This window comes from Peromyscus maniculatus, chromosome 4 (genome assembly GCF_049852395.1).
Source record: "Peromyscus maniculatus bairdii isolate BWxNUB_F1_BW_parent chromosome 4, HU_Pman_BW_mat_3.1, whole genome shotgun sequence".
In the NCBI taxonomy this organism is placed as follows: Eukaryota; Metazoa; Chordata; class Mammalia; order Rodentia; family Cricetidae; genus Peromyscus; species Peromyscus maniculatus.
Window position 1 is genome coordinate 131,803,777 of NC_134855.1, and position 62,195 is coordinate 131,865,971.

General features: G+C 52.6%; 3 protein-coding genes across 4 annotated transcripts; all 3 read left to right on the forward strand.

The window, feature by feature from the left end:
• Window positions 1–1,098: 1,098 nt before the first annotated feature.
• Bpifb2 (BPI fold containing family B member 2) lies at window positions 1,099–18,831 on the forward strand. The gene is made up of 15 exons (XM_006997440.4): window positions 1,099–1,207; window positions 3,672–3,765; window positions 5,257–5,361; window positions 6,426–6,572; window positions 7,845–7,905; window positions 8,995–9,055; window positions 13,010–13,101; window positions 13,311–13,499; window positions 13,723–13,776; window positions 14,297–14,467; window positions 14,989–15,056; window positions 15,162–15,207; window positions 15,804–15,867; window positions 16,191–16,267; window positions 18,533–18,831. The coding sequence occupies exons 1-15, from the start codon at window positions 1,099–1,101 to the stop codon at window positions 18,572–18,574; spliced, it is 1,380 nt and encodes a 459-aa protein (XP_006997502.3). The 3' UTR covers window positions 18,575–18,831.
• A 4,664-nt stretch (window positions 18,832–23,495) lies between these two features.
• Bpifb6 (BPI fold containing family B member 6) lies at window positions 23,496–36,826 on the forward strand. The gene is made up of 17 exons (XM_006997439.3): window positions 23,496–23,540; window positions 25,064–25,164; window positions 25,621–25,728; window positions 27,040–27,139; window positions 28,002–28,106; window positions 28,569–28,718; window positions 28,869–28,923; window positions 29,402–29,462; window positions 30,112–30,203; window positions 30,798–30,971; window positions 32,378–32,428; window positions 32,781–32,954; window positions 33,447–33,514; window positions 34,962–35,007; window positions 35,713–35,776; window positions 36,123–36,199; window positions 36,621–36,826. The coding sequence occupies exons 3-17, from the start codon at window positions 25,629–25,631 to the stop codon at window positions 36,651–36,653; spliced, it is 1,350 nt and encodes a 449-aa protein (XP_006997501.1). The 5' UTR covers window positions 23,496–23,540; window positions 25,064–25,164; window positions 25,621–25,628; the 3' UTR covers window positions 36,654–36,826.
• A 5,559-nt stretch (window positions 36,827–42,385) lies between these two features.
• Window positions 42,386–60,455, forward strand: Bpifb3 (BPI fold containing family B member 3). 2 transcript variants are annotated; one of them, XM_076570911.1, is made up of 16 exons: window positions 42,386–42,436; window positions 43,948–44,073; window positions 44,839–44,995; window positions 46,565–46,669; window positions 46,995–47,135; window positions 48,261–48,324; window positions 49,266–49,326; window positions 50,139–50,230; window positions 50,358–50,537; window positions 52,711–52,764; window positions 54,152–54,322; window positions 54,815–54,882; window positions 56,052–56,094; window positions 56,876–56,939; window positions 57,359–57,435; window positions 58,133–60,455. In XM_076570911.1, the coding sequence occupies exons 2-16, from the start codon at window positions 43,962–43,964 to the stop codon at window positions 58,160–58,162; spliced, it is 1,419 nt and encodes a 472-aa protein (XP_076427026.1). In that variant the 5' UTR covers window positions 42,386–42,436; window positions 43,948–43,961; the 3' UTR covers window positions 58,163–60,455. The 2 variants fall into 2 exon arrangements, with proteins under 2 accessions (XP_076427026.1, XP_076427027.1); XM_076570912.1 differs by lacking the exons at window positions 46,565–46,669; window positions 46,995–47,135 and having other exon boundaries at window positions 42,388–42,436.
• Window positions 60,456–62,195: the final 1,740 nt, after the last annotated feature.

Here is a 62,195-nt window from a genome sequence, read left to right on the forward strand (position 1 = left end):
TCCTGGGAAGAGTCCTCCTTCCAGAGAGCTACAGATCCTTGAGCCGAAACGGCCCAGTTCCAGGGTCCCTCGGCAGCCGGCAGTTATGCTTGTGTGCGTGGCAGACGCATCACACAGGGAAACGGAGACACTTGACCAGGCCGTGTTTGCAGGGAAAACACTTGCAGCCACAAGCAAACCGGCCACTCCCTCGCTCCCGCCTCGTGGTCTGCAGGCCACAGTGGGGGAGCTTCAAAAAGCAGCCTGTGCACTTGTTCTCCGGCAAAGCGTCTCCAGGCCGGGTGTCCACTTGCCTTCAGAACCTTTGAGGTAGGAATGAGCTGGGTGGCTGCTTCTCCCTCCCTCCGGTCCATGGGGGATGCCACTTCCAGCCACCCCCTTGCAACAGGCACCCCCTGTCCCTGGCCTTGCAGGGGACATTGACAAGTGCCATCTTGCTGGACTTCAGCCAGCCCCATTGGAGCACTGACTTCTCATTCCTGCAGCTGGGGGGAGAACTGGGTTCACACCTGACTGTTAGGCTGATCTGGTCTCGGGGGACCTGGTGGGCCACTCTTAGGACGTGCCTCACTTGGCTAGGATGACATGGAGGTGGGAGCTGCCCTGGGTCTTCTCTGGTAAGGTCTAGACAGCTGAACACCAGGCTAGTCTGGCACAATGGGCTGGATACCGGCTTCAAGTGACTGGACTGTAGAATACTCTCGTACTCTAGTAGGGCCGAATCCTTGTCTCAGGACACGTAACTGCTTTCCATATCCCCATCATGACCTCACCCTTCTCTTCTGACACTGCTTGGGTCTTACCCCTCTGCACCCCCTCCCAACCGAGTCACTTCAGGAAAGGCCACATCTTCTTGTGGTGGGGGGGTCTTGGCTATTTTTAGACACTCTCACTGTGTCTTACAAAGCAGGTAGTTTCCAAAACAGAAGTGCAAAGACGGATGTGTTGAGGTTTGGAGCAGGGCTCTGACCACCACTCAGCATGGATACAGGCTGGGACGAGACATGAGTGCCCAAGGGTGGGATGGATAGCTGCCCAAATTCCCTAATGCTTGTTGCTACCCTGACTACAGAGCCTGGTGTAGTGGCTGGGACAGCCATGGCTGGGACATGCAGTCTGGGCCTGCTGCTGGTGCTGCTGCTAGCCGGGGTCGGTGTCTCCTTGCCGGTCACAGTGATCCGACTCAACAAGGCAGCACTGGACTATGGTAAGAGAACCGCCAACTTGCCACCTTGGGCGTAGGTGAGGACACAGGCATCGCAGAGGACCTGTGTGCTTTTTATTTTTGTAGTGCTTGGGATAGGACCCAGAGCCCGATGCATACTGGGCGACAGCTCTACTATTGAGCTGCATCCCAGCCCTGAACTGCATCCTAGCTGGCCTAGGACTTGTGATACTAGGATTATAGGTGTGTACCAGCAGAGGACCTGGGTTTTTGAATGTGTCACTGTGTCCTGCTGCTCAGTAGCTAATTATAGAGTCTGTGGTGAGCATGTAGTGTGAACGTGCAAGTGCACATGCCCCTTGTGCCTTGTGTAAGCATATGCTTAAAAGCAAAACACTCCCCCCAAACAAACAAAAAACCCCTAAAACAAAAGAGGACTTACTTTTAAACGGTGTTTTTTTTTTTTTTTTTTTTTTTTTTTTTTTGAGACAGAGTCTCCTTAGGTAGCCCAGGCTATCCTCAAATCCTCAGTCCTTTTTGCCCCAGCCTCCCTAATTGCTGGGAGTATAGGCATGTGCTACCCCCGGACCTAGGCTAGTTAACTTGAGTGGCTGACTTTATAACTGTTATAATCGTTATAAGTTAGGGAGATGTGTTTTGAGCACTGGGGAGGGTGTGTGCCTGTGGCATGTGTCTGAATGTGTGTGCACAGGTGTGCCTTGCACCCCAAGTGCACATATGTACATGTGTGGTGTCTGTGCTCACATATGGACCCGGGAGAGGGGTGTCAAGTGCAGAGAGACAGGGAGCATCCTGAAGTTGTATCTCTGCAGGGGTCAGCTGCAGAGAACCAGCTGCTCTGTGCTGCTGGAGGTAGTGGTGAGGGTTGGGGGAGAGAGCTGAGGGAGGGGGTGCAGGTCTCTCCCTTGTGGCTTTACTGCTAGATGCTTTCAAGTCCTGCCCTCTCCCATGGCAAAGGCACAATGAGGAAACTGAGGCCCACAGAGAAGAACAAAGTCACAAAGGTCCAAGATCCCAGCACAGAAATCTTTCCTTCCCCTCAGCTGCCTCTCAGGAAACTTTTGGGGTTCCACCAAAATGGGGTCTAGAGTTGCTTCCCCAAAGGTCAAATCCTACTTGATTAGCATGTGAGGGACTCCAACCAGATCCTAGAAGGACCTTAATGGCTAGAACATGAAATTGAGAGTCAGAGGCTTCTCCCAGGGCACACACAGCTCTCTAGGACCTTGCATCCGGGGAGATGGACAGACAAGGAAAGTGGTCAGTGATCCGTGCAGGAGTATGATTCACACACGGCAGGAATGGATGCCAGGGACAGGGACCTGAGGATGGCCTCCTGGGGTGTCTGCCCTGCCCTCTGCTTGTTCTGTGCAGGGCTCCTTTGTCCCCGGGCCTCCCCGGCTCATCTGCCTGTGTTTGTTCTCTGTGGGTGGAAACCTGGCAGAAGGCCTATGCAGCCCACAGTGCTTCCAAGCCTGGATGAGTAGCTTCTTCTGGAGTCCTCTCCACTTTACCCTGCAAGCCTCAGAGTACAGGTCCTGTGTCAGGGAGCACTGTGGATGGAGTCTCAGCTCAGCCAGACTTGGGTGGGCATCAGGAGCATGGACACCATGACTTTACTTCTTCTTGCTTGGAGAAACTGAGGCTCAGATAGCATCAAAGACTTTTCACTACGCTAGTGAGTCTGAACCAAGTTCTAGCCTTTTGGCTTAATTTCATGCTTTCTTCTAGAACCATTGTCTCTCTTTTGGATTCCACTGTCTACTTAGCTGGGGCCTAATAGTACAGGTGAGGGGGAGGTCGGCAGGTTCAGAGCCACATTCCTTTATCCAGGTGTCTTCACTTCTCTGTAAACTAGGCATAAGAAGAGAGTAAAGTGCTCCAAACAGCGCCTGGCACACCTGGAGCACTCTGTGGGGACAGCTACGGTTAGTGTAAAGGTCCACAGCACCAGCATGAGGAGCATGCCCGTGCACTGACTGTTTGCAATGGCCCTGAGAGATGAGCATTGTAATCAGTGCACATATAGAGAAAGCCTGGCATGGAGCAGCCACACTGGCAGTGAACGGCAGAGCTGGCATTTGTGTCCAGCACCTGGGGCACATGTGGTCAGGATGAAGCTGCTCCTCCTCTCTCCTCCCAGGGGATGCCTCCTCAGAAACCAGGATTGGTGGGTGGCTCCTTCAGCTTGGTGACTTGGGAAAGCTCTGGGTACAACTGAGGTTCAGATGGAGACTTACAAGAGGGCTAAGGATTTTCATCTTGGAGGAATGGGATGAAGAAGGGGTGGGAAATGGAGGACAGGATGAATAGGGAGCACCTCGTGGGCTTGCACGGAGCAGCCATTCTCCCCATGTGCCACTTCAAGCTTGCTCCATCTGGTATCTGAGTGCCTCTACCTGAAGGGCAGGACAGGTGATAGGTGATGTGTTCTCCATGCTTGGTGGATCCAGGCACTTGACCTCACCCTGCCCTGGATCTACAGTGTCGGACATCGGGAAAGTCCCTCTCCAGCGGGCCCTGCAGGTCACTGTCTCTGATTTCCTGGATCGGAGTGGTGAAGTACTTCAGTCTACCAGGTGAGTGCTCCCATCTTCTAGAGAGAGTGCTCCAGTCCTCCTGCTGCTAGCTGGAATATTCTTCTGGTCAAGGGAGTGAGTGCTTTGGCTCATCAGGAGGGGGATCCTGAGTTAGTCTTTCAAGAGTGCTCCAGCTGCCTGGTAGCTACTCCACATAATGAAGTGCTCCCATCTAATGGACATAGTGCTCTGGACTATCAGATGAGCATATGGGTCCATAGGTGAGTAAGCCTTCCCAGGTGAGAGGCTTCCTCCAGCAGGCAAGATTATAAGAAGACTTGGCAGATGGGGTCACCTGGTAAGACTGCTCTCAGGGGCTCAGACTGTGAGGCCCACAGATTTGGTAAGACTATCATTTTCCTCCAAATGCTTGACACTAAATTTAAACACAAGGACAATCTTAACTATATGCTCACCCTCTTAATGCACAAAGCCCCAAAGGGATGGAGACACCCCAAACTCAAACACAGTAGCTATTGTACCTATCCCTACGGGGATACCAACTGGCGATTGCCAGAGTTTTGGGTGTTCAAGAAATCTATCTACCTACTTACATACTACCTACTTACCTATCTATCAGCTATAATTTTCTTTTTTTTTGTTCCTGTTTTGTTTGAGACAGGGCCTTGCTATGTAGCTGAGGCTAGCCTTAAACTTGCAATCTTCCTGCCTCAGCTTCCTGAAATACACTGATCAAGGCCTTGAAATACTGGGCCTAACTTGTCTATAATTGTGAATGACGGAAACTAATACAAAAAAAAGTAAAGACACCAGAACAGTGCACACATGTCAACAAACAGGCAGCTTGGGGCCACCAGTTTGAGACCCCTGAGGTAGGGCTGGAGTGCTGTTTAAATGTTAGTGGCCATGACCTTAACAATGCACTGGGTAGGTACCAAACCACTTGGACCAGAGGACCCTTGCTTTCAGCAGCAGGAGCATATCTGGGATGGCCGTGGCTGAATGCAATAGGCTTAAGGTTGGCTCGTGTAGTGGGAATAGTCATGGGTCCATGTCACCCCAGGCTAAAATGAGGCATTTGAAAGTGGGCATTTTCTGATGTCTGAATCGTTCCAACCCTAGCCCTCCCAACTACTGGGTAGGGAGAAAATGACTTTCACCTAGGCAAAAGGAAGTCATGGAGTCACTTACTGGGCATTTCCTGTTGCTGGGGGACAAAGGTGATGACAGAATACTCTGGAGATTTCAGTGTCTCTTTCCCTAATTTTGTATTTCTTGGCATATCGTCAGAAGCTGCTGGAAACCCACACGATCATCTTGCTAAGCCCTGGCTGAGACCAGGCCCCTCTGCTTGCCTTTGTACCAGCTGGGTGTCTTGCATGCCTGCTGAGCTGGAGTGCTTACCATCTCTTGCCAGAAAAAGTCCTTCTTTATAACATCAACAATGTGGGGTTGGCTCAGGGAAGCCTCCCTGGAGCTGACTCCGTGTTTAATGGGAGTTTCCTTGTCCCTTGGATTCCAACCCTACAGAATCCAGATTCTGGATGTCCACCTGCCCCACCTCCACTTGAAATTCCTTGCTGGTTTGGGGGTACGCTTATCAGCGGCAGTCAATTTCACAGTCAAAGTCTTTCGGTGAGTGAGTCTCCTTGTTGGAGGGCATGAGTTTCAGGGTCTCTACCAGGGAAGAGTGAAGGGAGGGGCTAATAACATCTCATGCTCCTTCCCCCCCTCTGGGGGAGAGAGACAGGGGAGAACCCTGGAGCCCTTAGTCCCGTCCCAGTGGCTGTGCTGCTGGTGAGCTGCTTCGCTTCTCTAGCTCTCAGTTTCTTTATCTGAAGGGAGATGAACCTTGCAGGGGTCGGTAAGGGTTGAACTGAATGGATCTGGTGCTTTAATTATGACATCTGGCCTCTTCCACAGTGCAAAGCACAGAAGAGGTGCTTAATAAGTTGTGTTAGCATCATTATTTCTCTGTGCCAGGCAGCTTCTGCATAACTGCATTTAATGCTCAAGTTGTGCATTGACATTTCAAGGAATCCTTTATCTTTATTGCTTTGCGCTAGCACTGTGATGTTGTGGGTGCTCCTTGGTGTTGTGATGATGAGTGCTCCTTAGTGTGTGATGTTATGGGTGCTCCTTAGTGTTGTGATGATGAGTGCTCCTTGGTGCTGTGATGTTATGGGTGCTCCTTAGTGTGTGATGATGAGTGCTCCTTAGTGTGTGATGATGAGTCCTCCTTAGTGCTGTGATGTTAGGGTGCTCTTCAGTTCTGTCATGATGAGTGCTCCATGGCTCTGTGATGGTGTGGGTGCTCTTTGGCTCTATGACGGCATGAGTGCCTTTGTGTTGTGATGGTATTAGTGGTACTGTCATGGGTACCCCCGACCCTAGTGCTGAGATGTTGTTTTAAGGGTGCTCTCTGTGGCTGGGCACAGAGCTAGTGTTCTCACAGGTTAGGTCTTGGAGAGCTCAGCATGGTGTTAAGAAGTAGGCACCACCAGTCTCATGTCCATTTCACAGAAGGGAGAGCTGAGGCTCACTCTAGCCAGTGTCTGGCCCAGAGCCCTGTCACGGGAGCCTGAGTCATACTCATCTGCTATACTGTGGAGTTTGGTGGCTCTAGAGGGATGGCCCAAGGCCCGGGGATCTGTGCAGTCTTCATACACCAGGGTGGGCTAAGGTCTGACCTCCTGCAGAGTCCCGGAGCCCATGGAGTTAGTGTTGCCTGTGGCCTTGCTGGCTGATGTGCACGTGGCCCGGGATTCCATTGGGACCCTTGTGCTCAGCATCTCCACCTGCTCTTCGCTTTTCAGCCCAGCCAGCATGCTGGACAGCAGTAACAGGTGGGTTCCTGGGAGCACTGGGTCTCAGGGGTTCCTGACACCAAGGCTGTGGGGCCGTTACTCGAGTTTCTCACTCAAGTCTTCATCCAGTGGCCACAAAGAATCAAGGAGACTCACCATCACACCTGTTCTATGACCTAGCACAGTGAGGCTCACAGAAGACCCGGGACTTGCCTGATGCCACATAGCCTGGGTCTTGGCCACTTACCTCTATCAGCTACCAGGTCACACTAACCAGTAACGATGAGGCCAACTGGGCTGCCTGCTGGGGCCCTTACAGGCCACCCCTCCATGTAGAGGTTGACAGTCCAGGGATGGGAGGTCGGGTAGGACCAGCCAAGCTCTGTGGCAGGTGGCTATTCAAGCCATCATGTGAGGCTAACAGCCGCTGCCACTTGGAACTGCTCTGAGGACGCCACTCTTGGCTCTTCACAGGAGTCATCTCTATGAGCTCCAGTGTCTGATCAGGGCTGTGTAAGGGTCCCCATGCCACAGGAAGCAAATGGAGGCCCAGAGTACAGGTGATTCATGGTAGACCTCACCATCCCATTGCTTGTGAGCCCCCTCACTATACCTGCTCTTTCCTTAGCTTCGTTCACCCTAAAAGAAGTGCACCAGTCCCACAAAGCTTGACCTTTCCCCCAGAGAGCAGTGAGCACAGAAATCCAGCCGTGCTGGGTCCCTTCCGGCTGCAGAAGGGAGCCGGGTGCTATAAACGCATATCGAGCTTTTCCTCCCAGAGTGAAGCGGGCTGTGGCTGAGATCAAACCAAAGAGCCACGAGTTCCTCTGGGCCGCTGTTGAGAAACACCAGCTTCCACCCTAGTTCAGAGGGGAAACGGAAGTGCAGAGCTGGGCAGATTCTCAGCAGAGCATCTCAGTGCACTGGAGCCACAGCGACAAACAGACCGGGGATTCCTGCTCCACTCTCAAAGCCTACTCACCCAAGTAGCCCCGGAGCCAGCTGGCTGAGAACAGGGCCACATGGGGCTTTTGCAAGATCTGGTGTCTGTCATCTGTCTCTCCCGAGCCCCCTCCCCCCATCTTGGCTACTTCCAAACCTTGAGAGGAAGGATTCTTTCTCTGAGAGTCAAGCTCTTCCTCTGTGGGGGTGGGGACCACTGTTCTAACACCATCTGGAGCATGACAAGGTCTCAGATGGGATCTCTGGGTAGCTGGCTGAGGACAGACACTTCTGTCCCAGCTGTCTGTGTGGCTCTGCCAAGAGCCATGCCCAGGGAGCTCAAGGACACTTTCTGTGCCACTTCCCCAGTTCCTCCCAGGAGCTGCTGGACCTGGTGCAGGAACACATCACAGTGGACCTGAGCAGCAAGGTAAGGGGCTTCTGGCAGACGACTTAGCTTGGAAGGCCTGAGGCATGAGCAGTGGGGCTTCAAGCCCTGGGGGAGGGGGCAGTGTATCTTGATGGGCATATGTGTGTGCATGTGTGTGCATGGGCTTCAATGCATGTAAGTGTACTGTACATGTGTGTTTTGTGCATGTGTGTGTCCATGTATGTGATGGTGAAACACACACACACACACACACACACACACACACACACACATACACACACACACACACACACACACACACACACACACACACAAACCACTCAAACTTTACCTCAGCCAGTGATTTTTTCAAAATAGAAGGCCCTTCATAGGGTACTTCCAATTTCTTCATGAGAACAAGAAAGAGGCTTCTGTGCAGTGCTGAGGAAGAGTAGGGTAATGGGTTGAGTTTAGGGAGCTTGGGAGACGGTGGCAAATCTCCCAGGCAGTCCTGATTCCATGTTGGAAGGTGGGGATAGGGGAAATGTTTTTGGGGAGACAAATTAAAAACAAACAAAGTAGACAAACCTGATGCCCCTCCCCCTGGGCTGTGCAATGGACGGGCTAGCCTTGGATGAGGGTACTAATGGAGGAGAAGAATTCAGAACTGGGGAGCGCAGAGCCAGTCTGCCGCGATGGTTGAAATCGAAGGTCTGATCATTGCATGCAGCTAACTTGCCGAGAGATGATACCCATGGGCCCCGGGGCTCACTGCCAGGGAGTAGGCTCTTTTTCCCTGGCCTGACTCAGCCCATCCACAAGGGGCAGCAGCAGAAGTGTGCGTGTCTACCTAGTGTGTGCCATTTGCACCCCAGAGGGGATGGCAATGTTCCCAGGGTGTGGGCACCCTGGCCTTGCAGCCCCTCCTTGCCATGTGCCCGTGTCCTGCTCACCCTTCAGCCTTTGTCAGCTCTTCTTGCCTCCTCAGCACCCGAGGAGGGGTGGAAGCCGGCCTTTCAAGGAGGAGAAGAGAGGATTCCAGCTTGCTGTGCACCTGGGGGGCTCCTGGGGGGAAGGACCTGCAGCCCGGCTGTTCCCCACCCACAGCTCTAAACAGCCCTCACAACAGCTTTCTCTCTGTTGTTACAGTTGTGTTTGCAAGTATCTGGCCTGGTGCAGGACCTCAATGTCCATTTGGGCACTTTAATCGGTAAGACCTGGACCCCAGGGGATGGGAGGGCTGGGCCCATGGGCCTTAAGAACCTTCAAAGATGCCCCGCTTGGACCTGGTGGTGTGGTCCTCATTGCTGGCTTCTGATTATAAATAGTACTCTCTTTTCAATTAATCTGAGAAAAAGGAGGACCCTGGGAAGGCCACTGACCTAGGACTCCCCGAAACACAGGACTATTCACAGAACCTGGCAGCCTACAGGTTCCAGAACTAACTCTTCAATTCTAGAATCTACCAATTTTAGGCCAAATTGCCCCAAATCAAAATAAAAGCACATGTTTAAACAACGAGTGTTGCTGTTGGAGAAACTGAGCCCCATTGGCTCTCAGGATCTAGAGCCGTTCTCGCTGTCAGAGTCTCAGTGTTTCAGGAGAGAGATCCTCAGAGTCGGGGAACCCTCCCGCACCATCACAGGGAGGCTAGCCACTGTGGTGAGGGGTGCGTATGTCACTGGAGGTGCTGGGCCCTAAGGCTCCCCCGGCTATCATGAGGTGGCTGTGGGTATGATGTATGCCCTTTACCTGGATACTTGTACGTTGGTTCTGCAGCCCTCTCAAAGAGGAAAAGAACACATACGTGCCCATGCCCTGGGCACTGCAGGATCATTAGTTCTGGTTTCTAAGTCTTGACAATGGCAGAAAGGAAGAAGGAGCAGGGGAGGAGTAAGAGGAGGAGGAGGAGGAGGAGGAGGAGGAGGAGTTGTTGCTACTGTTGCTGTTGTTGCTGACGAGCTGAACTGTGTGAACAGCTGGGGCCATCTCTCACTGGGGCACTTTTTGAGCCTGGGTGGAAACGCCTTGGCATGCAAGGAGCTGAGTGCTCACCCACAAACCTCAGCTGTCATGGGTCACACCCCGGTATTCCTCATTGTCCTCACACTGACCTGCACTACTGTTTGAGGACACGTATCCTCAAAGGTATCCATGTGGCTTCTTAGACTAGTTGTGGTAGACTATGAAGGCTGGTGAGCAGGCCTGTCCCATCTTCTTAGCCACAGGCATCAGTACTTAAGGTCTAATTGCAGAAGGCATTACATGATAACTTGGGGACATCTCATTTGCTTCAAATCCCACACAACCTCTCCCTTCATCAAACCATTCGGTCTGAGGCTTACCAAGGGCTTTATCACTTTCCCCACGGGCAATTTTGAAGCCGCACCTGCGTGGCACCCATCAGTGCTGCCTTGACCCTGGCGTCCTTTCCCTGGTACTGCGACTGGTCTTGTCAGGCTGGAGCTGCCCTAGTGATGCTCAGTTGATACAAGCGGGACAGAGTGAAGGGTGGGGGTAAGGGGATCAGAGGAGCCGGAGGCTGGGGTTATCCCAGGGACACAGGGCAGGGCCTGACTTTTCTCACAGTGGGTTCTTTAGTAGATAGGCTCTGCTGTCAAAAACCCCAGGTTATGTGGAACAGGCCCATGCTGCTTTTCCCCTCCTCACAATTCACCCACTGCTCTGGCCAGTTCGGGGTTATCTTGTCTCCTTGACTTCCTGGTTCCCTTTTCCACTCAATCTTCATCTTACCTTAAATAGGAGGTGGCAAGAAGCTGAGGTAACTGGACTGGAATGAAAGGGCACACATTGGAATTAAAGTCCCATTGTTCCTAAGCTGTGTGACCTTAGGGAAGTCACTCATCCACACCGTTCTATCCAGAAAACAGGGATGAGAATTCCCAGGTCTTGGATGTGTTGATGTTATGAAGCAGCATGGGTTAAGGGCCTGGCGGGCTTAACAAGCAAGTGTGTGTTCCTCCTTCCTCAGCAGGCTTACCTTCAGGTGCCCTGTGTTTGTGTTTATCCCAAAGATCAACTCTTGCCTTTGTCTTTGGGTAATAAGAAAAAAAATCTAATAAGGGACTCCACGTGGCCAGCCCTGGAGGATGATTATGTGAGTCATGTACACCCAGAGTGTGAAGTGAGGGAAGCTGTGATTTCTTTATTTTATTGAAAAAATATTTGTATTGTAAATTGATGATGTAGGACTGTATGTATTTACAGTATGTAAAGTGATGCCCTAATTTGTGGGTATAATGTGGAATAGTTCAATCAAGTACATTAACATTTCCATCACCTCAGATATTTAGAGTCCATTAAAAAGCACAAACCAAAGGGGTGTGTCAGCTAGCCACATGTCTCCAGAAGGCTGTGTAACAAAAGTGTCTTTTACTGTGGTGTAAGAAAATATTGAAAAAAAAGTTCACCTGGGATCCTGGGCCATATTTTCCCTTCCTTCCTTCCTTCCTTCCTTCCTTCCTTCCTTCCTTCCTTCCTTCCTTCCTTCCTTCCTCCCTCCCTCCCTCCCTCCCTCTCTCCCTCCCTCCCTTCCTTTTTTTTTTTTTGAGACAGAGTGGTGTGTAGTTCCATAAGGAACTCACTCTGTAGACCAGGCTGACTTCAAACTCACAGAGATCCTCTGCCTGTCTCTGCCTCCGGAGTGCTGGGATTAAAGGCATGTGCCACCACTGCCAGGCTATATTCTAAATATCCACCATGACATTAATTTTTTGTTCATTTTTAAACATGCAGCAATTTGACCTTTGTAGTGTCAACAGTGTTGACAAATACAGAGACAGGTAACTCAGGAGACAGGACAGTCCACCAGTCTCCAAATCCCTTCCTGTTGCCCCTTCCTCCTGCCTCCAAACTGAGACTCACTGACAGACAAGGAAGGGAGCCACACTATGCTGCTTTCCCAATAAAAAAAAATCTTCAAAATATTAGCGAAAATGAAATTAAATCCAGCTGAGACAACAGGAAAACAAAGCTGAAGGGAGATATATACTTATCAATGTGTCTTTATATATTTTAATATGTAATCTATTTTCATACATACTATCAAATATATATTTACATGCTTAAATATAACAAACTATACAAAGCACATAGGATAAACCCATAATTGATATTTTATAATGAATGGGTATATTCATATATATGAATAGGTATTCAAAAATATACACGTAAGTCCACACATAACTGGGCCACTGGGGCCAGAGAGATGGCTCAGCAGTTAAGAGCACTGGCTGTTCTTCTAGAGGACATGCGTTCAATTCCCAGCATCCACATGGCAGCTCACAACTGTCTGTAACTCCAGTTCCAGGGAATTTAACATGATACCCTCTTCTGGCCTCCACAGGCACCAGGCACACATGTGGCACCAGACATGTAAGCAGGCAAAACACCCACACATATAAAAAATAAATAGAACGATGAAAAAACCCTGGGTCATCCAGGACTTTGAGGGTAGAACTGTGGCTGAGTTAGGCTCTCCCACCCCTGAACTCTGGCCTGCCATACTTGCAGCCATCTCTGAGGATGTGCTGGTTACCTTTGAGATCTTCAAAGGCAGGATATTCTGACCTGTGAGTAGACTCACAGCCCAGGCCTCTTGGCTGTGCTTCCCTGAGAGCTTCCTTGAGGCTTTGTATGAAGTTAGATCTGGATGGCCTTGCTCTGGTGTTGGAGTTCTTGAAGGAGATGTGTGTTCAGGAGGAGAGGCCAAAGCTTTTGGGAGAGGATTGACTTGTGTGTGCCGTCTTGGGCGAGAAGGAACTGACCACACTGTGCGTGCAGTGAAATAACTTGGGCGAACTCTGTGGTGATGAGAAAAGAGAGAGCGGAAGTCGCTTTCTGGTTGATCGGTGGCAAATCTTTTTTTTGTCTGTGCATCCTTCTTGCCTCCGTCAGATGGTACTTGTGCCTGGATTGAGCCTTCTCCTTCCATAATTTGGATTCAATAGTCTTTCACTGATTGGGAATGTTAGCAAACATACCTGTTAGAATTGTGTCTTCATCAGTCAACAGGCAGGGCGCATGTAGCAGAATTGGGTGCATGCCTTCAAGGGAGGCCTCGTTGTGGCTGAGAAAGGTCATTGGTAGCTGTTTGCTGGCCCAGTGAGGGACTGATGCTCAATGCTTTTCTGTTTTCATGAAGGACTCACCCCGGTGGGCCCTGAGTCCCAGATCCGATACTCTGTGACCAGCATGCCCACTGTCACCAGTAACTATATGTCTATGGATGTCAGAGTAAGTACCTCCAGGTCAGTCTGGTGCTGGTGTCCTTGGTGTCCTGGAAGGATCCTAAGAGGGTAGAAGGTGAAGGGAAGAAAGTGGCTGGTACTCCAGGTGGGAGTGCGGCCTAAGTCTTCACTGCTAGGCTGGTGCCTGGGAGCCCTGGGTCTGTTACAGGCCTGCCGTTCCTGATGCCCTGCGTGTGCGCCCCTGCCTTTATCCAGGCTATTCTTTTCCTGCTTGGCAAGCCCATCCTCCTGCCTCTGCATGGTGCTCACCACTTTGTGTTGCCATGGCCTTTGGGTGATGAAAGTGCCATGGCAACCTTGGGGCTCTCCCAGCACCTGTTCGACTGTGCCCTCCTGATGCTGCAAAAGGCTGGTTCCCTCAACCTGGACATCACAGGGAAGCTGGTGAGGGCTGGATCTGTCACCCAGGTCCTGTGGCAGGGTGCCCCGTGGCCCATTTTGGGGACATTTTGTGGATGTGGAGTCATGGGCAGTGGGCAGCTAGAGTTGGGGCAACAGGATGGCCCTTGGAAGGAACCCATGGGTAAGGAACTCTATCCATACGGCCAAGTTGTGGCCTTGACTGTGAAACTGCCTTAAACTCTGTTGTGATGGGGACTGATTTCAGAATGCAAAGAACAACCCTCTGAACACCTCCATGCTGGGCCAGCTCATCCCTGAGGTGGGTGATATTTCTGCTTGTTGTAGGCCAGAGGCTCAGGGATTGCGCGGGGCTTTTATGGGCTCCATCTACTTCAAGGTGGGGGTGGGGGGTGTCAGCACCTGCCCTTTGACCTTTTCTCCTGAGCTTAAGGACCACCCATCCCAGGCAGCTGGACTGGCTTCTCTCTGCCTCTGCCTGCAGTGAGTCTGCTGCTGGGCCATCTCGCTCTCTTTCCTATTCCCTGGCTATCTGTAAGATCTAGCTCAGAGTCAGTGCCACACGCCTGTAATCCCAGCACTTGGGAGGTAGGAAGATCACGAGCTCAAAGCCAGCCAGGGTGGCTTGACTTGGGATCAAAGCAAAACACCAGCTGCAGAACCCCCTCTGAGGAGCTCAAGTCTGGTCCAGAGGCCCTGGGCTGGACCTCCCGCTGAGCTCAGTCATGAATTAGAGGGTGATGGCTTATCAATATCCACCAAGGGAGACTGACAGCCAGGAGCCTGCACAGCCCTCTCTGTCTCCCTGTCTGATGCCCCAGGTGGCCCGCCAGTTCCCTGAACCCATGCCGGTGGTACTGAAGGTGGAGCTGGGCGCCACACCCGTGGCCACACTCCGCACCGGCAACTCCACTCTGCTGCTGCGGCCCTTTGTGGAGGTCCTGGCTGCGTCCCCCCACTCAGCCTTACTATTCCTCTTCTCCCTGGATGTGGTGAGTGACGGGCCAGCCCGGACTGGTGGGGTTGGGGTTCTGCTCCTCGGGACCTTGCGTGCTCGGTGCTCTCTTCATTGGCTTTGATTCGCTCACCTCTGTCTCCTGAGCATGCCAGGACGTCCTGCCTCAGGACCTTGGCACATGTGGAACACTCTGCCCAGCGTCCTCTTCCTTTGCTTTTGGCCCGGCTGCTCTTCTTCATTTTCAATTCTTAGCCTAAGTGTTGAAGCTTTGTTCAGAGCAGTCTTCTTGGGCTGCCCTGTGTAAGAAGGTCCCCATCACTCTCTGCCTCTGTGGCAGCCTCCACTTTCTAGAAAACTCCTGTCTGGTTACTTCTGAAGGGTCCCCACAGGGAAGAAGGGAAGGGACCCCACCCGTTCTTTATTTTGTAAAGTTGCTTGTAAAAGTCAAGACCTGTCGCTTAGCCAGCTCCATAAACACGTGTGGTCTGCCCTGGTGGGGGAGGGGCAGAAGGCTCCACAATTGAACCTTCTGACTCTCTCTCCTCACGTACCCAGCGGGTGAACCTGAACCTTCAGCTCTTCGTGTCCAAGGCAAAGCTTCGGGGGACCACATCTTTGCTGGGGTAAGTGTGCCTTCTGACCCAGCAGCCTCAGAGTGCCCACACGCAGTGATGAGACCTCCAGAGGAGGCTGGCCCGCCCTGAGCCCACCCCTTGCTTTTCTTTCAGGGGGGTCCAGCTTTCTGTGGTCAACTCCAATGTGGGCTCCATTGATGTGAGTGGGGACACGGGGCTGCCTTAAGCCTTGGGAAGGGACGGGGAAGGGTGAGAAGGGCACATATCTCAGTGCCACCATAGCTTCCCTGGGATGCCTGGGGACAGGGACCTGCCTGCCCTCCATCTGTCCCCACTTCTTTGCCTGTCTCTCTGCCTGTGGGCAAGTGATCGACTCATCAGCTCAGCCCTCAGTCTGAGCTCATTAGACAGTGGGATGGCTGGCACTGGCTAGTCCTTCATCATGTCACGTGGTCAGGTGCTTGCCACCACACACATGTTCCTTTATCCCCATGCATCCACGGGATGTAAGTTAGTCTGCCTAAGCTCTCCACCCAGCTGCCAGTCTGCCCGCCTAACTTCCATTGGTCATCAGACAGTCTGTTGGCCAGCCCTGCCGTTGGTAACTCTGGTGTGAGGGCTAGAGCTGTCCCTGGGCTGCGTGACCTCCAAGGCTGATCCAGTTGGGGACTTAAGGTTCAGCTGATGTGGGAGATCTACCCTCCTCTTCCGGTGCCTCTGATGTCTGTCCATCTGTTTGTTTAACTGCATTCTCTTGGTCTTTTCTGGCGGTTGGTCCCATGGCTGTGGCTGCAGATGGATCGTGTGTATGCACTCATAAGCACTGCATTCCAGAAACCCCTGCTGGATCACCTCAATGGTGAGTCCTGCTCTTCACTGTTATGGCCTCTCTGGTGCCCTCTTGAGCCCACACCCTTGGGGAATGCCTGTCCCATTTCCCAAGTCCTCTCAGGCTCAAAGATTAAGGGGGTGGTTTTTGGGGGCCTGTTGCCTCTGCCTCTTGGCAAGTATTTGAGTGGCCAATACATGGTCTCTTGATCTTGTCTCAGTTTCCCCTCTGTGCTGTGAGGGTGACCCCACCTCCCACTCCAGATCTCACAGTGTTCACAAGCTGCGAGCACAGGGCTGGTGCAGGTGGGGCTCTTCCTTCTGACTAACTTAGATACTTCTGTCTCACTGCAGCTCTCCTGGGCATGGGGATTGCCCTCCCCAGCGTGCTCAATCTCCACTATGTCCACCCTGAGGTCTCCGTCTGTGAGGTGAGAGCTGTTGCGTGGCCAGGGAGTCTCTCTCTCTCTCTCTCTCTCTCTCTCTCTCTCTCTCTCTCTCTCTCTCTCTCTCTCTCTCTCCTCTCTCTTATTTTTGTTTTTGTTTTTGTTTTTTTTTGAGATAGGATTTTTCTGTGTAGTTTTGGTGCCTTTCCTGGAACTCACTCTGTAGCTCAGGCTGGCCTCGAACTCACAGAGCTCCACCTGCCTCTGCCTCCCGAGTGCTGGGATTAAAGTCTCTTTAGAGGGGAGGAAGCGTCACCCCTCTGGGGCTCACCCTGCATCTTCCAAGACCACACAACAAACCTTAACTGCAATGAGATGCAGGAGTCAGGACCCGGGAGACCATGGTGGGAGGGGTTCTCCCTTTCTCATCACACCTCACACCAGAGGCTTCAAGTCTTCAACTGTTTCAGGATCCTGTGTCCTGGGATGGGCGTGGCCCCTGGTGTCTAAGGTGGAAGGTAGAGAGGTTCCTTGCAGCCTGGCAGTCAGCTCTGCAGCTGGCTGGGGGAATTTAGCAGCTTCTTCAGCCTCCTGTGATTTTTGTCCCTGGGTCTGGAATAGTAGGCCCCAGGAGGAAATTCATCCTGACACAGCCAGGGTGACCCCCTATGATCTCTTCCTGTCTCACCTGGGAACTCAGAGCAAATTCCCTCAACAAGGCTGAGCACAGGACAGGAAATGGGACAAACTTCCAAAGTGGGGCTTATCAGTGTCTGTTCAGGGAAGATGCTCCCCCTGGTTCTTTAAACATGGTGGCCTCAAGGTTCTGATGATCCACTCTCATGAAGGTGGGTAGTCTAGGGGCTGAGGAGATGGCTCGGTAGATAAGCGCTTGCTGGGCAAGTGTGAGGACTCTGGGTTAGAGCCCCAGGATCCACACTGGTCAGGTGTGGTAACCCAACTGCAATCCCAGCACCCAGGAGGCAGAGACAGGGGATTTCTAGGGTGAGCTGGCTAGCAGGATTGGTCAGATGTGAGCTCCAGGTTTGGCAAGAATCCCACCTTGGTAAAAAACAGAGAACAATTGAGGAAGACATCCAGTGTCAACTTCCGGCCTACACACATGTGAACGTGAATGTATGCAATGTATGCACACCACACACAGACATAGACATGCAAAAAAAAAAAAGGATAAAAAGAGGGACAGTCAAAACAAAACACAGAGGAGTCAGGACTGTTGGTGACACACTCCATGACTGAGTCCAGCATGATGGAGTTCTCTGAAATGACTTGAATCAGCATTGTCCAAAGTTGTCACTTGGCACATGGGACTGTTGAAATGGGACTCTGCTAGTGAAGACCTGAATTTTATTTTTTAAAAAACTTACCAGGCTCTAGTGGTACATGCCTGCAGTTCCAGAACTTGGGAGATGGAGGCAAGAGGATCAGAAGATCATCCTTGGCTACATAGAGAGTTTGAGGCTAGTCTGAGGCCTCTTCTCCCCTCTCCTAATTAAAAAAAAAAATAAAAAAATTAGTTGTGTTAGCCACATGAGGCTAATGATCCCTAGACTAGATCACTAACCCTTGACCCTGAGCTACCGATGGCCAGGGACTGGGTCTCATTTGTCCTCTGTTGAATCCTCAGCATCCTCCATAGGGTTTGGTATGTGGCAGAGGCTCAGTGGAGACTTGATAAATGAGGGAACCAATGGTTGGATGGATAGCTGAATGATGAAGGAATGGTGAGCAGCCTCAGGAGTGAAGATTTCAGTAGTGCAGTGTGGAGAGCATGTGAGGTACAGGAGAGTCTGGCCGTGCTAGGGAAGCTGAGGCTTGGAGAAGGAACCCAGTGGTTCTGCACTCTTGGTCAGGGACCAGCAATGGCATGAGCTCTATGCCTGGAGCATAGAGCGTGTGTGCCAATCTCATGCTGACCCGCCCCTTGAGGGCTCTCCCTCTGTAGCCTTGTGAGGTGAGTGCTGTTACTTTATTTTTTATTTTTTTGTTACACAGGGATTCTCTGTGTAACAGCCATGGCTGTCCTGGAACTCTCTTTGTAGACTGGGCTCTCCTTGTACTCAACTCACAAAGATCTACCTGCCTCTGCCTCTCAAGGGCCGGGATCAAAGATGTGCACCACCATTGCCTGGCAAATGCTGCTACTTAAGTGACAGAGTAGTAGGAGACTGAGGGCCCGTGAGGTGATGGCCTCTCCTGATAAGAACACTACCCAGAAACAGGTTGAAGGGGCTGCCAGGAGTCCCCCATAGGCCTCTGAATTAGCCTATGTTTTTCTTGGTCTTCCAGGGCTATGTTGTGATATCCAGTGGACTCGCCTACCAGCGCTGAGCAAGATCCTGAGGAGAGCCAGCTATTCAAGAGCTTTCTTTCCCCAAGCCTGGGGACACTGAGGCAGAGCCATGTAGAGTCACCATCAGCAAGCCAGACTGCCTGTCTGGGTTGCTTAATCTTTGCTGGACACCTGGGTCTCTCTTGCTTCCTCCCTCCTTCTTGTCCCCCTCCCAGGGGAGGAGGTTCCTGGCTGCAAGCTGTGCAGACCTGCTTACTTCAGCATTAAACGTCTTCTCTTGAGCTGCAACTCCCAACTGACGGTGTGTGCCTGAGGCCAGCTTTGTGTGTGCAGCCCCGGGCTATCTTCAGAGCCACCTAAGCTGCCCCAGAGAGGAGGAGAATGGGAGTCCATCTCTGCGGATCATGACTCTCACTCCTTGCTCAGGAAGCTCCTATTCTGAAAGAGGACCCTGGAGAGTGACAAGGGGGGCCTGGAGGTTATGAGTGGTCCATGTTCAGGCACTATGACTGGTGGCGGAATTCCCTGTCTTGTTATTAGAGGCTCAGATGACCCCTGTGAGACAGGGAGGCAGGCAGGCAGGCAGGCTCTGAGTTCCTTCTGATGGATGCAGATGCTAATGTCTAGTGAGGAAGGGGACACACACACTGAGCCCCAGAGCCGGACAGATCTAGGACTGTGATCTTCCCAGCATCTGAAGAATATGCCCAGGTCTCCCCTCCATTTACCAGCATCCCCTGTGCCCATTCTTGTCCCTGTTTCCAAAATTTCAGGTGAAAAGCTCACGACTTTTTCAGGCACCCTTAACATCTTTGGCTTTCCCGTCATGAGTAAGCTTTTGGTTCTAGGAAGCAAGATCCGTTTCTGGGCTCTGCTCTCAGACACCTGTCTAATTCTTGTTCGCTGGAGAGCTTCTGAGACCCAGCAGTGACGCACTGCAGCATGGGCTGGACAGAGCAGGGGCCTCAGTACCTGCAAGTGAAAGCCTTGTGATCTTTCTCCCTGATAGGCTAATCTCTAAGCCACGATTCCTTCCTGGCTGAACACAGGGCTCATGTTCTGTGTGTCTCCTCAGGGGGAGTAGAAGGTGCCTGGGTTTTCAGCATCAGCCAGCAAAGCCTTGGGACAGGATGGTGCCGCTCCACCCACCTCTTCAAGGTCATCTGCGGACTCAAGGGTGGCAGGGAGGGAGCAGACTCAGCTCCGGCTTGGTGATGAGAGGGAGTCTGGATGAAAGAATAAGAAGGGCAGGCTACACAATCCTCCCTTGGGATTTCACTCAGGACAGTGTGCCTTTTAGTTTTTTTTTTTGGGGGGGGCGGTTTGCTCAGTTTAATTAATTTATCAATTCTACATTTATGTGTAGGCTCTGCCCGAAGCTGGGTGTTTGGGGTTTGGAGAGACAAAACTCTGAGTTCTAACTGTGTTGGTGGTTTCTCTCCTCACTGCGAGGGAAGACATGACAGAGGCAACTTATGGAAGAGAGTTTGACTCTGCTTCAGGTTTCAGGGGACTTTGCCCATCATGGCAGGGAAGGCGTGGTGACAGGAGCAGCTCCTGTTGTGACAGAAGCTTGGAGCTGTCATTTCTTCACAAGGTGGCTGATAGGGAACAGAGAGCTAATCAGAACTGACGGCAGGCATAACCTTCAAGGCCTTCTCCTAGTGGCCCAGGCACCATGACCCAAAGGTTGCATACCCCTCCCCCCAAAACAGCACCAGCTGGGGACAAGTGTTCAAACACAAGAGCCTATGGGTGTTGAGAGTGGGGAACATTTAGAAAGTTCACATTCAAGCCACAACATATCCTGAGCCTGTAAGGAAGTTAAGAAAGATCATGAACTCAATATGCAGGATCCAACCTGCCCACCATCCTCTTCCCTTCCTTTCATTTACTCATCCTTCCATCTATCCACCCCACCTGCATTTTTGTTGTTTTAAAGACAGGGCCTTATTATAATATTTAGTCCAGATTGGCACTAAATTTATGCGCTCCCTCTTGCCTTACCTTTCCAACAGTTGGCATTACAGGTGTGTTCCACCCTGCCCAGTCCAATCCACCCACTAATACAACTATCCATCCATCTACCCACTATCAGTTCATATGTACTTCCATTCATTTGTCCATCCATCCATCCATCCATCCATCCATCCATCCATCCATCCATCCATACATCATGTACCTGTTCACCCACCCATCTACTTAGCTATTCACCCTTCTGTCTATCCAGCATCCATCCATCCATCCATCCACCCATCTATTCATCTACCTAAATACCCCTCCTTCCCTCCCTTCCCTATCCATCATCTTCCTTCTTATCAATTTATCAATCTGCCTATTCCATTATCCCTTCCTTCCTGCCAGTCTTTGTATTCATGATGTACCTGGTTCTATAACATGTTCCTTTCAGAGGAAGAAGATAAAACTAGTCAAACTCTCACATTCAGACAGATGCTCATGGCCTCCCCCAAAGGAGCTGGCCTGATCCCTAAGTGCCAGCATCTCAGTCAGGTGCCTCTGGGCACTGGCTGCTGAGAGGTGTGATGAGTGTGGCAGTGTGGGGCCAGCTGGAAGAGAGAACCACAGAGCATCAATAGGCACTCCTAGAGGGAAGCCTCATCATGGTGTGGAGACGGAGGAGGTCCACAGCTCAGCACAGATGGGCTCCTCAGAGCAGAGCGGTAGCAAATTGCTACATGATACCATGAAACAGAGGGCAGCTCAGGTCTGGCTCCTTGACAAACATGCCATTTGTCCCCCTGCATGGTCCCCTTTTGACTTTCAACCTGTACCCCACTCAGCTCCTCTGAGGCCTTTGCTGCCACTCTGCTCTCTGTGGCTATGCTCACCAGAGCCTGATATCTCTGGGCACCAGCTGCGACGTGGGCTCACCTAGTCACAGAGGATGGGTCCTGCAGTGTATTGTCCTTTAGTCCTCAAGTCTCTTTCCAGGTCACTCTGATGCCCTTCAACTGCAGTCTGTGGGTATTGGAGCAGATGAGCTAGATAGTGGGGACTTCTTTCACACTCGATTCTCCACTCTGACTCTTCCCAGAGTTCATGCAGTAGGTGCATGATAACTTTGCAAGGAGTGAATTGCTTGTACATGTCTGTGCTGGAGCCATGTGTGGAGTCATCTGGAGTAAGCGGGGGGGGGGGGGGGGGGGGGCGGGGGGGGCTGCTGGGCTTGAGTCACCCTTGCTGGGTCCTTGAGGGCTGGAGGGGAAGGAAAGAGGTTGCTGAGTCTCAGGAGTCTCAGAGGAGGGAAGGGGAAGATACAGGAACGATCTCTGGAGGAGGAAGTCCCACTGACTGAGAAGGGTAGCTGGACTTGGAGCAGTGATGGGACAAGTCGTAAGGGTCCTGGCAGAGAACACGGTGAAGGGATGCCATAAAGGTGGGCTGGAGCCCCCTGAGTGTGTCTTGGATGGTCTCTTGGATGCAGAGGCAACCCCTAGCCAGGACACTCATTTGCTGTGCGATTTTGGGCAAACGACTTGGCCTTTCTGAGCCAGTTTCTCTATGTGCAAAAAGGGGGAGATTGTCAAAGTGCTTCCCTCACTGGTTAGTTTTGACTCTGGCCCAACTGAGATGATCAAGAGACCATCGTTTCTCACTGCCTGGATCATAAAGTTCTGCCCTAAGATAGGTGGAGACCATAGCTTAAGGAGATAGAGAGATCTGCCAGAGCAACATGACTTGGGAGGACAATGGCTGGGGTCGGGCTTCAGATCCCTTAACCCCGTAAGGAGCTTCTTGTGTCTCCCCACACTGACATCCTTCCATTGTCCTTCTCCGCCTTCCCAAGTACCCAGTCTGGCCAAGGGACAGTGGGTGTTTCGTGGGCTCAGGAGACTGAGCCATCTGGACTCTGTGAGTGTGGTGGGGTGCAGTGGTAGGAACAGAGAGAGGCTTGCCACACCCCGCAGATCAAGGCGGAGCCTGGCAGGCTGCCTGGGGCTGGCTCTTGCCTTGTATCAACCCTGCCATGACCTCAGTTGGTCTCATCTACTCAAGGCCCATGGGCATAGTGGTTCCTGCCAACTTCCAGACTGTGGGTTCCCTGAGGGGGGAACGTGAAGACCCCAGGCCCCATTAGCTCTTTGGATTGTTCACCAAGCATAGAGACCCTTGAAGTGTCCCCAGGCTAGGCCTTCCCAGAAACTCTTGGGGACCAAAGTTGAAGGTGGGCACCTGGAGGGCTGTGACCCTGGAGTCATCTCTGCCTTCATGGGCACAGGACTCCCTTACCATGTTCTCATATGACTTCCATATCCCTCTGGGATACTTGACTTGATCATTACCTCCTCAAGTCCCCCTAAGAAGGGAATCTCAGGGATAGTTCCCCCAGGTTCATCCAGTATCTCCTGGTCTTTGCACCTGCCTACTAGAGACATGGTTCTCCTGGGCATCAGCAGCAACATCCCTTCTACAGGGATCTCCCAGTGCCCACAGCATCCTGTCCTTCCATCTGTCCTATCCCCCTGGCTTAGTGGCCTCTACCTGTCATATCTCCCTCAGGAATGATGTGGACTTGGGCTGGTGACTCGCACAGTGCCCATTTCAGGATAGAAACCCCAACTGTCTTGTTCACCGTGGTCATCCCAGTGCCCTGCATAGGTCTGGGACACAGTAGGTGCTCAATAAGTGTTGACTGAAGTACCTAGTGTGTGTTCGGCCTTGGGGAAGGTATGAGTTAGAGAGAGTAATATCAGGGGCACTGATGTCCTTTGAGACAGTCACATCTGCCTCTAAATACTGGTCTTAGTGCAGCCCTTGGGCTCGCCAGCCACCCTCATCTTCTGTGCTATTTATGTTGGAACAGAACAAATGCTCATGTGAGCTCTGGGTCTCCTGTTCTCTGTGACTCTAGATAATTATCTGACCATTATTAAGCCCTTAATTATCCAAGCAGCTAATCAGGCTCCAGAATATAAGGGTTTCCTCGTCACAGGATTGGAGGCAGGGGGCAGTCAGCTGCAGGACTTCCCCAAGCTTGGCAAGGTAAGGACAGTCCCCCATCTGTGGCTCTTCCCCGAGTGTCTCATCCAGAGCTGACATTTTACAAATGAGAAAGCTGAGGCCGCAGGAGGAGAAGGAACTTCTCTGCCGTTGTTCAGCAGATGGGCGGTGGGTAGGGCTCATGTCTATGTCTTTGTCCCCTCTCTCATGCTTTCATTCACAGGTAACCCCTGAACACCGCTGTCTTCAGACACACAGGGCTTAGAGGAACCAAGTGGCCAGCAGAGTCAGGAGGCCTCTGTGGCTCAGGGGCCCAGACTGAGGAAGGAGGGGAGCCTAGTCTGAGCTACGGAAGCTGAGAGCTCTGCTGGGCATTCAAGGGCTGGGGTGGGCAGCAGGGGCAGCACAGTGGTTAGTTCCTACTGGTTTTGAGGTCGTTGAGGCCGTACGTGCGCAGGAGAGGAAGCTTGCTCATGGTGGAGGTTAGGGCTGAAAGGAGCCCGTGAGGGCAGGCAGACGGTAGGTGGGTGGAGGGCAGGGGTTGTAAAAGGAGGCAGAGCTCAGGCAAAGGTGCAACCCAAACCAGAATCCGGTTATCTCCATGTCTCCTGGGACCACAGCACGGCCTATTTGGTCTAAAACGGTGAAAACGCTGCATGAGCCTGCGGTGAAGTGTGGCTGGCCTGGGAAGTCTTCTGGCAGGGCTGTCTGCCCACCTGTGGGCTGGGCGAGATTGGAGGGGACTTTTCAGAGCTCCCTTGTCCTTGCACAGAGCCTTGTGGCAACTTTCAGAGAGCTTCGCACTGGAGTGTCAGCCATGAGCGCTTGCTTGGGCACACACATGTGATTCACAGGGGCTGGGGAACCCCTGGACCCAAATGGTTTTAGAAACAATGGGGACAACAGTTGGATAGGTTTCACTTAGAGACTACAGGGCTGCTCTGCAGACTCTGCCTCTTTTCATCCTCTGGGCTACAGGCTCCTTAGCTGCCCTCTGACCACGTTGTTACTCTAACCCTTCTCGTCGACTTGCCTTCCTGACTTTCAGATCCAGAAGTGGCAGGACTGTCTGCTGGGGCCACCCTGCGACAGTGTGCCATAAGCTGGAGCTGGATGAGTGAATGGGTGACTAAATATGTGAGTGTATGAACTGATGGACGAGGGAAGGAAGGAAGGAACAGATGAGTGGATGGGTGAATAAATGGATGGATGAATGGATGAACAGATGAGTGGATGGTGAATATACGAGTGAATTATGAACTGATGGATGAGGGAAGGAATGAGTGAATAGAGGAATGAATATGAGAGTGAATGAATAGATGGATAGCTAGATAAACAAATAAATGTATGAATGAACAGATGAGTGAACAAATAAACATATGAGTGAACAGATGAACTGATGAATGGATTAATGAACAAATACATGAAAGAATGAATGAATGGATACAAGCTCATACCTGGGCTGGGAAGATATGCCCAGGGGAGGTCTGGCTGAGGGGGGGAGGTGTCAGGAGAGTGGTAGGTTGAGTGTGCTGTAGTGAGTCCAGATGGTACTCCCTCTCCAGGCAGACACAGGCCAGCTGCGTGGCCTCTTCTTGATTCCTTTCGGTCATAGCTCAAACCAGAACTACAGACTTGGCCCCTGCTGGGAGAACTTCAGGAGTTGGTAAGTGGAGGGCAGGATTCCTGGAGGGCCAGTGTAGAGCATGGCTCTCTTGAGAACAGTGAGGGACCAAGATAGTTCATTACTTAGCTTGCCATTCTCTGGCTATGAGGCCTCTTGTGTCTCTCAGTTTCCCCATTGGCAAGACTAGGTCTCAGGGGACTTCCAGGGCCTGAATTGGAATTTTGGACTCCAGAGGTAAGTGAGGATGGGCTGGAGTAGTGAAGTACTTGGTGGCCATGTGCACACTGCAGGGCAAACACCTTGAGGCAGATGGGTGGGAGTTCCCTTGTGGGTCCAGCACTGTGGCCACTGAGCTGCACGTGAACTCATACAGATCTGCAGCTGGCCTTCCCACGACCCATATGGCAGCACAGCCTGGACATTTCTTTACACCCAGAGGGAGAGGGAATTTATGGAGAGTACACTCCCTGGAGTGACTCCATGCGCTCTGCACAGGTGGAGGCATGCTGTGGATCCTGTGCCTGGTCCTCTGCGGCCTGCTGGCTGGAACCCGAGCTGACCCTGGGGCTCTTCTGAGGTTGGGCATGGACATTATGAACCATGGTGAGTGGGTGGGTGGGTGGGCCCTGGGCTGGGGCCAGGGGGATTTGGGGCAGGTGATGGGTAATGATTTCCCAAGTCTGTGGGGCTTGAACATCTACGATCTGCAAAGCCAGTCTAGAAGCAACAATCTTGGGGCTGGAGAGATGGCTCAGAGGTTAAGAACACTGACTGCTCTTCCAGAGGTCCTGAGTTCAATTCCCAGCAACCACATGGTGGCTCACAACCATCTGTAATGAGATCTGGTGCCCTCTTCTGGCCTGCAGGCATACATGCAGACAGAACATTGTATGCATAATAAATAAATAAATCTTAAAAAACAAAAACAAACAAACAAGCTACTCTTGGCCTTCCATTCTACAGAAGGGGAAGTGGAGGCCCAGAGAAAATGAGCCAACCTCCCAAACTCCCTCAAGTTAGAGGTGGAGTGAGAAATCCTGCTCCTTTCCAGGCCCTCCCTCACTTTAGTGGGAGGGGCTGGTGCCCAAGTTTGGGCTGTGGAGGTGACAGGTGTGGGTCAAGTCCCAGCTCTGACAACTTGCTGTGTGACTCAGGCAAGTCCTGTGGCCTGTCTATGTTGTTTATGTAGAGAAACACAAACGAGGTGACCAGCTCGTCCCTGGCAGGATTGAGGGATTTGTGAGAGTAACCTCCTCTAGGAATTGTGACTCATTTTTTCACCCCGGGCCCAGCTCCATGAAATAGTTGAGATCAGGTGCAAGAGGTCAATGGTGGCTTAGTATTTGCTTTCTCTCTGGGAATTAGCCTGTGGCTCTGGTGGGGTGGGGTGGGGCGCGTTTCTAACAGAGTATCATCTGAGGTTTGGACACCCCAGTCCTGAGAATCAGTCTCTCTTGGTGCAGGCTCAAACCTGTTGCAACCAGCGCCCAGAGGTGTTCTGGCCACTTACTATGCTGTCTTTCCAGGTCTCCATGATAATGTTCTGCATTGCCTCCTCACCCTTTAGCAAGGTTTCTCATTGTACTCTCGCTGCCCTTACCCCTGGTCTGTTCCCTGCCCCTCTCCTTCCTTCTTCCCTTCCTTCCTCTCTCTCCTCACCTGGCCCTGCCTCAACATCCCCATCTCCAAACTCCCACTGTCTCAGCACCGGCGCCGTCCCCCCACCCCCGCTCCACCCACGTCCCTCCCTATCTTTGTCTTTGCCACACCCTCCGCCTGATCTGCTTGCCCTGTGTTTCTTCACGTCCAGTGGAGAGTCCCATTCTTCCTCTAAGGACCAGGTGATATTTGCCATCTCCTCTTGGCAACTGTCCCCATCTGGCTGAGAGTTGGTTGACACCCTTTCCCCTCCAGAGGTCCAGAGTGCCATGGAAGAGAGCCACATCCTGGAGAAGATGGCTGCTGAGGCCAGCAATCCGCAGCCAGGGGGAAAGGCCATTAAAGGCCTCAGCAAGTAAGCAGGAGGTCCACAGGAAGGACAAAACACTGGGGGGGGAGGGTAACAGGCAGGCATTTTTCCTACTTTGGCCTGGGACTCCTCAGTCATGCCTTGAGAACCATTTCTGCTCCAAGTCATTTAGAGGAGAAAGTGAGATCACTAAATATACATGAAATCAAATGGAAACAAGTCTTGAAACAGTGGGGCTGGAAGGGTGCTGACAGTCATCCAGTAATGGGAGGAAAGGGCTCCTTGCAAGCACCACGGTGGCTGGTTGGGGCTGCCTGGATTGCTGTCCTGTGGAGGGTTCTGAGGCACTATCTAGATTTAGCAGAATAGGATAGATTAGCAATGTCTATCAAGAGCTCAGGATGGGTAGGTGGAGGTATGTGTGCCACATCCTTGCAATCCTGATTTTCAAATGGTGTTTCTGAACCAGAGGTGGCAGTGTCTCTAGGGGGGCATTTGCCTAGAGACACTTTTGGTGGCCTCAACTTGCAAAGGAGCAGGACAGTGCTATTAGTGTACATGAGTTGAGGTCAGAGATATTACTAAGCCCCGAATATCAAAGGTGACACTGTTGGGAAACCTGGATCCAATCCAATCTCCCTAGTTTGTTGTTGGAGAACTTGAGGACAAAAGAGGGAAAGAGAAGAGACCAAGGTCACATAGAGTCAGCCATGTGTCTCCCTTCACACATGAGGGTTTTCTGTACATAGATTAGTTCACGTCCAAGCCTTTGGTTTACATTTCAGATGGTTCTAGTAGTCATGGGATATAAGTTTACTGAGACCTCCCAGTGAGGTGGAAGAGTATGTTGAAGGCCTGGATGGTGTCTTCTCAGTTCTCATCACTGTGCATGTCTGTTCCCTCCAAGCATGAAGGTAAAGGATGTCCTGGATCCTGTCATCACATTGAGCTTCGTACCTGGAGTGGGCATCTTCCAGTGTGTGTCCACAGGCATGACCATCACCGGCAAGAGGTTGGTGTGGGAGGGGAGAATGGGGGAAGGAGGGAGTGTCCCCTTGTCTCACCCTCCCATGCACAATCGCTGAGTACCAACTGTTTATTATGTGGGTGCTGGGTTCTGAGGTGACTGTAGACTTGGGTTCTCTTTTGATGGGAACCAGGTGAAGCAGAGCCACAGAGAGAATCATTGGTAGAAGGGGAGGGGACTGAGCAGTGGAAGAAGAGGTCAGGGAGGCTCTGGGGAGGTGATTACAGTTAATCAGTGTTTCAGATGCATCAGAATTCCATCAAAGAGGGGAGTAGAAAGGCCGGTTGTATGACTATGAGACGGTCTTTCTGTTTTTTCACCATGTGGGGTTAGATCCTGTCCCCTCCCTTCTTAGATGCCGAGGTTGTGGGCAAAGAGGGTGGGGATGGCAGCCCCAGTAGCAGTGATACCAACAGTGCCTGCCTGCCAGCCTGTCTGGTCTTCCAGCTTCACAGGAGGGAACATGGAGATCATTGTGGTCCTGAACATCACAGCTACGGATAGGCTTCTGCAGGATGAGGAGACAGGCACCCCCATGTTCAGAAGTGAGGGCTGTGAGGTCATCCTGGTCAGCGTGAAAACCAATCTGCCTAACAAGTAAGGGGTCCTGTGTCTGGGGAGCAGAGTGGTCCTCCCTGTCATTCCTCTCCCTGAGCCACTGAACTATAACCACGTACCTTTGTGTCTTCTGTCCAACTTGGTATCATTGATGTACTGTTCACCCGCACCCCCATACCTGTGTCTCAGCAAGGCCATCAACAAGTTTGTGGACAGCACCCTGCGCAAGGTCCTCCCTGGCCTGGTGAGTGATCCTGAGCAAGCCTTCATCCCTTCTTGGTGCAACTGCTGTGGCCAGGGCAGCCAGTGTATTTGCCCTTAGGCAGGGACTTTGGTGGGTTGATAGTGGCTAAGGAGAGTTCAGAGTCTGTGGCTGGCTCAGGAGAAGTGCAATGATCATCTAGTGATGTCTACCACAGGAGAAGTGCAATGATCATCTAGTGATGTCTGCCACAAGCCCAGGCATAGGTGACAAGAGCATGTGTGTTCCAGCTTGACAACCCTGCTCAGATGTCCAGCCCCAGGAAAAGAATCCTCGGCCATTTTGCATGGTGTGCAGTCATCTGGATTGAGTCCAGTCTCCACTGTTGATAGTCTCATGACTTGGGCCTTAGTGCCCCCGACCCTGGCCCTTGTCCTGGGGTCTTAGGATTCCCTGTGGAGTACTATGGAGTTTCCCTGTGTGTGTAGCCCACTCAGGTTGGTGCCTTCTTTGCTTGTAGATGTGTCCAGCCATTGATGCTGTCCTGGTGTATGTGAACAAGAAATGGACCAATCTGACTGGTGAGGACATCCCTCTTTCACACAGGATGTCACATTAGCTGGATTTCAATGCCCATGGCCTCCATTTGCGTGGCTGTTTCCAGCCTGTCTCCAGGACAAGAGGAAGGCTGAGAACATGGTGTCCCCACACTGTCTAGATGAGAAGCCTGAAGCCCCACAGGGTGCCTGGGTCCTCTCATTTCTCTTCCTGAATTCCATGACAGCCGCTCTGCAGACAATCCCTAATGACTCATGACCTAGTGAATGGTCTTAACTGGGCATTCCTGATCTTTTGCTGAGGAGGTCTGCTGCCTCAACCACTTGGGGTCCACAGGGCCCCCCAGGGTAGGAGGAGGGAAATAGCTGAAGATCCTCTCCTGCCTTGGCATCCTCAGCAGTGGGCCTGGGAGAAGTCACTTCACTTCCCCTAGCCTCAGTTTACTCACCTGTGAACAGCCCACAATTCCAACCTCATATATATTATCACTGTTGCAAGAGCCCTGGAGAACGAATGCCCAGACCTTGGGCCAGCAGAACAACAGATTACCAAGGTCTAAGCCACTTCTTGGGTCACACGGAGGGATAGGCCGGCTCAGAAGAAGTGACCGCTTCTGGCTTTTCTAGCTGCTCCTGGGGCTGGTGCCTATCTGAAAGGAACCTCTCTCCACAGAGACCATGCCTGTGGACCAGATGGGCACTGTTAAATATGCCTTGGCAGCTTCACCAGCCACCACAGCTAGCCACATCCAGGTGGACTTCAGTGTAAGTAGTGAAGGTCCCTAGGGTCTGGCGCTCAGGCTTGGTGGGACTTGTGTGCCTGCTTCTGTGCCCAACAGGTGGCTGGGAGGTGATGAGTAGGAGGAGCCTTGCTATGAGGACTTCCCTCTCACCCTGCTCAAAGTGAGGCTGCTGAGGCTGGTGGCTTCAGTCTCACTTCTTGCAGGCCTATTTATGTTTCTCAGAGAGTGGCTGTGCCCTGACATTGTATAGATAGAGGCACTGAGACAGGGAAGAGACCAGGCTGGAAGAGGCTTCCGCAGGAAGTTAGTGACAGAGCTGGGTCCTCACACACATGAGCAAGCCTCTTGCAAGATTGTAGAAGGGGTAGGGCTCGCATCATGCTCTGCACACATTAGAGCCCAAGACAGAGTCAGAGCCACTAAGGTGACCTGAACACTTTTAGCAGAGACTGCCAGGGACCTAGTGGCTGATGCTTTTGTCCTTTCAAGCCGCATCTACCCACCTGCAACCTGCCTTGCTCTGACACTGTCTCGCTGACTTGAGGTCTGACCTGGTGGTTGGAGAACCCAGCCGCTCCTGTGGCTTCATCCCCACATGGCTCCTCTTGTACCCCAGCCTGTGGTGCAGCTTCAGGAAAGCCAAGTTATCCAGCTTGCCACCGATGGGTCAGCACTGGAATCCCCCGAGGGCTCGGCCAAAGACTCACAGCTGCTGCTCTCAGCCTCCTTCCTCACAGCTGAGCTGGCCCTTCTGCAGAAGTCTTTGGAAGTGAACCTCAGGGACAGGAGGGTAAGCTGCCACCACACCCCAACTGCTTTACCCCAGGAATGACAGGCCCTGCCTGCCTGGTGTACTTGGGAATGATTCAGGGGTCAAAGGCAGAACCAGCACAGGAGATGTGAGGCTGCTTGGGGTTTCAATGGCAGTTGCTCCTCTGCACATGTGACCTATGTCTACCCATCTGCACATCTGACTGTCCATAAACCAACCATTTAGTGACCTGCCTACATTATTTTAAAGTAAGAAAAAAAAGCATTCATGTGGAGGTCAGGAGGCAACTTTCTGAAGGTTCTCTTCTTCCGCTGTGGGTTCAAGGGACTGGAATCAGGTCAAGGCTTGTGTAGCAAGAGGTTTCGCCCTCTGAGCCACCCCAGCACCCCTCTCCTTACAGTTCTCATGCCCTGGCAGCCACTACCTTCCTTTTACCCAAATCATCATCCACCCACTGTGTCTTCATGACCTGGTTCTGTTTTCCACCTCACGTCCTTCTGTGGCTTCATACCACTAATAGACTGATAGATAAATGCGCCTCTCCATCACCATTGCCCACCATAGACTAGTGGATAAGTGCGCCTCTCCATCATCATTCCTCACCACAGACTGGTGGATAAGCATGCCTCTCCATCACCATTGCCCACCACAGACTGGTGGATAAGTGCGCCTCTCCATCACCATTGCCCACCACAGACTGGTGGATAAGTGTGCCTCTCCATCACCATTGCCCACCACAGACTGGTGGATAAGTGTGCCTCTCCATCACCATTGCCCACCACAGACTGGTGGATAAGCGTGCCTCTCCATCATTGTTACCACACACATCTCGACACTGTTTTCTCTGCCACTCACCTGTCCATCCAGCTGGGTACTCACCTGCGCATCCTTCCCCCTCCTCCATTGCTCCATCACACCACCTTACCTCCCTCCTCTCACCATCTACTCAACTTCTACCAATCAGTCCATCTATTTTCTTCCCCAGCACCATCTGGTCTCCACTCAGCTACTCAGCATTCCACTCCACCCGTTACCACCCACACTGGTGCCTTCCCCCACACTTCCATCTACTCATCTGCCCACCCTCCCGCATTCTATCACTCCTCTGTTTTGCTGTCCTCCCTTCCATTTGCCTACCTGTCTATGAACGTGCCTTGCCCGCTCATCCACCACACCTGGCCATTCTCCTATCATCTCCCTGCTTTGCCATTCAGCGTTTTCTCAGCATTTGACCTTGGGTCAGGAGCCATGACATCTGGGGTGTGTAAATGATGTTTGGGAGCTGGAGGTTCCTCTCCTAGCTGAGCACAGAGTTGTGTGTGCAGGTGAAGGAAGATTCTGAGGCCCCCAGCTTCCTAAGGCAGAGAGGTGGATGTTGGGATAACTGGACTTTACACAGTGCCCACTTTGACTTTGATTTGTAGGTTGGTAAGCTGTCCCAAACCACTAGGACACTGGCTGGCTTCATCCCGCAGGTGAGTGCCTCAGTAACCTGTGACCACTGTACTCACTTTGCACTTCAGGCAGAGGGGACTGGCTAGGGAGGCAACTGCTCAATGTGTAGTCCCTTTGCCCAATGTGGAGACAGGCCAGCCTTTCCACAGATCACTCTCTGGGTCCAGCCTACAGACAGCTCAGCCCTAGTATCTTGTGAGTCCTGCATTCATCACAGAAATAGTTAAATGCTATATTTTATCCCTTTCCTTTCCTAAGAGGCACAGCTGGGCCTTTGCATATTGGACTTTCAGCAGAAATCAGCTACTTTCTGAGACACCCTTGGACTGAACTCCAAGGGCTGGCTCTGAGAGTATGCCTCGGTCTTTGCAGGTGGCCAAGACCTACCACAAACCAAAGCCTTTGCTGATCAAGGTCAAGATAAACAAACCCCCCAAGGTCACCATGAAGGCTGGAAAGAGCCTGATGCACCTCCACGGCAGCCTGGAGATGTTTGCAGTGCGTCGGCACGGCAAACACCCAAAGTCACTCTTCCTCCTGGAGACTGTGAGTGGGGCCCATCGGTAGCCCCTTTCAGCTTGGGCATGCTCCCAGGCTGGGAGAGTCAGGCACAGATGGAGTGACCTGACCTTAGGCATTACCACCTGCTGGATGGTGCGTTAGTGCCTCCTCCAATACTTCTCAGCCCCCAAGGACAGTATATCCTCCTCCAGGAGAATTGTGGAAGCCTAAAGAAACCCCACACCCAGGGCTGGCTGAGAGATGTTTGAAGGGTTGAGCAGTAGCTATGCATGGGAGGAGCTGATGTTGGGAAGCTTGGGGACAGTCAGAATGCAAAGGCCCAGACTGTTATCACCGTGTGCAGACATTAACCACGGGTCAGGTGCTTATTAACTTCATGCTGATCTGGGATAGGAGAGACGAGGATTGTGGGCTAGGGCCCTGGAGAGGTTGCTGGGTTCAGTTCCAGGACAGGACAGGAAGCAGAGGTGCCAAATGGGGGACCCACTGCCTTCTCTGCTCCCTCCTCTCTGCCAGCACCTTGGTCTGGAAATACACTACTCAGTGCATGAGAACCGGCTGCAGATGGCCACCTCTCTGGACAGGTAGGAGCTCTGGTCCCGTGATGCCAACCCTGTAGTAGCCCTGGCTCTATTCTCCACCTCACAGCCTTCTATCTCTTCATACCATCTACAACACAGACGGACAGACAAGCGCATCTCTATGCCACTGTCACCAGACTTCTCTGGCCATCGTCTACTCTTCCTCTTGTCCTTTCTGGCAACACCGCTTTGGCTTCCAACTCCAGGTTCTCACCCAGATCCATCCCCCGTGTCTCACAGGACCAGACTGCTCTGATCATTCAGCCTGCTCTGGACCCCCAAGGACTCCACACTGCCTACTGTCTTATCTTAAATCCTAGCCCGACACTCTGAGCCTTTCTCAATCTCTGCTCTCACTCTTCCACTCTGCTCTGCCATAGTGGGATTGGAACCTTGGTCCCCTCCATTCATATGCCTTTGTCATTTCTTCCAAATGGGTCAGGGCCAGCTCAACTGCTACTTCCTTTGGGCATCTTTAGCTCTATGTGCTTTCTCTAGTGAAGCACTAGCCACATACCTTACGTCCACTGTCCTGTTTCATTCTTACACTCTCGGGGAAAGGACACATTCCACCTGGTTATACACTTAGCCACTCACCAATTTCTGTACTTGCCTCGGTCATTCATCTGAATTGAGCTGTGTCAGGATTCTTTCAAAGGCAAGAGGCAGAGTTTCAGCTGGAACTGCCTTACAGCCCAAGAGGGAATCTTTCGGCTCATGTGACATTGGGATCCAGGCACGCCAAGTTCTCAAGAATCTGGCTTCCTCCTTCCCTTTCTCTGCTGAGCTCTTTGCTGCCCACATTCTCAGGAAGCCTCTCCCCACTAGATAGTAAAGGGACCTCAACAGCAAGAGGTGCCCTGGTCCAGTCCTTCTCATAGCCACCAAAGTTTGGAGTCTAGTTTGGGTCACGTGGGCAAGGCTAGACCAATCATAGTTACCAAGACATGGAATGCTTGGGTGGCCTGGTCCTGGGCTGTTGTCTCTGCTGGAGATTGTTTGCCCAGATGGCTAGCTTAAAATGACTGGAGAGATTCAGGGTCTTTTGCTAGGATGTAGTGTGGACAGGCAGGCTCAGATGACTGCCCATGGCCTGTCCTGCTGCTGGTGTGTCTTAGGGTCTCCTGGGAGTTCTGTTGAAGAGGGGAAAAGAAAGACTTCCCTTGTGTCCTTTAAGGATCTGAGTCTGGCTTGTTGGGTTGTGAATAAAGTTATGGACATGATCAAGGACCCAGAGTTTGGAAGAGCAGGGTTCATGAGAGGCCATTCAGGAGGGCTGTGAGCTGTGAGGACAGGATGGGAGGTAATGAGTGGTGGTCACCGTCCCATCACAGATAATATGCAAACAGGCTGCACAGGGGCACCTGTAGGGGGCTGTGAAGCTGGGGAGGCCCCCCTCAGTGGCTTGCTCTGACCATGCTCTCTCCACACCCTGCCCTCTCCTTTACAGTTTACTGAGCCTGTCCCGGGTGTCTTCTTCAATTGGTAACTTCAATGTAAGTGTCCCAAGTGCGTTTGCCTGGCCAGACAACACTGAGCCTACAGGGAATGCGCCCTGCAGTGGAGTCAGAATAAAGAGAGCAAGGCCACTCACAATCTCTGGGGGCTCCTGACACACTCTGACCCTTCGGAAGGCCCTTAGCCTTTCTGAGTCCTTGTTCCCTTCCCCAGCTACAACTTGAATAACTCTATGGATTGATTCTGAAAGAATCACCATGGTAGCGGCCTGGCTGGTCTTGATTAAACAGGCTATTATTCCAATTAGTCTCTAGCCGCAGGGCCCCCAGCACAGCACCCAATCAAGTGGGTATTAACATGACATCAGCAACTGTCCTTGTGGATATGTGAGTCTTCCTGAAAGCCTGTGGGTAGGTGCTGCCATAACTCACACTCCTGGGCTCAAAGAGGTGGTGGATGCACGGTCAGTATGAACTCTGAGTTTTCTGTCGGATCAGGAGTGCAGCCCATACACCCCCTCCTGCCTCCTGAGTGTCCCCATTTCTGCACCAAGATCCATTGCCCCGCATGCCACCCAAACAGGAATTAGGAGCAAGGCAGGGCCCAGCCCCCAGGTCTGAGGCTGGCTAGACAAGCTGTTGGCTGTCCCCAATGTCCTCTTTGTGTTTCCCAGGCCTCCCTGAGGGCAGGCTGTGGAGGGGTGCTGAACTGTGTTGGGGCTTTTCCCTGTCTTTCTCTTCCAGGAGACAGCATTGACTGGCTTCGTCACTGATTATCTCCAGAAGGCCTACATCCCTGTGGTGAACGGTGAGGCTTCTCCAAGAATCAGGATGCACATCATCAAAGGGGGCTCCCACCTGTGTGGTCTCAAAGCCTTGGAAGTAGATGACCAATGCCTAAACATTGAGGCCCATGTAGTCTTAATGTCACCTTCTTGGAGACAAAAGCTCATCCCATAATTTGGGCTCTGACCCTTGACCTCCCATCATGAGTGAGATTTTTTGGCCTGTGATAGAAACACAAGGCAGATAGGTGTCCTCTGCCTGTGTAGCCAGCAGACATCAGGAATCGATCATGACACTAATCCCTACCATTCAGCTTCAGGCAGCTTCTTAATTGATTGCCAAGCAGTTCACCTGTGTTTATTTCTCAGATGTACTCCATGTTGGGCTCCCACTTCCAGACCTTCTGGCTATCAATTACAACCTGGCTGAGTTGGACATAGTAGAGGTGAGGGTGGGGCTGGGGGAGGCCATGCCAATTAGCACTTTGGCCAATGGGGGATCAGCAAGCACAGTTCCAGGACAAGGGCCTGGGCCAGGACTGCACAGAAGGAGAGTTCATTTTACAACTCTCTTGCTCTGCCACCATGACCTCTCTATGCCCCTCCCCCATTTCTGGGTTTAAGTGGGGGGTGAGAATGTGGACATCAGCCTCATAGAGCTGTCCTGATTTTCCGAGACAATGAACCTGAAGGTATATAGTTAAGGCTCAGAGGGGCGAAGGTACCTTACAGGTCCCAAGGCCTTTGCTTACATAGTGTTGCTTTTCGTCTTCTGGCCATGGCTGCTTCCATCTATCTGTTCCTGAGCCTGGGTGACTCTTTCATCACTCCCAACCCCCTCTTCACCCAGCTCTCTTCTCCCATCAGGATGCCCTGGTGCTGGGCTTGAAGACGGAATGACCGTGGCAAGACTCTGCCAACTGTCTTCAACTGCCATGGTTCTGTACCAGCAGAGGAGCCCAGATGTGAGCCAGATGGGCCTGGCCCTGCAGCCAGCAGTTACTTCCTGTGATCAGGAGAAAGGAGGAGGCCTAGTGGGCCTCAGCAATAAACAGGAAGAAGACTCTCACACAATTCAGTGTTTCTGTCTCGTTTTGTAGCCAACAAATGTGTGGTTTTTGGTCCCCTTTGCTGGGTTTTAGGTTCTAAGGCCAGCTTGGGATCTGAAGGGAAACTGGACCAGCTGGGGTGGGTTAGGCATGCACCAAGCATCTGCTAATAGTTACTCTCCATGGTTTTCCTTCCCCCACTCATCCAGAACCCATAGGAAGGACGAGTGAGGTCACCCCTATTCACTGAGAAGATGGTGGAAGCCCAGGGTAGCACACTTCCTGTCCAGGGCCTTTCTGCCCCAATTCTCTGCCCCAGGCCTTGGTAATCTGAAGATGTCTCTATTCATGTGGAGTCTGTGCCCCCAGAGTCTCTCCATGCTGCCTCCTTTAATCCTTACGGCTGAAGAGATGACTGTCAATATTTCATAAATAGGGAAGTTGAGGCTCAGAGTGGCCTGATGGGCACATCAGGTCACATTAGGGCACAGACAGCCTGCCTTGGCTCGACTCAGTTCTGCCTCTTCTTTTCTGTGTGCTTTGGGTGAATCATGGCACCAGTGGGAGCCTCATTTTCCTCACCTGTTCCTGTGCCAATCCCAGCAGGGCTGCGGGAAAGCTTACATATGACTGGCATCGTAGGCGGTGCCCAGACATCATCTGGCATAAAAAGTGCTTGCTCAGCTGGAGGTCTGAGGCCTCAGGAAAAGTGAACAGGTGTTTCTGAGCCAGGGTATGGCTGGGCACACCGAACGTTTGAGCATCTGGCCACGTACAGTGGTTTGGGATTTGGGGCCACCAAAAGCACCAGCAGGTCACATGTAAGAGAGGCCCGTGTGTCTGGAGCGTTTGCCTGTGTCTGTGTGTACCCCTCTGTTTACACAAAACCTGGTCAGAGTGCTCCTGTGCCTCCCATCTGCCCCCTTTCTTCGGAGTCTTTATATATATATATGTTTCAGTTTTTGTGGTGTTAAGGGTAGAACCCGTGCCTCATACAAGCCAGGAAGTGCTCTACTGTTGAGTTACATCCCAAGCTTCATGGTTTTTAAATTGACTCTTTTTAATCTAAATGCACATTTAGACATAGCTAAGTTAAACGTGTATATTTTAAGTTGATGCTGAAAATTAGTATAACTGCTAGAATGTAAAAATCTTACAAAACTATCCATACCTTTGAAAAATATGTATATTGGACACCTTCTATGACCGACTTTTGCTCAGCCCTGGAGATGATTAGCGTGGTGGTTGAGTGTCTGTGCCTCCATACTCTGGTGTGTACACATGTCACAATGCTTGTGTCTGCATATGGCGAGTCTCTGATGTAGGAGTTGGGGACAGATGTGGGTGTGGGTGGGCCTCAGTTTGGCACATGCAGAGACTGGCCAGGAGGCCAGTGTTTCTTAAGCTCGTGGGGCCTGGCAAGTGGCTTTCTTCCAACCTGGCTTAGATCCATACCACAGAGGAGGAAGGCCCGGATGCCAGGGCCATGCCCTTGTCCCTCACTGTCACCTAATCCCATCAGCCATCATCCCCTGGGCTGTGGGACAATAGCAACCTTGAAGCAGTGCTGGCAGGTCCTGGTGTCTAGTTAATCCATGGGTGGGACTCGACACACCCACATTTGACAGGTGTGTTAGAGATTCCTCCCATGCTCTAACTGTCCCTGTGTGTTCAAGAACACACTCACAGTCACTTATAGTCTTACAGCCACCTTCCCAGGTCCAGTGTGTACCTAGGAAACCAAGGCACATTGTGTTGGAGGGAAGGCCTCAGTTCTACTGGGACCCTAGGCACAGTGTAGCCTCTCACAGTTCCTGACAGGGTCTCTGTTTCTTTGGGAAAGGTCTGGATGCTTGCTGTGTTGTCGAATACTTCAGATTGGCTCTGGGAAGAACAGAACCAGGCAAGGGATCCCGCTGGCCCTACTCCTGGGGCTCCATAACAGATGTCCTCTGCCTCTGGACACTTTCACCTTTCAAAACTCCCTCAACCCTAGAGAAATTAGGTGACTTTCCCCAAGGGCCCACACATGTATGGGAGGCTGGATTTGAACTCATCTGCCTGAGTCCCACTCAGTCTCCTCCTCACTCCTCTCTAAGCTCTGAGCACTGCATATATCATGCAAAGAAACTGAGATGCAAGGTCCCAGACAGACAGGGAGCTGAGCTAGGTCTTCAATGCTGATCCACAACTATCAATCCTCAGGGACCTGCCAAGGTAGCTGACCTGGGAAGGACACGGTGATGCTCCTGAAAGTGGTGTCCCACCTACCCTGCCTCTTCATTCTCTGTCTCCTGCTTGCTCAGGTGCCTCCAGGATGTTATCACCCTTGCCCCCCCACATTCCCTAATGTTCTTGTCCAGCAACAGTCTGCAGCAGGAGCAGTCACAGGAGATGAACCCACCAAGGATGGTGAAAATAGCTCTACAGGGCATGTCAGCCATTAAGGGACAAACCCTAGGAACAAACAGATGTCATTGCCTGGGGAGTGGGGGGTCTTTTGCCTCCTCTGCTCCGATCCCTTCCATAGCTCCCATAACCACCACCAGGCCTGCACATCACCTTCCTAAACATGTAGGCCAGAGCCCCCTGCCCTCAGCCTGGTGGGTGGGGTCTGTGAAAAGTAGGACCCTGAGACAGCATTTTTTTTTTTTTTTTTTTTTTGGTTTTTTCGAGACAGGGTTTCTCTGTGTAGCTTTGCGCCTTTCCTGGAGCTCACTTGGTAGCCCAGGCTGGCCTTGAACTCACAAAGATCCGCCTGGCTCTGCCTCCCGAGTGCTGGGATTAAAGGCGTGCGCCACCACGCCCGGCGAGACAGCATTTTAATGAGTCTCCGACCCAGGGCCACTCCCTGATCCTGCATGAGGTGGTAGGGAATGCCTGGGCTGCAAGTAGGGATGGAGACCTTGGGGGTGGGGTGGGGTGGGAGGTGAGTAGACCTGGAGGAAAAAGAGAGAAAGCAAGGCAGGAAGCAGCAGCATTTTCCTGCCTTCCAAGAGGCTGGGCCAGGCACATCAGAAGGGTCAGTGTGGAATGAGAGAGCTCAGGAAAGTTGATGTTTTGTTTTTTCGGTTTTCCTCCTGGTAGCTTTTTGAGACAAGGTTTCTATAGATAGCCCAGGTTGGTCTTAGATTCACAGCAATCGTGACATGGCAAATGAGGGTCCTGCAAGGCAACAGTGCCTGCGTCCTTCTCTGAAGTTCCCTGGACCCCTCACGTTCCTTCATGTCTATAGAGTTCATTGGGTGGCCAGTGACTTGGAGGCTGAGGCTGGGCTGTGATGGTCTTGGGCCAGCTGCTTCCCTTTGGCCTGGCCTCGGCTCCCGGGGGAGTAGGAAATGATAATGAAGCCCACTGGGTCAGGATGGCACCAGATGCGGTTACACACGCAGAGGCTGTGTGCACAGCCAGTGCTGGATAAACGAGGGAGGTGCTGTTCCTTCTTCCTCATTCACGGTGTCTTCAGTGCATTGTGGATACCGGGTGCCGGCAGGCACGACGCAGCGGCAATGGCAGCACTCCTGCACCTGGCTGGGAGCGAGGGACCACTTAGCATGACCATTCAGGAGAGGCATGGCTGTGCTCATGCCAAGTGGTCCCTCACCCCCACTCAGGCTTGTGAGTGGACTCGTGGGCTCTGCTCCCAACTGTTCACCCAAGACATGGAAACTGTAAGTACACATCCATAGAAATGCTTCCAGACAGAAGATGGTAAAAGCAACTGAACCATGGAGCATCCATGTGTGGAGCAGCCCCTGGCACAGGAACACTGCTCCTCGCGTGGCCACGTGAAGCAGTTAAGTGGCCATGGAGTGTTCAGGAGGAGGAAGCCCATAGAAGGACATACACACCATGGTACTCACACCCTAACCACTGTGTCAGGACAGCGGTCGACTTTGGTGGGCCATGATTTGGAGGGGACTTTAGGGGGCTTTGGGAGCACCCAGTTAAAAAGTCCATCAAGCTACACACTTGGAACCCAGGGTCCCTTTCTGCTCAGGTCTCATATTTCAAGATGCTTCCTTGTCAGAGAGCTGTGGTGGAGGAAAAGGCCAGGCCTGCCTCAGGAAGAAGGTGGCTCCCTGCTTCTGCATTGCTGTGAGCAGCCAGGTTAGTGCCACGACTCTTCCTCATCTCCCTGGAAGGCCCTGAAGGAGACACCACAGACACATGACGGCCACCTGTGCTGTCACAGGCTGTTAGGAAGGCCCAGGGGACAGAGCTGAGCTCAGAGGTGGCGCCTCACTCAGTATAGAGTTCCAGAAGACTTCTTGGAGGAGGGGATGCTGGGACAGACACCTGCAGAAGAAGTGCACATAAAAACCAAAGCCAGCTAGCCATGTGACTCACACCTGTAATCCAGACACTGGGCAGGCTGAGGCAGGCTCGTCACAAGTCTCATGCCAGCCTGGGCCACGGAAAGATCCTGTCTCAAAAATGTTCGAAATAAAAGAAAACAACAGTCATAGCTCACACTGTGCACACTGTAGCCTGCTGGCCACACCTCCGTGTCTCCCGCTGGCCTCCCTGCTGCCATGTGGCAGCCACCCTGGGGCTCGGTACTGCTCTTCCTTCCCAAGTACCCATCACTCTCCCACTTCCTCTTTGGGCCAAGCTGGTCCCGCTCCCATTTGCGATATCTGACTACCATACTCAGTACCCCCAACACCACTTATCTTCTTATTTTATTTCTGTCCCTGGCTGCTGACTGGTGTGTGTGTGTGTGTGTGTGTGTGTGTGTGTGTGTGTGTGTGTGTGTATGTGTGTGTGTGTGTGTGTGTGTGGTGTGTATTCCCTTCAGAGCTATGTATTAAGGACACATTAAATGGGAACATGCTGGCTGTGTGTGGTTAAATCAATCACACTATGAAGATTAATTTTATCATCCTCTGTCATTTGTAATTCATGGCTGCTGAAATGCCAAAGGGTGTGCCAGCCCCTGGGAGCATGGTTGCTCTTCTGTTCATAGGGACACCCCACATGAGGTAAACAGTAGGCACCACACAAAGTGCCTGCTGTAGAAAGACTGATTGAATGAATGAATGTTGTCTCTATACCATTCTCCTGAAACTGCTTGCTCTGGAGTCCTGGAGGTCCCAAGCCATTGGGGGTGGTTGGAGTTGGTGACCCTTTCCCAAATAGGCCCCAGTTCCTTTTCCCAGGCCTGGCTTTCTCCATGTTAGGCCTGTGGCTGGATTAGAGATCAGTAGGGTCCAGTTGCTTTAAGGCAGCTTCCTTCCCTCTGGGACATTTTAGAGGGTGGGCAAGTGAGGCAAGGTGGACCCTGTGCCATTGAGGTGGCTGTTAGGGACCTGAAGAGAACTCGATGGGGCTGCCAGAGCCCCACCCACCCCAGTTGGGGAGAGGAGCTGGCCTCTGTGGCCCCTATGCATTTCATCCCGCCCCTGGGCACAGACCCCAGCCCCTGGCTCTCCCCACAGAAGGAAGGCTTAGTTCGGGCCCTCCGGGAAAACCACAATTTGCTCCTGACATGCCATAGTGACGGGTTTCTGGCGGCCGTGCCCCCTTTGTGTCCGCGAGCTGCTGTAGATATATAAGGGCTGTCCCTGGGCTCAGGTGTGGAGCAGCTGACAGGAGGTGGGGACCCACCTGCAGAGCAGGAGGAACAGGCTGGTAAGGTGGCCCCATGTAGCCCTAGGTGGTCCCAGGTGGCTCCAGGTGGCCTGGCTCCATCCTAACCCTCTCCACAGACCTAGTGACTCTTACTGTCTCATCTGAATAATGGGCACAGAATGAATCACTTTCAGTGGGAAGAGGAACCTGGGAGCATCTGGAAGACAAGAGGAGGGAATCCCCCATCTTACAGATCTGTAGTCCTTGCTACATAAGGCCATGGCAGGGCTGGCTGAGCTAGGGCCCAAATCACCCATGACAGAGTTCCAGGCTAGCCTCTTTCTCTAAATGATGGGATTTGAATGCCCTCCTTCCATCCTGGTATTTTTTCCTATGAGAGACCCTAGGGTGGCAAGGCCACTCAGGGCCACATCTTAGTAAACAAGATTTACAGTCAAGTTTGTTGCTGGGTCATGTGGTACCTATTGGGCACCTTTGTGCCAAGGAGAAGGTCTGGGTTGACTCAGTCTGTACTAGAACCTGTAACTTGGTGAGTGAAGAGCTACTGGATCCTACCCTCACCCATGACAGGTGCCCTTCCAGCCCATGTGAGGCCCAAGACACAGTCTCCTCCTTCCTGTAGCTTACGGAGTTGGCCAGCAGGGATATGGACACATTTGAGTAAATGCGACTTGTGAGAAGTACCTCAAAATAAATATCGCAGTGATTGGTAGGATTCTCCAGACAGGGCAAGGAGAGGAGAAGACAGCAAATCTGACAGACTAGGAGTCAGCCATGAAGTGACACAGAGACCTCCTAGCAACTGGAATAACATGTGCAAAGGCCCTGGGGTGGGCCAGGATTTAGAATATTTAAAACCAAGGTGGCGAAAGAGATTTATGAGTAATAGTGAGGAGCGCTGGGCCTCATCCCTTGGGTAGTGGGAGCCACTGAGGGGCATCTAGTGTGAGGGAATAGATGGAGATACAACTAAAGGGAAATCAGCTCTGTGGATTTATAGTGATAGCCAGCTATTTATGCTCTGCCTTCACCCTGTTTTCCATGTCAGTGACAACTGGAATAGAGCTGGAGAGGAGGGATATATTAGACTGAGTGCTGTGTGTCTCTGACCAGCTAGTCCTGAAATGGCGTCGGCAGCCCACAAGGAAGCAACCTGGAGCCACAGCTCCCTCCCTGCTACCAAGGAGGGTCTCACTGAAGCATTTACCCCAGACCCTGCCAGGCTTACAGAGCCACATGACAACTGTTAAGTCACGTGGATTCAGAGTGGAATGTTGGTCCTACTGGTGGTTAGCTCTTGGTTGAGTTCCCTCCAGCTTCTGGGCCTCAATTTTCCCACCTGCAAAAAGGGAGCCCATGCAGGCGTTGGAAGCTGTGCTGGGCAATGCGATGCTTCCCCTAGGCGATGGCTGGATAGGGCAGGGATAAAGCCACACCTGGCTGTCCAGGAAGGAAAGAGGGCTCCAGAGCAGCAGTGACAGTGATGGAGAGCAGGAGGGGACAGGCTGGGTCCAGTGCAGACCTGGAAAAGTCTCCCCCCTCCCCCACAGGTGTGCGGCTGACGATGCTGGGTGTGTACACCCTGCTTCTGCTCTGGGGCCTGGCCACTCCGAGCCTGGGGCTGCTTGAGACAGTGGGCACACTTGCTCGGATTGACAAGGATGAACTGGGCAAAGGTGAGCCAGGGGCAGGTGGGCAGGCGGGGAGGGATCCGACCCTGACTGCTGGCATCACAGACAGCTCTTGGAGCTGAGGCTCGCAGGGCTCAGCTGACATATTCTGCTATATTCTGTGAGCACCCTGGAGGAGCCGGCAGCACACTCTGGCTTGGGCTTGCTCTCCAGCTCCTCCAGTGGCCATGATGCCTCTTGCTCGAGCAGAGAACTGGGCTGTGCGGAGCTGCCTGGGGTTGGGGGCAGGCATGGGGAAGGGACTGGCTGTGTTGTATCCCCACCTCTTGTATTTGGGGTGACCATCTCAGGGACAGTACAGGGTTACCCACAGTGGGGCTCCTTCACCCTGCCCACAGTCACAGAGTCAGGCTGTGGACCTCAAGATGGGGTTGCTCCTGCACTGCCTCAAATCCCTCGATCCACTCTCCATTCCGGCTGCAGGATAGCACTGGGATTTAGAGCCTGAGTTTGACTCAGGGCCTCACATTGGGTTTGCTCTGACACTAGGCAGTGTCTGCCCCTTTCTGGTTTTTTGTTTGTCTGTCTTTAGATGCAGGGATTGTCAGCGGGGCGTGATCATTATTTCCCGACACTCCCTGGGTACCATAAGTGGGGCCAGTGGGGGGAGTTCCCACCCCTTGAATGTGACATGTCAATCCTAGTGGAAACAGCTCCTGAAGCTCAGAGGAAAGGGACAGAGGCTTTGGTCCTGGTCCTCAGGGTGGAGGAAGAGTTTACTGAATCTTCTCCTCCCCACCTTCTCTGTAGCCATCCAGAACTCACTGGTTGGGGGCCCTATTCTACAAAATGTGCTGGGAACAGTGACATCGGTGAACCAGGGCCTCCTGGGCGCAGGAGGGCTGCTTGGAGGCGGCGGCCTGCTGAGCTACGGGGGCATCTTCAGTCTTGTGGAGGAACTCTCTGGGTGAGGCCTCGGGGCTCTGAGGGGCTCTGCAGGAAGGCTTGTCCCCACCTGCCACTGGGAAGAGGGGCTGTGATCACTGGTAGGCAGTGAGGGTGGTGCAGGAAGGTGGGGGAGAAGATAACTGTGAGCCTGGCAGGGCACGGACAGCCTCACGCCACCGTCACTCAGGTGTGCGCGGAGACAATTGCAGTTGCTTGCTGTGTGACCCTGGGGAGGTTGCTTGGTTTCTCTGGGCTAAGCCAGGTGTCTGCCTGGCTCCTACCTTCATCCCTTTTGGGTGTCTGTTCAGAAGACTCTGGCCCTGCCGAGCTCCTCCTCAGCCCCTCCACACTTCAGGGTCTCTAGGGGACGCTCACTCTGTACACACCACACATTTTACTGGTTTATTGTCACCACAGTAGATTATAAAACCAAGGAGGGGAAGAATCCTCATCTGAGCTGTTCCCTGGAATGCCCTCATTGTATAAACAGGGCTTTGTGATAAGTTTAGAATGAAAGAAATGAGCAAGTGGCTAATACTTTGAGCAGGACAGTCACCAGCAGGGGTTTCTAGGTGACCCTAGGCGCTGCTGGTAACTTGGTCTCCCAAATGCAGAGAGATGAGACACATGTCAACTCCCCCCGCAGGTGAGTGGGTGGAAGCCAACAGGGAAGGTCCTCGCTGTGCTCACTCAGTGGTGGAGGGGACCATGTTTGTGTATGACTGCAGCCCACACGCTTGGCCATGGCCGGAGTGAATCAGGGCATCTACTCAGCCGAGGAGCATAGGCTTGTGGTGACAGAGGAGAGGGGGGCCTGGCCCCCACATAGCACCCACATCTACGAGGGTGCTGGTGACAGCTGAGAGTGCTCAGCTTCCTTGAGTCACTCTGAGGTAGACCTTGTCAGGGTCCGGGTTTTACACATGTGGACGTCGAGACACACCAGCAGTGTGGTGTTTTCCTAGTCCCAGTTAGGTAGCCACAGAGCAGGGGTGCGAAGTGTCCTGGTTGGATACCACGATATCAGGACAGCGTTAATATGTATGCAGCAGGCCAAAGAGAACCATGTATTCAGTGAGCACTCAATAAACGCTATCACTATTATTAGATTCCCCATCTCTCCATACCTCCCTGGCTGAATGAGCCTCGTATCGTCCTTGCTTCAAGGAGCTGTAGAATGTGCCAAAGCCTGATATGACAGGGCTGTAAGCTACAGGCTGAGAACCAGGAAGGAGGACTTCCTGGAGGAGGGGATGTCTGTCTGAAATCAGGAAAGCCAGGAGGACTCAGCCAGCTGGAAGAGGGTGCCAAGTTAAAGGGTGTCAGGAATGGGAACCCCAGACAGGAACAGTGAGAATGAGCTGGAAGGATAACAAGAAATCCCTTATAGGGTGTTCTCTGGGTGGGGCCCAACGTCACAGGTAGAGACCTAATTAGGGCTGAGGAGGCTGCCAGATAGGTCAGGGCCTCCAACTGTGATGCTGGGGTGACATGGCTCAGCCCGGACCATACCGGGAATCTGCTGGTCAGAGTCTGACCAGCGCCCGGCGTATGTAGGAGTGAGCAACCTACTCCCCCCCTTCTCCAGGCTGAGGATAGAGGAACTCACTCTGCCCAAAGTGTCAATCAAGCTGCTGGCAGGGTTTGGGGTGCAGCTGACCCTGCACACCAAGATTAGCCTGCACGGCTCCGGGTGAGTGTGCTTCTGGGAGCCCCCACCCACTGCCTCCCCCCATTTTCCCTACCCTGCTTCCTTCCCAAGGGACTCCCATTCTGTTTCTCTTGGGCCCCACTCTATTCCATTCCCTCAGAGAACCCCACCTCACTGATGATCCCCAGACTTCCATGGCGTTTCTCAGGCCCTCCTCCACTGCCTGAGGTGGGGAAGAGGGGGGTGCAGATGCTTGGGGACCAGGCCACCTGCCATCCAGGCCCAAGGATGGAGTGGGCATGGCCTGGGCGTGGTGAGATGGGGAAGGTCTGGGAGGCAGGCCGTACTCATTTTGGGGGTCTTGCAGTCCCCTGGTGGGCCTCCTGCAGCTGGCAGCCGAAGTGAATGTGTCCTCGAAGGTGGCCCTGGGCATAAGCCCACGGGGGACCCCCATCCTGGTCCTTAAGCGCTGCAACACACTCCTGGGCCACATCAGCCTGACGTCAGGGTGAGTCTCTGGCTTGGGACCGGCTTGTACACATCCAGCATGGGGTGCCGATCTCCCAGCTCTGCCCGGGAATGTCATGCTGCCCTGCAGCCCCAGGCATGAGAACCAACCCGAAGCTCACAACACACCTCCTCCAGAGTGACGTCCTTCTCCTGTCGCTAGGGTCCTGCTCAGGGCTCCCTATCTCCCAGAATCTCTGTCCCTGCTCTCACTGTGTAAGAGCCTCAGCGTTGCCTCTGGCTTGTGTGATTCTGGGACCATTGCTCCATGTCAGGGCCTCTGTGTCTCCTTCTGTGTGCGTCGGCACATACCTTCACATCCACCTGCCCATACTTGTGACCAGCCTCACTCTAGGGAGAGAGCAGGGCCCCTGCAGGGCAGAGGGTCTTCCCAAGGTCTCAGACACGGATGGGGCGGGCATAGAAGCTGGTCTCTGACCGCTGCGCCGTCCTCCCCTGGTTCACTGCTCCTCTGTCTCCCTGGCACTGTCTTTATCCTAGGCCAAGCCCCAGCTCCCCGACCTTGCTGGCTTGGTGTTAGCTCCAGTAAAGGATGGAGGTCCTCTGTAAAGGCTTTAATAGGGATGGGGACTTTGGGCTTCTTAAATTCCAGTGTCTGTTCTGATGGTCTTTGGGTTAGTAAGCCCAGGGTACTGCTGCTGTCTGGGAATGTGGCTTTGTGCTGGCGTGACCCTGTATCCCCATGGTCTCCAGACAGGTCTGAGCCCAACCAATATCTCTTATCCTCAGGCTATCAACCCATTCATTCATTCATTCTTCATTGAGCCTCATGCTAAGCCAGACATTGCTGCACATGCAAATGACCCTTGACTACAACTCTTGGGTGGGACAGCGGGGGATGGGGGTGGGGGTGGTCGGATACTTCCGGAGCATGGGCTGCATAGTAGGCATGTGTGCTCCCTCTCCAATCTGCCAGTGGCAAAGGATAGGACGAGGCTGTCTAGCCAGGGAAGCTAAAGCCATGGGTGGATCATGGGAAGGCGGAGCCAGGGCTTAAATATGGGTCCCCAGAGCCCCTAGAACCTCACCAAAGGAAGAGACAGGAGAAAGGCAGAGCCCCTGGTCCACCTGGCCTGCCGTCCACCTTCACGTCTCCTCCACCTAGGCTGTTGCCCACACCGATCTTTGGGCTCGTAGAACAGACACTGTGCAAAGTGCTGCCGGGACTGGTGAGTGTGCGCTCCCCCCTGCCCCCCACCCCGGGCTGCCAAGGGCAGTTAGCTGGCATCCCTAAGATATGTGAGGAGAACTGTGCGGGTGGAAGTGGATGGATAGCCTACCCTGGACTGAAGGAAGCAGTGAGGCCATGGGAGGGGAGAGGACATCTGAGGTGGACCCAAGGAGGTTCATCCCGGGCTCTGGGGCTGTGTGTGGGCACCTGGCGCTGTGTGCTGGAAGCGCTTTCGGCGGAGTCCTTGGCTGTTACTCTGGGTGGGGTTGTGCTGTGGCTTCTCTGTCTGGTCCTCCTCCTGGGCTGCCCAGTGCTACAGGTCACACCAGCTGCCTGCAGCCATTCTCCCCCGAGTGCCGAGCTGGAACTTGGGCCACCAGTCTTGTCTCAGAGCCCTGTCTTACGTGTCTGCCGATAACTGTGACCTTGGCAGGCAGCCCTTCATCTCCGATCCCAACTTTAGACAGAGGTGCTGGGCTGGAGTCTCACTTGGGTGGGCCAAGTGCCTGCTTGATGCATTCACAACAGGGTTCAGTAAGTGCAGGGCAGAGTGTGATGGGCTTTTTGGATGACAGGGAAGATGAGGTACCTTGGGACTTCTGACCACAGGTCTTCTGGCTCCGCACTGGGGTGGCAGGACGGACCTGCGACTGTAGAGGGAAGAGAAGCTATTGTGACCTTGCTTCAGAGATTCCCTGTAATCTCGACCGCACACCCCCCAACAACCTTTAGCACTTCCTAATGGGGGTTCATGTAACAAAGATGTGAAATTGGGTACCCATATGCGCTGCGCCCTCCACCCCCTGCCTGTCTCCACACTCTGCTTTGCTTTGAGCCTCAGTACCACAGAACCAGCCGTTTTGGAGAGAGGCAGCTGTCTCCTGCCCCAAGCAGGGTGCACCCTTATCTCTCCAGTGACCTCCGTCTCCTCCTGTACAGCTGTGCCCTGTGGTAGACAGCGTGCTAAGTGTGGTGAACGAACTCTTGGGGGCTACGCTGAGTAAGTTGGGGCCCTGCCCCTCCTCTGTGACCCTTCTTTCACCATTGAGCAGGTGGCCATGGAGGGAAGTGGGGCTAGAGGGGACCCTTCCTCCTCAGACTGTCCACTCCACTTTGGGGCAATCTCTGGAAGCCCTAGGGTGGAGACCTAGGAAGGGGTACTAAGGAGGATGTCTAGGGAGGAGTCCAGCTGCCACAGGGTGCAGAGCCTCAGAGCAGCCACATCTGAGATCTCCACCTGCTGGCTGCTGCAGATAGACAGACACTCACTGAGCACCCAGGGTCTGCAGATAGACAGACACTCACTGAGCACCCAGGGTCTGCAGACAGACAGACACTCACTGAGCACCCAGGGTCTGCAGACAGACAGACACTCACTGAGCACCCAGGGTCTGAAGATAGACACTGAGAACTTGGGGCTGAAACAGGAGGCAAAGGTTCTCTGTGGAGATGGAAGCCGCAGGCCCAGAGGCTTCAGCAAGGCAGCCATGGCCATGCAGCCTAGTGACTCCATCTCTCTGCTTTGTGGAGACCTCTGTACTTGGGGAAGTATGAGAAGGTACAGGGCAGGATGGTGCTCTGGCCACACCTCCATCAGGCAGGCATGGGTCAGCCACAGCAGGCCTAAAAACAGGAACACAGGCTTTGTCACTGTGCGGCCTCGGGCTGGGGACCTCCACCAGCTAGGTGAGATGGGGTGACAGCAGCACCCCAATGAGTTCTGGGTTAAAGGTAAGTATGCAGCAGGTGCTCAGTAAATGACAGTTCCCTGCAGCTGGGTTGAGGTCGTCCTGCCTGTCCTCTCTCCTGCAGGCCTGGTGCCCCTTGGGCCTCTGGGGTCCGTGGAGTTCACTCTGGCTACACTGCCCCTCATCTCCAACCAGTACATCGAACTGGACGTGAACGTGAGTGTCTCAAGACCAAGTCAGCAGGGTCAATGAGGGAGCCACAGAGGTGGATGGGGATCCTGGACGAGGCCAGGAGGCTGAGCACTCACGGACCCTCCTGTCTCTGTTGTCTTCTGCCCTGTAGCCCATCGTGAAGAGCGTAACTGGGGATGTCATTGATTTCCCCAAGCCACGCCTCCCAGTCAAGGTGCCCCCCAAGGAGGACCACACCTCCCAAGTGACTGTCCCACTCTACCTCTTCAGCACCGTGTTTGGGCTCCTGCAGACCAACGGTGCCCTCGACCTAGACATAACCCCCGAGGTGGTGAGTGGGATACGGGAATGCTGGGTAGGGACAGCTGCCCCCGGCATTGGCAGAGCTGGCGCTGAGTTTCCCCGTCATCACTCACAGCCTCGCTTAGCCTGTTCTCTGTAAGTGAGGGTTGGGTGTGTTTAGAGCACACACGCTGTTGTCTACCCTGTCCTAGAGGAGGATGTCAACAATCCTCCATACCTTCACTTTTGAAGCCTTCTAAAGTCAGCCCTCCAGAAAGCCACCCCCAACAGCCAGAACTGGAATAGAGTGATGCCAGCTTTCCTCATGTCCTTGCACCAATGAACCTTTCTTGAGTGTAAGCTATTTTACACTAATGTAGGAATGGCTAACATCTCGTCTACTTTCTTAAGAGTAGATTTGAGTTGGAGAAAAAAAAAAGCTAGGGTTAGACTTTGCCTAAGGCTACTTTCACTTTTGTTCTGGAGCTTCTGGGACTTCCTTGCTTCTGTTCCAGTGGTTTAGAAGGCCTGACCTCCAGAAGCCCCACAAGAGGCATTTTCTTGGTCTCAGCTTACCTGGAAGAGTGAGCTCTGAGCTATGGGGAGGCCTCACATACAGCTTAGGCTTAAGGCAAGAGGGTTGGCCTGTCACCTCATGCAGGGTGGGAAGGGGTCTCTAGGAGTCTTCAGCTGAGCATAAGGCAGAGTCTAAAGGAGGGAAATGTGTCTGTTATGGAATATTTGTTTACATTGTAAAGATGTATTTTTGCCAAGGTGCCTTCTGATTGGTTTTAGTAAAGAGCTGAATGGTTAATAGCTAGGCAGGAGGTATAGGTGGGACTTCCTGAGAGAGAGAGAGAGAGAGAGAGAGAGAGAGAGAGAGAGAGAGAGAGAGAGAGAAGAATCAAGGAGACACCAGGAGATGCAAGACAAGTTGGAGGTACAGAATGAAAGAAAGGTAAAAAGTCACATGGTAGAATGTAGATTAAAAATATGGGTTAATTTAAGATACATGAGCTAGTTAGAAACAAGCCTAAGCTATAGGCTGAGCTTTCATAATCAATTAATGAGTCTCCATGTCATTATTTGGGGCCTGGCAGAACAGAGAAAGACTCGGTATATCTGGTGCCACACATTGGGTGTCATATGTAGCAAGTCTTTTTCTGTACCACCAGCTCCCAAATAACAACACGGAGACTTATAATTAATTATGAAGCTCGGCCTTACCTTAGGCTTGTCACACTAGCTCTTATAACTTACATTAACTCATTTACTTTAACCTACATTCTGTCACGTGACTTGTTACCTCATCTCTCTGTACTGCTCATGCTGCTTTCTCCGCATCTGGTTAGCGACCCCAGCTTTCTTCCTCTCTGAATCCTCTTTGTCCCCAGAAGTCCTGCCTAACTTTTTCCTATCTAGCTATTGGCCATTTGGCTCTTTATTTAACCATTCACAGTGACACATCTTCACACAATGTAAAGGAATATTCTAAAACGTGTGTCATCGGATGACCTATGACTGGGGCTGTGAGCTCTGTGATGTGATGTCATCCCAGAACACACCTTACGCTGTCACCATCATGGTGTGTTGACTGAGCCCGAGAGTGCTCCTGGAGCCCTGGGGTCAGAGTGTGGACAGATCTGTTCTTACAGGTGGTTTATGTGGGGTCACTATTGCTTAGCAACCTGACAGGACCATGGTGACCACTACTACCTAGCTACCCCAAGGGCCCAGTGTGACCACACTTCCTAACATTTCAGCTAGAGCTGGAAATCTTATCTGAACCCCCTGACGTATAAAGACTGGAAATGGTCATATTCATGAGTGATCACTGGGGTGATGGACAAGAACCCCTGGGCCAAACCTGTACTTTCTGCTAGGGTCTGGCAGAAATGAGAGGGGCCTGATAACAGGCAGCTCAGTTGCATATCCTGCACATCCTGGTCTGCTGTTAGCCAAGGATAGACCCTGGGCAGAGCTTTAGCATCCCTTGTGTAAAGTGAGGGTAGTCTTAGCTCAGCTGCTGAACTGCTGTGTGGGCGGTGCCAGGGAAGCTGGGAAGAGCACTCCACACCATCTGGCACCTGATACAGGGTCAGTCATCACTAATAGGTGGGAGTCTGTAGCGAGCCAAGGCAGGAGGGACATATACCTGTCTTGCGCACATGCATGGAAATTCCTTCCTTCTCCTCTAACCTCTTGTTTGCTCTCATGTCCAGGTTCCCAGAAATATCCCGCTGACAACGACCGACCTGGCAGCTTTGGCCCCCGAGGTACGTGGTCCTCTTAGGGGTTCCATCAGCATGACTCTTTCCCCATGAACCTGAATGGACTCCAGAGTTTTTCCCAGGGCATCTCTCTTGACACCCATGATTAATACTGAGTCCAAATTTATACTAAAGTGTGGAGTGCTAACAACCATATTCTTTCCTGATAGCCCAACTGACTGAGGAAAGAACCAGAGTGTCCCAGAAGCCACCCGAGTTTGGTGGTCACAGCCACTCCAGCTGGCAGAGGACAGGAGAGTCTTCCCAGGCCACTGATTGCTGTGGTCCTTCCAGTTACTCGGTGGACACTCAGTGGAAGGAAGCACTCAATTAGAGCATTCTGTGTGTCCCAGTGACACCTGGCTCTTGAGAAGTGATGGAGATCAGAATAACACAGCAGTTTAGAACAGAGTCATGCCCCCACCCCAGGACACCCACATGCTGGAATCTGAAGGCCAGTGTCCCAAGCTCAGATTCCAGAGTTACCGAATTATCAATGCAGGGAATCACAAGATTTACCCTCAAGGGTACCCCAGACCTGAAGATGTCTCCTACTCTTGCTCTTCTCTGCCCTGGAGAGACAGAGGAGAAGGGCCATGGATGGAGATAGTGATTAGTACAAGATCTTAGGGCCCAGCTTCCCCATAATTCATCTGGGACTGGACCCACCACTATCCAGCTGGGAGAATCAGAAATCATGCTGATGTTGAGATGACTACTATTACCTTAGGGATCTTAGAGTGTCGGCAGAATCTGAGGGGGGTTGGACAGAGGGACAGAGGATGCAGGTGGCTGCTGCATTGGGTGTGAAGGACAAGGTCTGTGAGTCCATGAAGGGGCTGGCTTCAGGCAGCCTCAAGGAGCAAGGGGGGGGGGCTTGCATCTCCCATAGTCTCAAGGCTGAAGGGCAGAGGAGTCTGAGGAGAGGAGCAGCCTGGGACGGACATTCAGGAGACCCTCTTGAGGGCAGGAGGCAGGTGCACCAGGGGTTGGGTGGCAAAGACAGCTGGGAGGGCCCTCGGGTTGCAGCGGTTTGTGTTCATTGTTTTCTTTTTGACCCTTGAACTTGTTATTTAGCCAAGGCTAGTTTTGAGTCTTGATCCTTTTGTGCTGGGATTTTTGATGTATGCCACCACGCCCAGCTTGCTTGGGGAAGCTTTTGCCTGTGCATGGACTCTGATCTGGTGGCCCCATGGATTAGAGGCTTGCCACCTTGATGAGGCCAGGTGCCTGGTAGCCTAGGTCAGGCAGTACCCTTGATGCCAAGCATGGTGCCTCTTACCTAGTAGACGGACGGCCAATGTGTCTGTCTGTTGACTGTCTGACTGGCTGTTTCTAATACTGGGCATCTAAGCTGTCTTCACGCCCGCTGTTCTCTTCTCGTCTCTCCCAGGCCCTGGGGAAGCTGCCCCCTGGTCAGCACCTCCTGCTCTCCATACGGGTGACAAAAGCACCCCTGGTCGTGCTGAAGAGCAAGAAGGCCTCGGTCTCCATCCCAGCGACCATCCATGTGCTCTCTTCCGTCCCCCAAGGAAGTCCTGTAGCCCTCTTCCAGATGAATGGGGTAAGTGATTGAGAGGATGGTGGGAAGCCTCCTGTGGCACAGCTGGATCCCCCATGTGATCTCTGAACGAAACCTAACAGTTTAGTCAGCTTCCCACCAGCCCCTGATCCTTCTCTGGCCCGGTGGGCCCACACTGTTTCCTTGAGTCCTGGGAGTTGCCCCCCAGGGGCCTGCCTCTGCTCAGCTATCTCCCGAGGAACCTGCTGCCTGCCTCAGCCTGCTGGTCCAGCATGCCGTGTGCTCCACCTGCCCTGCTTATCTCCTCTGCTATCTTTCTAGGTTAGCTCAAGTGTCCTAGGAAGCTTCTAGCTTCCCCATGGGTTAAACAGGGGGTCTCTCCAAGGTCTGCATCCAAGAACTCCTGCAGCTCCTGCCCCACAGTAGGACCCGAGCAACCCGTGGCAGGAATGGCCAGAGGTTCTCCTGGCACCCAGGCTACTGTTCCTATGCCTTGCAGAGTCAGGGAAAACATCTGCCCTCTCTTCTCCCCAGGTTATGACTCTAAATGCCCAGCTGGCTCCATCCACTACCAAGCTACACATATCCCTGTCCCTGGAACGGTAATGTGGGGTCCTAGGGTGGCCTTGTCCCTCCCTCTAGACACAAGAATCAGGAACTGGCTAACATAGGGGCTACCTGGTATTGGTTCACAACACTGAGCTGGGTGTTTAGTGGATTTGTCTCACTTTAAGAGGAAGGGGATGTGGTGGTCACTACAGATGAGGCAGTGGCAGGCAAGAATTCTACCACTGAACCACCCATGCCATGGCAGTGGGGCTCAGAGTAGGTGGCTCTGATTAGCCCTGTCACGGTTCCCTATGCTCAGAGATTGCTCCTTACAGTGAGCCTGCCCCAGGACGTGGAGGCTGCGCCCTGTGCCATCAGCCTGAGGCTGACCACAGGGACAGGAGCCCCAGAGTGCGAGCCGATGCTTCTGCCTTGAATGGACGCCTTCCTTAGATTCCCCTTGTTAACTGGATATCCAGAGAATCCAAACAGCCAAGATGAAGGCGGAAGACCATTCTCCTCACGCTTTCACATACTTCCCAGCACAGCACTTTACAGTTTGTAAAGCAGACTGTAACATAGACTCAAGCAATGAACCTGTGATCTAGGCCTCCCTCTCCAGCTGGTGCTCTGGCTATGAAGTCTGTCTGGCCCCTGTCTCAGTGGTAGAGGATTTCCCAGATGTCTTTGAGATTTGCCCTTCCTGAGCCACAGCACCCAATATTACATCTCCCTGCCTTGGCACCCACAACTTCCCTGTGGTTCCATTGCTGGCCCCCTCCACCAGGTCTGCTGCCTGCTCATCTCTGCCTCCTAGTGGCAGTTCATGCCACAGCACTTCAGAAGAGAAGACAGAGGTCTAGACTTGCCCTGAACTGCACGTGGTATACACTGCTATTAGTGAGCACCTGCTGGATGTGGACTGGTCCATGTGCAGTGTCAGGCTAGGGAAAGGCCACTCATACACACAGGCAGATGGGTGCCGGCTGGGAGAGGTCTGAAGGGAGGTCTCAGAAGGGAAGTGAGGACCTCCCAGGCCATTTCACAAGGAGGAAGACAGAGACCCTGGGCCGAGGCTGGAGAGAGATAAACTAGGCCTGAGTCCTGTTCCTTGTCCCTGGAAAGCCATGACTGGGGTGGGCCAGGGTAAGCTTGATGAACAGCTCTCAACAGGAAGTGAAGAACTGCTAGGACCTCTCAATATTTCTCTTCTCTCTGCCAGGCTGAGTGTCCAGCTGGCCTCCTCCTTTTCCCAACCTTTTGACGTAAGTTCCTGGGAAGAAGGAGCTTGTCAGAGGGCAGAACATTTGGGTGGGGAGTGGGGGCTGAGGCAAGGTCATGGCTGCCTCTGTGTGGGCCCAGCTCCAACAGATCAGAGCAGAAAAACAGAGGGAGTGTGCTAGTGTTCATGCTTTGTGTTTGACTGTGCACCTGTGTTTGTGTGTGCATGCACTGTGTGTGTGTGTGTGTGTGTGTGTGTGTGTGTGTGTGTGTGTGTGTGTGTGTGTGTAAGTGGTACTGATCATCTTAGGAAAGCCAAGCCAATCCCGTGTTCTTCCAAGGTCTTGGATCCTCACTTGTAAACGTCCAAAGGCTTACAAGGTCCAAAGATCTGGAACTTCACACAAAGTCCTGAGCCCAGAAAGTTCTAGCATTTCAGAGCCCCACAGAGCCCTGAGACTCCTGATTCTCAGAGACTTCTGAGGTTCTGAAATCTCAGGGACAGCCTCAGATTCTAGAATATTCTGAAGGCTCCTAAACTATCTAAATTCTAAGGTCAGAATTGCGGTACTGGAGATGGACACATTTCCTTCTCCCCTTGTCAGCCACACCCACCCTAACCCACAGAATCTTCTAGAATGAAATGTGTTCTAAGATCCCAGGCTAAGGGTGAAGCTTGTATTAAGCAGAGTCTCATTTGGTGTTGGGTAGACAGCCCAGATCAAGGGACCCATTACGGGCCAGGAACTGTTTCTTCAGGCTTGCGGGAGGCGTCCAGGCCTCTCGTTTCCCACGAAGTCCCTCCCACACCATCCTCTGTTGCAGGCATCCCGTCTAGAAGAATGGCTGAGTGATGTGGTCCGGGCTGTCTATGTGCAGAGGCTCAATGGTACGGCTGAACTGGAGACTGATTTGCTCCTCGCTCCCTTGCACGGATGAGAATACCGAGGCACTGAGGCCAGAGAGACGCCAGCGTTTCCATTCACAGAGCAGTGACCAGCACCATCGTGGTGCTCCAGAGTTAACCTCACCTGGGCCCTGCTTAAGTGCTCACAGTCAAGTGGGAAGCAGCCGCATCAGCTAGAGCTGACAAAGGGCACAGGGATGGACACCTCTAGGAGATGTGGCTCAAGGGGAACCACAAATGCGACATAGGAAAGATGGGGGTTGTCTTGCTCTGTTTGGGTGTGGTAGGGTAAGTGGGAATGAGCCACAGGAAGCTGAGTCCCCAGAGGGAGAAATGTCTGTCCCTCACCAGGGTTTGAGACAACCCCCCCATCGTTCTCTCCAACCATTTTCTCTTCACAGAACACCTGGAGGTTGGGATACCCCTACCTAAGATTCTCAACGTCAACTTTGCCAATTCAGCAGTAGACATCATTGAGGTGAGCTTCCCTGTGGATGTGCCCCAGATGCCACTTAATCTTATGCCTGGAGAGACATGTTTGACACCTCTGAGGGGCATGCTCTGCCTCGCCCTCTGACCTGCCTCTGTATCATTTCTATATAGCTTATCTCAGAAATAGCTAATATAGAGCACATGTGTTTCTACCTTCTCCTTCCTTGCCCGTGGCAGACATTGTCAATCAATCACCGAATTCTGTTGAATTATGACGTGTCTGACCTGAAGAAGGAACCTCAAATATACTCACAGAACTCACAGTTCTTTGGTTCGCCGATAGCAAATACTTGTTTTGATCCTCTCTCATCTTGTGCCTGTGGCAGGCATGAATAATAGATTGTGACACCCTCAACACATTTTTTTTTTTGGCCACAAATCTGTTCAAATCAGCCTACTTCTGAGTCTTGGGACAGCTCTAGGAAGTGAGCAGAACAGGGGTTTCCATACCAGTTTTTAAGCTGAGGAGGAAGACCAAGGGATGTCAAGGTTATTCAGTATGTTATGTGTAAAAATGGCCCTTGTACTTAAGTCTGAGCCAACAACCTGATCCACACCAGACACATTCACCTGCTCACCCCCCATTTAATGCTGGGTCTCAGAGCAGGTGGCCAGGCATGAGGTGTAGCAGAATATGCAGGGCTGGGGCTTGGAGACCTAACTGAGAATTCCTGTCCTTGCAGAATGCAGTTGTGCTGACCGTGGCTCCGTGAGGCAATATGGCTGCTGCTCTTCCTGTTCACTTCAGAGTCCTGTCTGTCTACACTCAGTTTTCCTCCCAGTCTCTAGCCTGCATTGGTGACAGTATAAGTGCCCCATGGCCACCTGGGTCCACCTTACCCTCTGTCCCTGTGACTCTGCTTGTTTGAGGGTGGGGAACAGCTGGGCAGCCACAGGTCTGCTTCACAAAGCACACAAGCACCTTGGTTCAGTCCCAGCTTCAATAAACTGATCCTTGGTCTTGTGCCTGCCTGCTGGTTCATTCCCTAATGATGCAGGAGCAGTGTTGGCCTTGGCTTCCATTGACCTCCCTCTTTCTAAGTAGGAACTATTGAGAGACAAGGGGACCTGAGGCCAGTTCTTGGAGTGCTGTGTCCCAGCCCACCTGGCTGGCCTGAGCAGGCTTTGGTCCTTGTCATGCCTCCCCAACTCTTCTTCTCCCCGTGGTCCATTCCCCACTCTCCTCCATAACCTGTGTCTCTGACTTTTGGACACTTCTCAGAAGGATATATGAGCTGAATTTTGAGGGGTGAGTAGGAGTTTTCCAAGGAGAAAAGGAGCTGGAACTCCATGAAACAAGGCTGAGTGAGGCTTGCCCCACCCTGGAGAGATGCCCATTGACCAAAGAGAAGACAGGGATGTCCCTAGAACAAGAGAGCACTGCCAAATGCTCTTGACACATGACATGGTCAGCTTCATTCACCAGCGTGACAGCTCTCCAGGAGACACAGTTTAAAGGATTTATTTGGGCTCATGCTTTTGGAGATTTCAGACTGTGACAGGCTGCCTCCATCCTGTGGACTGCAACTAAGGCAGATATTATGGTACTGGGGTGTGTCAGGAATTCCTTCCTCCTCCTTCCTGTCCTATTCCCTGGGCTTCTAGCCTATGGAATGGCGGTGTTGCTCACATCTGGGATGGGGCTCCCCTCAAGTTCATTGCTCAAACAAATTCATCACTAAACAAAAAAAAGATTAGTAAAGTAGGTTTTTACTAGTCTCCCAGGCATCACCCAATGCACACGGGAGGAAGCCATCCAAGCTCCCACTCTGTGGTCCAGGCAGTCTTCCATTGCAGCTGAATGGGCCCAGATGCCTGGCCTTGGTCTCTGTCTCAGTCCCATATTCCCATATGTGCTGAGGGACTGCAACAAGATGGCTAAGACTAGCTGGTTCACAATGAATGGGAATTTACTGGCTCACCATTCTAGAGGATAGGACATCCAAGATGGAGGGGCTGATGTCTGCTGGGGTTCTTCTCGATGTGCCATCCCATAATGCCAGACAGCAGGCCAAAGACAGGAAAGAGATGAAGAGGGAGAGGAAAAAGGAGAGGGAAACACACACACACACACACACACACACACACACACACACACACACACACACGGGGGTGGGGGAGAATACTTTTTTTAGGAACCATTCCCACACTGTGGAATTCATCGCTTGTCTGCTGGAGGGGTACTCATCAGTGCATGAGGCTGGAGTTCCCACAAACCCAACACCTCCCACTGGCCCCATCACACAGAGAGCACATCCAGACCACAGCAGATACTTGTCTGTGATACAGGGAAGCCACGGTTCTCACCCAGTTCCTCAGAGGGCTGAAGTCAGCCCTTGTCAGGTGCTGGAAAGAGAGCCTGGCATATGTGAGTGAGTAGCGACCTGGCCAGGCCTTTGCATGGCTTCCTCTTCCTGGATCTTCTCCCTGAGTTAGGCTGGAACCCTTGTTCCCACCATTGGGGTGCTTAGTGTCCACATCAAGACACCTGGTCTAATTCTCACACTTGACTGAGAGTTCCCCAAAGTCAGGGGCGGAGTCTGCTTACCACTCTACTAGGCACTGAATTCCACCATTCCACAGGCCTAAAAGCAATGGAGCCAGGTGGCCACAGACTGAGACCTCTGAGCTAAAAGAACCGCTCCTTCCTTTCAATCATTTTTCTCAGGTGTTGCATAACAGTAATGGGAAAACTGATGCTACAAATCCTGGTTTTACAATTGGGAAACTGAGGCTTCTGGGAAGTGATATCAGACAGCTCCTAAGTGGCAGAAGCAGGAAGTTTGTGACTCAACCAAGATCCTGTTGACCGTAATTCCAAAGCTGGGCTGTTCCGTGTGCTGCTGTGACCCTGTGATGTTGGTGTCACACACTCACAAAGGGCGAGGCACAGTCCCATACGCCTTTGCATTCCTATATTCGACTTCTCGAATTAGCCCTGCTTTCTAGTGATTGTACAGGAAACTGAGGCACAGGGAATTAAAGTGACAAGCCAAGGCTACACAGATCAGGGTTTGAACTCAGTGTCTCTCTCCTCCAGATACAGAACCCTGGTTCTGAACTTCGACCCTTGGGATAGGGGATATGGTATGAAGAGTGCCCCCTATGGGCAGTTCTAGTGAACTGACCACTCATACAGGGGACCGAGCTGAGGGGAGGAGGTGATGGTGGAGCTGGCACTCTCTGTCTCCACAGAGTGACCCAGCACATGTGCACACACTTGGCTCCCTTCATGGCTGGGTCACCTTCAGGGTGAGTCACCTCCTGGGAGATCTGGATGTCCTTCCGCCATGCTCATGCTCGCTTCACAGCGTGTAGCTCTAGACAAAGGGCCTTTTGGATGCTAAGCCCATGTGATCTCCCTGGCGCCACCACTGCACTAATCCTTCCAGGATAGCCAAGGTGGCCCCAGGAGACAGGCCAGCCTCAGAGCCACTGGGGCAGGGCTGGCTTCAGAACTGAAGGCAGTTAGAGAGGCTGGAGGGGGGGACAACAGCCACCCCCAGGCAGCCACCGTGCTTGGCCCTCAGCAGGTCACATGGGCTTCTGCTTCCTCGGATTCTTGGATTTTACCTGAGTTTAAACGGTGATAGATGTGTTTGCTTATCCAGTATCTGGGGCACACCTCCTTGGTGCCAGGCAGTAGAGATTCAGATTTTACACAGGGGAAGCCCCAGTGACATAGATGGGACCACCCACTGCAAATGCCACTGCCAACTTCTCATGACACAGAGGTGCAGAGAGAAGCCCAGGGAAGGTCAGGCGAGGTCCAAATTGGTGATCCGAGCAGCTGGGGTAGAAACCACTCTGCTCAGGGCGGTTGCTCACACTCGGGGAACCTCGAGGGCCTGTGGTCTCCTGGGGCTTCAGGCATAATCCAGACATTTCATAATCAGCCTTCCACTCTCTTCACTGTACAGAGCCAGGCTGAGGCCAGAGAGGAGGAAGTCGTCCAATCCCAGAGCCCTCCTGGCCCTCGTGGGATTTCTTCCTTATCCCCTGTCTGGCCTTGTGGAGCCTACCAGGACCCTAGATGACGAAGCTGAGAAAGCCCTGTCCCTAGAAGCATTGTGTGCCAGGTCCCATCTTCAGTCTCATGGGCCAGGCTGGATTCAGTCACCAATTTGCTTTAAGCCGGCAGAAAGATGGCAGCAGAACTCATGCCCAGACTCTGTCCTTAGCCGTTCCATTGACGCCCCTGCTGCAGACAGGGAAACTGAGTCCTGAAGAGGAGCTGACAAACAGACTATGCTGTGGTGACACAAGCCAAGATTGTCAGGACTTGAATCTCTGCCACTTGCCTTCAGAGTCCCTTTGCTGCCAGGGAGGGGCAAGAAGCATCGCTTGGTGTGGGGGTGGCAACGTAGGCCTGAGTCTGGCCTTGGCAGGAGAGAGAACCCCCTGGCCTCTCACAGTAGCCGGTGGGAGGGCTGTGGCCTGGAAGGGGCGGTAGCAAGTGGATGTGGAACAGGCTCTGGTCTGGGGGGAGTGTGGGGAGCAGGAGGGCTCAGTGAGTGCCCAGGCAGGTGGAGACTCAGCCTTTGTCTGTGTGTGACACTGGCACCTGTGCTTGTGTTGGGCTGAGAGCTGGGCACACTCCTGGTTTTCCTGGAGAATTCACATCTCAGATGAGGTCCAGGGGTTGCCGAGTGGTCCAGGGGAGGAATAAAAAGCATGGAGGACAGCAGGGCTGGCAGATGCAAAGGCCCAGAGGCAGGAAGAAGGAGGGTAACAAGGAACGGGGAG

Bases quoted from the DNA above. Each gene is read 5' to 3' on its own strand.
- Bpifb6 (XM_006997439.3), top strand. From the start codon at position 25,629: ATGCTGTGGATCCTGTGCCTGGTCCTCTGCGGCCTGCTGGCTGGAACC. The intron at 29,463-30,111 runs GTGAGGACATCC...CTCTCTCCACAG, and splicing joins GAAATGGACCAATCTGACTG to AGACCATGCCTGTGGACCAG. The intron at 30,204-30,797 runs GTAAGTAGTGAA...CTTGTACCCCAG, and splicing joins ACATCCAGGTGGACTTCAGT to CCTGTGGTGCAGCTTCAGGA.
- Bpifb3 (XM_076570911.1), top strand. From the start codon at position 43,962: ATGCTGGGTGTGTACACCCTGCTTCTGCTCTGGGGCCTGGCCACTCCG. The intron at 44,074-44,838 runs GTGAGCCAGGGG...CCTTCTCTGTAG, and splicing joins CAAGGATGAACTGGGCAAAG to CCATCCAGAACTCACTGGTT. The intron at 46,670-46,994 runs GTGAGTGTGCTT...GGGGTCTTGCAG, and splicing joins ATTAGCCTGCACGGCTCCGG to TCCCCTGGTGGGCCTCCTGC.
- Bpifb2 (XM_006997440.4), top strand. From the start codon at position 1,099: ATGGCTGGGACATGCAGTCTGGGCCTGCTGCTGGTGCTGCTGCTAGCC. The intron at 9,056-13,009 runs GTAAGACCTGGA...GTTTTCATGAAG, and splicing joins CCATTTGGGCACTTTAATCG to GACTCACCCCGGTGGGCCCT. The intron at 14,468-14,988 runs GTGAGTGACGGG...TCACGTACCCAG, and splicing joins TCCTCTTCTCCCTGGATGTG to CGGGTGAACCTGAACCTTCA.